Below are 72,089 nucleotides of genomic sequence, written 5' to 3' on the forward strand. Positions count from 1 at the left end.
GCCTAAATCTTGAACCACCTGACGGGGCAGGGTTAGACGGTTCTCCAGTCTCTCTTTGAATACCCCTTCTACGATCCCGTCCTCGTCTTGTGGTACTCCTCATCTAAAAAACTACATAAGGAATTTATTATTCTACTATTCAAATACAAGTAAAGAAAACAACTTACTGCATTCGATTCTCGGGAGCTGATCTGTGAGACATGAGGGGCACCTGTGCAATATTAGAATGCAAAACCATAGAGATATTGTATTGTATTATATTATATTACCACATATTCTATTATATCTTCCTTTAAGTGCCCAAAATCGCGCTCTGATGCCAAAAATGTAACCTCTCCTAACCATTAGGTGTGTTACAGAAAAACGACAAGAGTTCCCCTATTTTAGAAGGCCCGGGGAATATTTTCTCTTTTTAATTATGCCCTATAACACTCCCAATTAACAATTCACACAAACCAGTCCTACCAATTGACTGAATTTTCATCACATAATCATAATAAATAACATAAATACTTATTAGTAACCATCACAAAGATTATCACCCACAAAAACTTTACAACGAAGTTTTATAACTAGCCATATATAGGAATCAAAATATATACATATCCACCAATATCTATATCAAGTGTGTGTGTATATATATTTCCATATACATCAAAACATATATATCAACAAAAATATGGTGTCTTCCTCTCTTAGCCTCATGTCTCATTAGTGCTCCTCGGGAACCTTTGTTGCATCTCTTTACCTGTAAAATATTAAATTAAACGGAGTGAGCGACCATGGCTTAGTAAAAAGATTATACTCAACACTTAAAGCATTTCATACCAGTACAAATCTCTTCCATACTCAGCGTGTCTAGGCTATTCATATATAAAATAATTGACACGGAACACGCATTAAACACATATCATAATTCTCTTCTTTCACCAATTTATTCATTTCCTTACTATACAAATATGATTCACTTGTTATGATTTATGCATGTATGAGTGTAATGACTTTTCTATTTTCTGATCATACATCTTTCTCAACTCTTTATCAGCCACATAGGCTTGCATGTATGATTCTAATGCAAATAACTTTCATAAACTATTTGCTAATTCTTTCTCTTTTTTTTTTTTCAAATATTTTCATTGACCGGTCTAAACTACATATGACAGTACTTGCAGTCACCATACAAGGTATAATTCTCTCTTACACGCATATTTCACTATTTTTTTTTCTTTGCTGTCCACACAGTACAAATAATATTTTTCTTTGCTATCCATATAGTACAGCTGGTTGTCCACAGAGTACAACCGATATTTTTCTTTGCTGTCCACACAATACAGCTCGCGTGTAATCATTTTAAGTATGTTTTCTGCTTTTCTGTATCATATGAGTCATTATAAAACCAAAACCATTTGTTTTCCATTTTCTGAAAACATGCATAGCTTAGAAAATGCTTTTCCTCTTTCTTTATTTTTTCTGAAATCATGCATTTGCTATGATTTATCATGTATGCATGTATAACCATAATATGAAATATGCACATTCGTTGTTCTTCCTTATTGTTTTCACTCCTTAAAAAACATCATATTATTTTCTCAAGCATTTATTTATATCACATGCATCAAATTAATTTTAAAATATATAATATAAACTTAATATAAAGGCTATTTCACATATCATGCACATAATTAAGCAAAAATTAACTTAATGCAAATTCTTTCATCAATTCATCATTTCTCATATATTCAACACACAAAATCCATTAAGGTAACCCTAGGAATATGAAATGTCTAAAATACCTTTATGGCCAAAAATTACATCATGAATCCTAGTGAATTTCTTTATCCATTTAAGCATAAATCACTTTAATTCTAATACCTTACACACTTATATAAGTAAAGGTTATTTAAATAACGTAACTCAAATTACTTCAAGTATGTAAAGTATGAAATTCTTACCTTTTCCTTGTTAATTAGGTGATTTAAGTTTATCCTCTTTCTTTTCTTCTTCCTAGCAACCTTAATCAACCAAAAATATAATCATCCATCAAAACTCTAAATTTGACATATCTTAAAAATTAAATTTTTTACCTTAGAACTGACCAGAATTGATAGATCTATACTTTTTATAACTGGAGACTCTAGAAATTAGGTGGTTTAGCTAGGTTTTTTGGTGAATTTTTGCTTGAAGGAAAGCTTTAGCTCAATTCATGGAGGCTCTCGACTAAATGATGAAGAAAATGAATAGGTTATGGGTTTTATAAGCCTTTTGGACCAATTTTCCCTTAACCTTTTCTATAAATGACTATTTTATCCTTAACCAATTACCAAAAACCCTTAGCACCACCATATAATTTCAAGTGTGCCATTCAATTTTAATTCCCACTTTGTCCCTTAAATCCTTCTAAAATGACCATTTTACTCCCTTTGAAAATTATTGCTCATTTAGTAGTTTTCTATAATTCTTTTGCAATTTCTTTAAAGGCCAAACGACTATTTCCCACCCAAGGTATGTTGTAATGACGAGTTTCCACCCTTTAACTATGGAAACACCAAACACCCACCCATGGCCGGTTAGATTTAACCAAACCCTAACGGTGGTAAATTTAATTGCATTTCCCCCCCTAAAAGTTTAAAAACTAACATTTTTTCCCTAAGCTAAGTTTGAAAATATTGCATTTCCCCCCCTAGGGTTTATTTCCAAACCCTTCCAATTTCCAAACCCTTTTCCGTCACTTTCTCCGGCGCCATCACCGGCCGTCTTCCCCTCCCGACGGTTTCTCTTCCACCGACGGCGCCTCTCAACTCGACCTCAACGTATCCGACGCAGAGATAAGCCGTCTGGGAAGAGAAATCGTCTTCCCAGACGACGAAGACGAGATCGATCGATCTCGTCTTCATCGTCTGGGAAGAAGATTGTCTTCCCAGATGAAGATGACTAGTCTTCCCAGAGGACGACGAGTCGTCTCGTCGTCTCGTCTTCGTCTGGGAAGACGTCGTCTTCCCAGACGACAACGACGACTGGGAAGACGAAGAACTTCGTCTTCCCCGACGAAGTTCTTCGTCTTCCACAGCTTCTCCGACTCCGATTGGAAGTCCAAATGGGAGGAAAGAGTTCTCTGGAAGGTGAGGATGCTTCGGGAGGGAGAGACCGTCGGCAGTGGAGCCGGAGACCGTCGGTAATGCTTCGGGAGGGTGAAACTGCGATTTTTGAAAACTTAGGCTGGGGGGGGAATTTTAGTTTTTAAAGTTTAGGGGGTCAAAATATATTCTATTTTAGTTTATTTTTAATATTCTAGAGAAAATGACAATTTTACCCTTGCCACCGTTAGGGTTTGGTTAAATCTAACCGGCCATGGGTGGGTGTTTGGTGTTTCCATAGTTAAAGGGTGGAAACTCGTCATTACAGCATACCTTGGGTGGGAAATAGTCGTTTGGCCTTCTTTAAACAACAAGTTATAAAATCAACTCTAGGAGTAATATTGGAAGTGGAGTTTACTGACACACCTGAATTCGGATGTTACATGAAAGGTAAATATAATATGTGAGGGTGTTGAAATTTTTGCGGTGGTAATGATGCTACTTTGACATTTTGTTTGGAATGAGAGTTCCTTTGTAGATGTTTATCTAATTCTTTTTCAATTTGATGATCATAAAATTGCAATTGCAGCCATTCACATGGTTAAGTGGTTGTTCTAATAAGAAGACCTATTTGTGTCTAAGGCGATGGAAATGGATAAGTCACAATTTTTATGGTGTGATCAGTACAATTGCAATGCTGAAATGGGTGATTCCTTAATGTTTTAATGCTTTGTAGCTAGATTTGTGGTATTGTGTTTGTATTCTTTTTGTCCTCGCCTATGATTGATGGAGTTTTTGACTTGTTGGATATTTGGAAGGGACAATTTGCATAATTTGTAATTGTATAGTTTAAAGAGATATCCTGTCATGTTTCTTATATAATATGTGGTTGGAGGCATGATTTTTTAGATATTTAATGCTTCAAGCCTTTGTGTGGCAAAATATATGGATGTCAGGTGTGCCAAGGTTCTATATTTGGTTTATGACACTGAAACAATTTTCAAAATCTCTAATACAATCTAAAACTTGATTAGATTTTTCAGTATTCTTGAAATATCTTATAATGCAAACAAAGGTTTCTTTTAAATTAAAAAATAAAAAAATTTTAATTATTTTTATTTAAAGTTAATAAATTTTTTTAATTAAATTATTGAACTGCTGGTTTATGAACCAACCATGAACCAACGATTCGATAATTCAAAAAAAGAAAAATCAAAACTAAACTGTTGGAATCCGATTCTAGTTTTGGTTTAGGCTAGTTCTGGTTCTAATGATTTTGGCTTTGGTTTGATGCATGGGTGAAATCGGCCTATGGCCAAAACTATCTTTGGGTCAGTTAATAAGCTTATATACTTGGTTAAGGCCCTTCATAATAATAGTTAGCTCCCTACATATGTTTCTACAATTGCAATATGGTCATTAGGCCTTTAATTTTTTTTTAAATCTTTTTATTTTTTATATAAAATTTTACTAATAATACTCACTCAATTTTTTAACTCTCTTATTTATTTATTCTTATTTCTCATTTTCTTAATTCTTAATACTCAATCTTTCAACCAAATTCTTTCAAATTTAATTAAATTCTCTCTTTATTTTTATCAATTCCAATTTTAATTTCTATAATTTATTTATTATTATCTTTCTATTATGCAATTTCATAATTAATTATAGAATTTATCACTATAATTAATTATATTTATTATCTAGTATTATTATTTTTCCTATTATCTTTCATAATTAAATATTAATTTATTTTATTTATTATCAGAAAATGGCAAGTAGTGAAAATTTTTTAGACAATAGGAGATTTGGTCAATATTCATCCATATTTGATGTTAATAAAGATTAATTTATAGAAGATTTTTCAACACAAAAAAGTGAAAGTTAATATGTGGAGGTGGGCCTATAACAACAACAATAAATGGAGATGGAACAACAACCATGAAAAATTCATACATTCGATATTTTTAAAATTTCTTTCCAAAAATACAAAAAGAAGATGGTAATTGTAAAATTGCTTACAATTATTGTATGTAAATTTATAAATTCAAGTAAGGAGGTAGATCTGAGACATTTAAAAGACACTTAGAGTTGAAGCATAAAAAAAAAAGGGACAAAATAGAGGTCAAACACAAATAATCAGGTATGATTCTCCATATAAATCTTTATTTATTTATAATAATAATAAAAGTAAAAAAGAATTTACAAAAATGATAACAATAGATTATTTAACATTTAGTTTTAGTGAAAATTTAGATTTTAATAATTATTATAAAATTGCATTAAATCCGACATATAAAATTATTCCTAAGAATACATTAAAATTAGATTTAAATAAAAAAAAATTAATTTGATTATTTACAAATTTAGATAGACTTGTGTTTATATATATTGATTTTGAAGTGACTATTGGCAAGCTTACTCATATATGGGTATAACTTGTCATTGAATAAATAATAAATTTCAATTACGAAAAAGAATTTTAACATTTAGAGTGTTTGATGATCGGCATACGGTCGATAATATTTACAAAATAATTAATGAAATATTAAAAGAATATAGATTAGTTTTTAAAATTTTATTAATTTTATTTGATAATGCAACTACAAATATGGGCTCAATTACTGATTTAACAAAAATTTGCAACCGAATTTAGATGGTAGATTTTTTCATATTAGACGTGCATGTCATATGTTAAATTTATGTATACAAGAAGGTTTAAGATATCTTAATAATTATATTAGTCCAATAAAAATAGTAATTTTATTTTTATGGACACATCCCCAAATAATGAAAGAATGGGGTAAAATTTATAAAATACGTAATAGAAGACTAAAAAGATTTTCTAAAGATGTGTCAACTTGTTAGAATTTAATATATGAATTACTCAATGAGTCTTTTGATCATAGAGAATTATTATGAATATTTATTTCACAAAATATGTCATAAATTATATTATATCCCTAACGTAGTGATATTTGTAAGACAATTTTAGACCTTTTAAAAAATTTTAATAATTCAACTTATACTTTGAGTGGAGTTTATTATCCTGCTTCTCATTTGTTTTTAAATTAAGCCTTTAATATTAATGAGACTTTACAAGAGGCTGAAAAAGATGTTATTTTAAAAGAAACTATTTTTTTAATGAAAACAAAATAGTTAAATTACTATAAAGAAATTTTAAAAATTTTTCTTGTCACTTGTTTCTTTTTATCCTAGGTTTAAATTAGATGGTGTTATAGATTATTTAACATTATATTATGAATGCATGTAATTAGATGATGAAGATGAAGTAAAGATCCCATTAATTATAGCTAGCATTATGAGTTTAATTAACGAAATTTATGTTGAATATTCATTAGTTTATAGCAATCAAGATGGTTCTTCTTCCTCTCTACCATTTATTACCCCATCACTAACCCAAAATATTAGTTATAGTAATTGTATTATGTTGCAAAGGGGCAAAAGACTAAGAAGAATATTAGACTCTATCTTGGAGCTTGAAATTTATCTAATCACTACTTTTAAGTTTGGTGATAGCAATATAGATAAAAACTTTTTAGTTCTAGAATGGTGGAGGCGACATGCATAAACCTTTCAAATATTAGCAGCTATTACTAAACAAGTCTTAGTAGCACTGATATCAACTATTATAGTGGAACAAACTTTTAGTCAAGGGGGCAATCTATTGGACGATAAGTGATCAAGTTTTGCTTCCAAATCTATTGAAGCCTAAGTATGCGTGGACGATTAGACAAGAGCCAAATTACGTCAATAAGATATAAAAGTGGACTTCAATGAAAAACCCCTTAATTTAACTATGGATAGTTCAATGATAGGAACCAATAGTCAATAAAACGAAGGTGAATGATAAGGTAAAGGGTTATCGGCAACTATTAGGTACGTGAAGGTAAGAGAACTACATAAGTTTTGATTCTTCTAAACCCTAAGAGGATACGTAGGAAGCTTAATTAAAAAATTAAGTCTAAGCTTTTTTTTAAATTTTTAGTTATTGTAATTATTAATTAAAAAAATAAATTAGGGCTATGAATTAGAACCGACAGTTCAATATTGGTTCCCAACTAGGGCCATGAACTTGAACCATCGGTTCAATGTCGATTTTGAACTGGTTACGAATCGTCTTGTAATAGTTTTGGTTCAGGGTTTCTATTTTTTTGAACTATGAACTAACAGTTCTGAACCAAAACCGTCGGTTCATGAACCATGACCAGGTCTACCCAAAGATAGTTGTGTTTTATCTTAGTGGCTAAGTTTTTAAGTATATGTTAAGAACCCTAAATTTCTTCACGATGCTGATGGGGAAAAATTATAATTGCAGGAACTTGTCCAAGGCTTTGATCAAGAGACTGTTACTGTGGTAATGGCTAGATTAACTTATTTGAAAATAGAGATAGAGGTACATAACCTTGCCCTGTCTTTTGTCTTTTTATTTATTTTTTCATTCAAACATAAATGCAACCAAAGTTTTGCAACATAGATTAATTTCTAAAAAGTTCATTTATGTAGAATGCTCAATTTTGATGAGGCCTAGATAAGATATGTCATTAGTTTTTAAGCATGCGTAAGTTTAAAAGAGATAAGTTTGCAATTATTTTTGTACAGGTAATATGATTTGCAATTATTTTTGTTCCTTTATCTCCCTTATAGTTGATTAAGCTTAATGGTATATCTCATTTGTGAGATAGGTTTTTAACAACGATCCCAATGAAACTGCCTGTTTTTGCATGCTATTAAACTAGGAAAATATCATGGTTTTCAGAATCAGGCCAAATTGACTAGTCAAACCAGACGAACCATGAACTGGCAAATCAAATGGTTACTGCATAAGAAAAAATAACTTAGAGTTTTGTCTAAAAATTAAAATGGTAAAAAATTATAGGGGTATTTTGTGATTACAATAGTAAATGGTGAAATGATATTTTACAATGAAGGGAGTTAAATATATTAGATAATATTTGGGGGTTGAATAGTATTTTACAATGAATGGTGTTATATATATTAGATAATAGTTAAGGATAAAATGATATTTGATGATATAGAGGTAAGGTAATATATTAAAAAATTAGTACTAAATTATTCAGAGTATATTAATAGTCACAATATATAATAAAATTGTGGAATAGGTGTAATTGTGTAATAAAAATAAAATCATGAAATTTGAACTTATTAGAATAATGTAACACAAATTTTTAATTAGTATTTTTGGTCATGTTATTTATATTGATTATATTTGTACACTTTTATATGTCATTGTAGGATTAATCTAAATGGTGGGATATACTTCAATTAGATACGAGAAGAATAGATAGAAAGAGGTGACAATGTAATAAAATGTGTTAGAGGTAATAGAAAAATGATTAAAATTTCAGAGCATACAACATTTGAGAGATTAATCCAAATAGTGAGCGAAAAATGTAACATAGATCAAAGGGTAAACAATATTTAGATAAGCATGAGCCCAAGACATCTTGACGATGACATCTTTGTTGAAATTTCAAATGATGAAGATGTTGAGATTTTTAATGGTCTATCTGACCTCTTTAAAGAATATGTTCCAATTTTTGTGACAACTACAGTTAATAATGATAGTTATGAGATTCAATAAGCAGATGAAAGTTTACAAGGTGGTGAGTTGAATAGTTATCTATAAAATCAAGAGATCGATTTAAGAGTCCAAAATATTGAGATCAATCCGAAACAAAAATTTTTTGAGGAAGACTTTGTATAGTTAAATGATTTTAGGTTGGTGTATTGTATAGTGCAAAAGAATTTGTTCGTGGAAACGAAGAGAAATTTATAGATTTGAGTGATTTGATGTAAAGGTTATGCATGATATTCCCATCGAGAAACCAAAGTTCTAGAAGAAGACACACGTTAATTATGATATAAAGGTACAAACAGTTTTTTGTAAACAAATGCTAATAGCGGGAATGTTAGTATTGACGCATTTAATTGGTTACCAAAATTTCTTGACTAGCCATCCACATCCACATCCATAAGTCGAGGAGTGCAAAGAGATGGTGATTCTCCAAAAATTGGTACATTATTCCTAAGTAAACAATATGTTATTGATGTAGTAACTCGATATACTCTTAAGAAGGGATATCAATTTAAAGTGTACAAATCAAACATAATCAAATGAGAGGTTAAATGTTATAATCAACAATGCAATTGGCGTGTACGGGCAAACAGGGTAGGAGAAAGTGACAATTTCAAACTATATCATTTAGATAGCCAACACACATGTCCTAGAGATCAGATATTACCTCATTATAGGCAAGCAAAGGCCTAAGCTTTAAGGCAAATTTTGAAGACAAGATTATATTGGTTGATCATGTGTATCAACCTGAGAAGATCATTATAGACATTACTGATAGATATAAATTGATATATCATATGCATAAGCATGGTGGGCAAGAAATTGGGCATTTCAATCATTGAAGGGCACACTGAAAGAGTCATTTATGTTGCTATTAGAGTATTGTTATAATTTAGTACGTTGTAATCTCGGGACTGAGACACATACATTAACAGATGAGTAGAAACAATTTAAATACTTTTACATGACATTGGGTTATAGTATCTATGCATTCCAACAACATATTTACCCAGTAATTTGTATTAACGTTGCCATTTTAAAGGGTAGATATCTGAGCCAATTATTTATTATTGTTAAATTGGATGGTAATAATCTATATACTCATTGGCTTTTGACATTGGTCTTAGCGAAGATTATGACATGTGGTGTTAGTTTTTAACAAAGTTGAGGATTTTTTGGGTGAGGTACTTCATTTAGCAATAATTTTATATCAATATGTTAGTATTTTCTCTACAACAACTGAAGTCTTCCCAGTTGTGCACCAAGGTTATTATTGTCATAACCTTCATTATAACATGTGATCCAAATACAAAAAAAATGTAAAAGTCGTGTGGATATTTTGGAAAAAAGCTAAGAGATATACAAAGTATGAATTTCAAGAGATAATGAAGTAATTGCCTCGTATGCACCCTGATTCAAAAGCGTACTTGTATGATATGGGTTATGATTGATGAGTAAGGGCATATTTCTCAAGCCGCAAGTACAATGTAATGACTACAAATATTGTCAAGTCATTTAATGCACTTGTTAGACATGCTTGGGATTTGCCTATTACTATGTTTGTCGAGCTCATTAGAGATACATTACAACGATAGTTTTATGAAAGGAGAAATCATGCAGTTTATGTAGATGCTATCAATTCATTAAGGGATTAATCAGAGTCTAGCAACAAACATGCTACTTATACTTAGATTAAGAAATAGAGAACCACTAGGACCGAGATCCTTCCCTATCCAACTTGTGCTTTGGCTAGTTATTCTTAAACATTGATTAGTTTTAACTGATAATGAAAATTTTGGTATGTTTAACCAAGAGAACTTAGCCCATCTCATCCATTTTGAGAGTATAAAATTAAAGTAAACCCTAGCCAATTTTCAACTAGTAAAAAATAATTTCTTACCAAAATTGTTTAGCAAAAATGTTTAAACTATAACTACAAAATGCAAGAAAACAAAATGAGCTAAAAATGTGATGTTAATACAAATCAGGGAAACAATAATTCCAAAAAAATAAAAACCTATAAGATTACAAAGATTTCCACATTCCAAATGCAAACAGATAAATCCTTGTCTAAGAGTAGTTGACTATATTATATGAAGAAGGAAGGTCTTGAAGTTACAGAAAGTGATGAAAAAGGATAAGTCAATAGAGAGGATATGCGAAAAGTGAGGCTGTAGAAATGGACTGTGAATTCTTCAGTGAATATTCTGAGGGATACAAGGAAAGGTTGAAAAATTCAACGATAGTGGAAAAGTGACATTGGTTTTAGAAGAAACGAAGACATTCTCTTCTCCTTCTTGGTTATTAGTTCATTTAAAGGGTTACCAACTTATAAAGGATATATTACAATTTCTTCATATTTGTCGAACCTATACTTGGGTGTGTGTGTGTATATATATATATATATATATACACACACATACAAATATATCAAAGTGTCCATCATATCAATGGATAGGGTAAATTCAAACTCAGATCTAAGGGTGAAACTGAGCTTAATCAAATTTGAGTTTAGATTTATTTGGGCTTAATCAAAATCGGATCTAACAATTGACATATAATCATGTAACTAAATAATTTAATTATTTAAATTATCTTTCATTTAAAATCATTTAATTATTTGATTTCACGAAACCTTTTTGTACCAACTAGTATATAAAATATTACTTCAAACTTTTTTTTTGTGATAAGTCATGCCAATGAATTTTGATAGTTATATTGTAATTACAACACAAATTCAAAGAAACATAAGAAAGTTAATATAGATGTTTGCCGATAAAGATTTTATTTATAACTTTATTCATTAAATAACAAAGCAATTACAATTTAAAAACAATAAGCAGTAGTGGCCTTTTATTAGGTAGGCAATTAGTTCTTGACCATCATTTCGCATGAATCCAAGCAAGCTTTGTGTTGGTCCAATGCTGAAAATAAATACAAGAAAATTGTGAATTAAAATATGAATAAATGATATTTCCTTTGTACAATGTAAAATTTTAGAATCTGAGAGCTAATACTTTCAATTGTGAAAGAAATAAAGATATATACATATATTGTTACTAGTGTTATCTTTGGTGCTGATGTCGATGCATTTAGATATTGCACAATTGAGTTTGACAATATCGGTTGGAGTTGAACATTCCGTCAAGTCACTTATATGCGCAAAAGGGTGAAAATTTTTTCGACCTGACACATCTGGCTAGACAATTCAAATAACACATCCTATCAGTCAAAGATTCTTCTATCAACAACCCCAAAACCAAACAAACCATCATAAGAGACAAAGATCTATTTGTGTTTATTTTTTTCTCTATTTTGGTTATACGCTAATAAGCAATTGAAAAGTAGATATTCAAACAATATAAATGGTTGATGTAAGATTTTTCATGTATATATACTATGATTGTATATATGATAAATCTCTATTATTAAAAATACATTTATATAGATATAAGGAACTATATATAGAGTAATACTATATGTATAAATTTTAGAGTATATAATTGAATATACAGATGATGTGTCAACGTATGATTGGATGTTAGTATATTCTTAATATAAAATCATTCAATGACATAATGACACTTCAAAAGTATATGTATATAGTTTTATTGTTTTATACATGTCTTTGTGTGTGTGTGTGTTAAGTACAACTCATATGTGACCTCATTTTTAGAATATTCTATAGATATTTTATATTAAAATGTTTAGAATATTTGGTAAATGTTATTGTTATTTTTTCAACAATTCAAAAATAATTTATATTTAGCTTGTTCCTCAATCTAATAATTTTGTAAATTTTTTTTTTTGGCATACAAGTTAATGTTTTGGCTCTTGGCTATGCATAACTTTAGTAAGTTGTTTATTGTTAAAGTACAGTTTTGCCCTTGTTTTATATGGGTTACATCTGGATACAAAACTTTCAATATAGTTGTTTTATTTTGGACTTGTGGTAAGCTAAGAGGTATGAGAAAGAATTTATTCTAGAACCTTTTAGTTTTCCCTGTATTAAAAGGTAAACATAATATGTATGGGTATGAGTGGGTGTTGAAATTTTTGCTATGGTAATGATGCTACTTTGACATTTTGTTTGGAATGAGACTTCCTGTGTAGATGTTTATCTAATTCTTTTTCAATTTGATTATCATAAAATTGCAATTGCAGTCGTTCACATGGTTAAGTGGTTATTCTAATAAAAAGGCCTTTTTGTGTGTAAGGTGGTGGAAATGGATAAGTCACAATTTTTGTGGTGAGATCAGTACAATTGCAATGCTAAGATAGTTGATTCCTTCATGTTTTAATGCTTTGTAGCTAGATTTGTGATATTGTGTTTGTAGTCTTTTTGTCCTCGTCTATGATTTGTGGAGTTTTTGACACATACACTAACGGATGAGTAAGAACGATTTTAATACTTTTGCATGCCATTAGGTTATTGTATCCGAGCATTCCAATAACATATTCATCCAGTAATTTGTATTAACATTGCTTTTTTAAAGGGTAGATATCTAAACCAATTATTTATCGTTGTTGCATTATATACCGATTGGCTTTTGGCATTGGTTCTGGGGAAGATTATGGCACGTGATATTGGTTTTTAACAAATTTGAAGGATTGTTTAGGTGAGGTACCCCATTTAGCAATAATTTTATATCGGCATGCCAGTATCTTCTTTACAATGACTAAAGTCTTCCCAGGTGTGCACCCAGACTATTGTTGTCATAACCTCTATTGTAACATTCGATCCAAGTACAAAAAGAATGTAAAAGTCATGTGGATGTATCGAAAAATAGCTAAGAAATATACAGAGTATGAATTCAAAAGATAATGAAGTCATTGTCTCATATGCATCCTAATACAAAAGTGTACCTTCTATAAGATGGGTTACAATCAATGGGCAAGGGTATATTTTCTAGGTCATAGGTACAATATAATAACTATCAACATCACCGTGTCATTTAATATTATAAACATGCAGCTCACCCTTAGATATAGAAATAGAGAACTACGAGAGCCGAGATCCTTCCTTGTCCAACCTATGCTTGAGCTAATTATTGTCCAATATTGATTAGTATTAATTGATAATGAAAATTTTGATATGTATAACCAAGACAACTCAGCCCATCTTATCCACTTCAAGAGTATAAAATTAAAGTAAACCCTAGTCAAAGCCAATTTTCAACTAAAAAAAATAATTTCCTACTGAAATTGTTTAGCAAAAATGCCTAAACCGTAAACTATATAATGCAGGAAAAAAAAATAAGCCGAAAATGTGATGTTAATACAAATAAAGAAAACAATAGTTCCAAAAAAAAAATTCTACGATCACAAAGATTTCCACATTCCAAATGCAAACGGATAAATCCTCATTTGAGAGTAGTTGAACATACTTTATAAAGTAGGAAGGTCTCAAAGTTACAGAAAGTGATGAGGAAAGATAAGTAGATAGAGAGGAAGTGCGAGAGGTGAGGCTGCAGAGATGGATTGTGAATTCTTCGATGAATATTCAAAAGGATAAAAGGAAAAGTTTACAAATTCAATGACAGTAGAAAAAATGACACTGGTTTGAGAAGAAACAAAGACGTTCTCCTTCGCTTCTTGGTTATTAGTTCCTTTAAAGGGTTACCAACTTATAGAGGATATATTGCAATTTCTTCATATTTGTTAGACATATACTTGGGTGTATGTATATACACACACACACACACACACACAAATATATAAAAGTGTCTATCATCTTGATGGGTAAGGCAAATTTAAACTCAAATCTAAGGGTGAAACTGAGCTTAATCAAATTCGAGTTTAGATTTATTTGAGCTTAATCAAATTCAGATCTAACAATTGACATATAATCATGTAACTAAATAACTTAATTATTTAAATTATCTTTAATTTAAAATAATTTAATTACATGAAATCTTTTTGTACCGATTAGTATATAAAATGTTACTTTAAACATTTTTTTGTGATAAGTCATGCCAATGAATTTTGATAGTTATATTGTAATTACAACAAAAATTCAAAGAAACATAAGAAAGTTAATATAGATGTTTTCCAATAAAGATTTTATTTATAACTTTATTCATTAAATAACAAAGCAATTACAATTTAAAAATAATAAGCAGTAATGGCTTTTTATTATGTTGGCGATTAGTTCTTGTCCATCATTCTGCATGAATCCAAGCAAGCTTTGTGTTGGTCCAATGCTGAAAAATAAATACAAGAAAATTGTGAGTTAAATACATGAATAAATGATATTTCCATTGTACAATGTAAAATTTCAGAATCTAAGAGCTAATACTTTCAACTGTGAAAGAAATAAAGATATATATATATATATATATATATATATAGTTACCAGCTTTATCTTTGGTGTTGATGTTGATGTTGATACATTTAGATATTGCACAATTGAGTTTGGCAATATCGGTTGGAGTTGAACACTCCTTCAAGCACTTAAATGCGCAAAGTGGAAATTTTACCGACCCAACGCATCCGGCCAAGCAAGTCAAATAACACATGTTGTCAGCTGAAGATTTTCCTACCAACAACCCCAAAACCAAACAAATCATCATAAGGGACAAAGCTCTATTTGTATTCATTTTCTTATCTATTTTGGTTATACGCTAATAAGCAATTGGAAAGTAGATATTCAAACAATATGAATGGTTAATGTAGGATTTTTCATGTATATATACTATGATTGTATATATGATAAATATCTATTATTAGAAATATAATTATATAGATATAAGGAACTATATATAGAGTAATACTATATGTATATATTTTAGAGTATATAATTGGATATACAGATGATGTGTCAACGTATGATTGGATGTTAATATATTCTTAATATAAAATTATTCAATCATATAATGACATTTCAAAAATATCCGTATACATATATATATATATATATATATATATATATATATATATATATATATATATATATATATATATATGTTAAGTACAACTCATATGTGACCTTATTTTTAGAATATTCTATAGATATTCTATATTAAAATTTTTGGAATATTTGGTAAATGTTATTGTTTCTTTTTTTTTATTCACAATTCAAAAATAATTTATAGTTAGCTTGTTTCTCAATCTTACAATTTTGTAAATTATTTTTTTAGCATATAGGTTAATGTTTTGGCTCTTGGCAATGCATATTTTTAGTAAGTTGTTCACTGTTAAAAAAGTTTTGCCCTTATTTGACATGGGTTACATCTAAATACAAAACTTCCAGTATAGATCTTTTATTTTGGACTTATGATAAGTTGAGAGGTATGAGAAGGAATTTATTCTAGAACCTTTTAGTTTTCCTCATAGTGATAGGTAAACATAATATATGAGATTGTGGAGTGGGTCTCGAGATTTTTGCTATGGTAATGATGCTACTTTGACATTTTGTTTGGAATGAGAGTTCCTTCATAGATATTTATCTAATTCTTTTTCATTTTGATGGTCATAAAATTGCAATTGCAACCATTCACATGGTTAAGTTGTTGTTCTAATAAAAAGACCTATTTGTGTGTGAGGTGATAAAAATGGATAAGTCACAATTCTATAGTGTGATCAATAGTACAATTGGAATGTTGAAATGGTTGATTCCTTCTTGTTTTAATGCTTTGTGGCTAGATTTGTGGTATTGTGTTTGGAGCTTTTTTGTCTTCGCCTATGATTGGTGGAGTTTTTGGCTTGTTGGATATTTGGAAGGTATAATTTGCATAATTTGTTGTTGTATAGTTTGAAGAGGTATCATGTCATGTTTCTTGTATAATCTATGGCTAGAGGGATGATTTTTTAGATATTTAATGCACCAAGCCTTTGTGTGGCAAAATATATGGATGTTAGGTGTGCTGAGGTTCTATATTTGGTTTATGACACTGAAACAATTTTCAAAGTCTCTTATACAATACTAGATTAGATTTTTCAATATTCTTGAAATACCTTATAATGCATCTTATGCATGTAATGTTTCATGGGAGCTAAGTATTATTAAGAGAAGCCTTAACCAAGTATATAAACCCATTAACTGTGGACCCAAAGATAGTCTGGGTCACAGGGCGGTTTGGCCTATGAACTAAACCAGAATCAGAATCGTCAGAATTGACACCGACCTAAACCGAAACTAGAACCGGATTCAAATGGTTCAATTTTGATTTTGATTTTTTTGAACTATTGATCCATCGGCTCATGGCCAGTTCATAAACCGAAGGTTCAATAATTTAATTTAAAAAATTTAATAATTTTAAATAAAATCTTTTTAATTTTTTTTATTTTTTAAGTTTAAAAAATTTTATTTGCGATATGGTCGTTGGGCCTTCGTTTTTTTAAATTTTTTATTTTATATAAAATTTTACTTATAAATACTCACTCAATCTTCAAACTCTCTCATTTATTTATTTTCATTTCTCATTCTCTCAATTTTAATACTTTTTCAATCTTTCAATCAAATTTTCTCAAATTCAATTAAATTCTCTCTTTATTTTTATTAATTCTAATTTTAATTTTTATAATTTAATTATTATTATCTTTCTGTTGTACAATTTCATAATTAATTATAGAATTTATCACTATAATTAATTTTATTTATTATCTAGTATTATTATTTTTCCCATTATCTTTCATAATTAATTATATAATTTATTTTGCTTATTATAAAAAAAGGTAAATAATAGAAATTCTTCAGACAATAAGAGATTTGATCAATATTCATCCACATTTAATATTAATGAAAATCAATTTGTGAAAAAATTTTCAACATAAGAAAGTGGAAGTCAATATGTGGAGGTGGAGTTACAACAACAACAAGTGGTGATAGAAAAGCAACTACAAAAAGTTCTTACCTTGATATTTTTAAAATTCATTTTAAAAAAATACAAAAAAAAATGATAATTTTGAAGTTGCTTGTAATTATTATAAGCAAATTAATAATTTCAAGCAAGGAGATGGATACGAGACATTCAAAAGACACTTAAAGTTATTAGACAAAATAGAGGTCAAACACAAATAACCGAATATGGTTCTTCATATAAATCATTATTTATTTATAATGATAATAAAAGTAAAGAAAAATTTACAAAAATGGTAGCAATAGATCACTTAGCATTTAGTTTTTGTGAAAATTTAGGTTTTAATAATTATTGTAAAACTGTATTAAAATCTTACATATAAAACTATTCCTAAGAATACATTAAAAGGATCATTATTAGGTTTATATTAAAAAAAGTTAATTCATTTATTTACAAATCTAGATGGACGTGTGTCTATATTTAGTGATATTTAGAATGACCATTGACAAGTTCGCTCTTATATAAATATAACTTGTTATTGAATAAATAATAAATTTCAATTACAAAAAAAATATTTAGTATTTAGAGTTCTTGATGACTAGCATACGGCTAATAATATTTATAAAATAATTAAAGAAATATTAGAAGAATACATATTAGTTTTCAAAAATTTTTCAACTCTATTTGATAATGTAGCTACAAATATGACATCAATTACTGATTTAACAAAAATTTGCAAGCCTAATTTAGGTGATAAATTTTTTCATATTAGATGTGCATATCATGTGTTAAATTTATGTGTATAAGAAGGTTTAAAATATTTTAATAATTATATTTGTCCAATAAAAACAACAATTTCTTTTTTATGGACGCATCCTCAAACAATGAAAAAATGAGGTAAATAATACATAGTAGAAAATCAAAAAAATTTCTTAAAGATGTGTCGACTCGTTGGAATTCAACATATGAACTATTCAATATGTCTTTTGATTATAGGGAATTATTGTGTACATTTATTTCACAAAATGTGTTACAAGTTATACTATTTCCCCAACATTAAGATATTTATAAGACAATTTTAGATGTTTTTAGAAATTTTAATAATCTAACCTATACTATGAGTGGGGTTTATTATCTCATTTCTCATTTATTTTTAAATGAAACTCTTAATATTAATGGGGTTTTACAAAAGACCGAAAAAAAATATTATTTTAAAAGAAACTATTTTTTTAATGAAAACAAAATGGTTAAATTACTATAAAGAAATTCCAGAAATTTTTCTTGTTGCTTGTCTTTTTTTTATCTTAGATTTAAATTAGATAGTGTTACAGATTATTTAATATTATATTATGAATGCATACAATTAGATAATCAGAATAAAGTTAATATTCCATTAACTATAGCTGGCATTATGAGTTTAATTAAAGAAATTTATGTTGAATATTTATTAGTTTATGGTAATCAAGGTGGTTCTTCTTCTTCTCTACCATCTATTACCCTATCACCAACCCAAAATATTAGTTATAATAATCGTATTATGATGCAAAGGGCAAAAAACTGAGAAGAATGTCAGACTCCACCTTAGAGCTTGAAATTTATCTAACCACTACTTTTGAGTTTGGTGATAGCAATATAAGTAACGATTTTCCAATTCTAGAATAGTGGAGCCGAGATGCATAAACCTTTCCAATATTAGCAGCTATTACTAAACAAGTCCTAGTAACCCCGACATTAACTATCGCAATGGAACAAATTTTAGTCAAGGGGGCAATATGTTAGATAAGAGACGATCAAGTTTGACTCTCGAATCTATTAAAGCCTAATTATGCATGGACGATTGAACAAAAGCCTAATTACGCCAACAAGATATAAAAGTAGACTTTAATGAAGAACCCTTGGTTTAACTACAGATAGTTCGATGACGGGAACTAGTAGCCAAGAAAGCGGAGGTGAATGATAAGGTAAGAGGATACCGTTGGATATTGAGTATACGAATGTGAGAGACCTACATAGGTTTTGATTCTTCTAAACCCCAAGAAGATGCATTGGAAGTTTAATTGAAAAATTAAGTCCAAATATTTTTTTAAATTGTTTTAATTTTTAATTATTATAATTATTAATTAAAAAATAAATCAGGGCTATGGATCAAAACTGGTAGTTCAATGTCGTGACTCGCATAAATATGTTGGGCGCATTAGAGAAACCAAAAGGCATCACCAATAATTCATAAATCTCATCTGGTGTTTCAAAGGTTGTCTTCCACTCATCACTGCTTTTTAATTTGATTTGATGATAGCCACTCTTCAAATCAATTTTAGAAAATACTCTCGAACCAAACAATTGATCTAACATATATTCTAGGCAAGGAATAAAGAAGCAATATTTGACTATAATTTTGTTAATTGTGCTGTTATCCACGCACGTCCTCCAAAAGCTATCTTTTTGGGGTGCAAGTACAGTCGGACAAGTACATGGGCTCTTGCTCTCTCGCACTAGCCTCTTCCTAAGCAACTTTTTCACTTGCCTTTGTATTTTAGCTCACTGCATATGAGGCATTCTATAGGCTAGTTGGTTTGGCAAAGGTGCTCTTGGAACCAAATCAATAATATGTTGTATGCTCTTCATAGGTAGTAAACCATATGGCAATTAATCTCTAACCAATTCTGCATATTCATTCAATATTCGCTTAACTTCAAAAGGATATTGAAATGACTCTTTAACCTTGTCACTGTTCACTATCTTGCTAACCAAAGCATAGATAACCCCAAGTTCTTGGCTTTCAACTTCAAACTCCTCTCCAGACAAGTACTCATTAACCTTATTAGTTTCCTTAATTTCTTCTTTAAAAAGGTGCAAAGTGTACCTTTTGTCACCTTATAGAAAGGGTAGGTATTAGGCTTTGTGCAGTGTTCCATATCATGGTCATATAACCAAGGCTAACCCAAAAAGATATGACCAACATCCATAGGAACAACATCACATAAAGCCTCTTTATCTAAACCAAAACCCATGCTAAATTTGACCAAACACCGCATTATAAATGAAATCTCATTGCCCATCTTCAACCACCTAACTTGGTATGGGTGTAGATGCTTCTCTATAGGTAACTTTAATTTTTGTACTGCCTTGATTGAATAACATTTTTCATACTTCCTTTATCTATAATTAAGTTACACACCTTACCACCACATAGAACATGAGTTTGGAATATGTTACGCCGCCTCCAATCTTCACCCTCTTCCTTAGTTGTTGCAGTTATCACTCTTCTAACCACTAAGGACTCCTCTTGAACTAGATGAACATCAACCTCATTCTCTTCATCAATATATTCATCATAAACAGGTTCAACATCCTCAATAGCATTATCAAACTTTGTGAGGTTTACTGTTCATCATAGATAAGAATAGGAATAATGTTCCTATTCTCCATATGTAAAACATGGAGATTGTGAACTGTTGTGTGCCCTAAAACGACTAGAACCAAAATTATTTTAAACGCCATATCACACAACACTCTTTCCCTTTTTGCTTCTATCAACATTACTTATACCTCTATTTTTTGCTTTAATAGATGTGGCAGTGCTTATGCTACTCCGTTGAGTTGTTTGATCGCCCTAAAAAGTCTGATTAGTGTTAGGATTGCCTGTTGTTTTGCCAAACAAAGGTCTCATTGCATAATAGCACGACACTTTCCTTTCAGCCATTAGAGTTTATTGATGAGCATTTTCAAGATTAAACAATTGAACCACACCCATCTCATCTCTAATAGTTCTATTTAACCCTACAAGATAACGCAAACTCATCTGTTTATTTGTCTTGCTTAAACCAATGCGAATAGACAAATTGTTGAACTCGAAAGTATATTCTTTGACTGACATGCTGTTTTGCTTCAAGGAATGAAATTTCTCATATAATTCCATAGCAAAATCAACTAGCAAAAAATTCTGCCATAACTTTTTTTCATGTGTTCCTAAGTGCTGACTTTTCCCTTGCCTTGCCTTGCACATTGCTCTTCAACTCTTTTCCACCATTGAAGTGCAGTGTTTTTCAATTTAAGCTTAACAAACAACACCTTCCTATTTTCAACCATTGGTTTCCACTCAAAATATGTTTCCAAGCTAGCCTCCCAATCTAAATAGTCTTGGACATGTATCTTCCCATAAAAATTAGTAACTTCTACCTTGACTCCACCACCATTCAAATCAAGAGCATGCAGTAATCAATCTTCCAATCCACCTTCCACTGTATTATTTACCGCTTTAGCATCATGAAAAGGGTTTTCATTCTCTACATCATCAAAATCATCCTCCAGACCATCTTTCGGTATGTCAAAAGGGTCATGGTAATCTTCCAGAGTCTCTATAAGAGCCACCGTAGGTACTTGCCATTGCAACGCTTGTATCATATGACGCATCTCAACAAGCTCTGTTTGTTGTACTTGATTGTCTTTCCCATGACCTCTACCATGTCCAACCATTGTGAAGGAAACGAATAGAAACCTTAAACAGTTGAGGATCTTGTTTGCTTTGATACCAACTGATGTGGTGACGAGTCAGAATCAAGAAAAGGGACAAAAATCTATTCTAAGATGGTTAGATTGATACTAAACCAAAAAGAAAATTTAGGGTTTAGAGAAAAACCACAAATGATAGTTTGTATTGATAAAAAATAAGATAACCCTTATAAAATACCCTTAAGAGGCTATTTATACTAAGATTATATCACCCATTAAAATAAAACCTAACTTAAAAAAAAGTCACATACTAGTCACATAACTGTTTTATTAAAAAAAAAATACTAGAACTTTAATAAGTAGATAAAATAGGAAAGGAATGCTCTTACAACATTTCTACTTCACTTAACCTTTTAAATTGTTCCACTAATTAAAAAACATACAAGAATGAAACAAATTCAGAGGTAAGTTGATATTCATTCTTAGTAAGTAGTTTTACAATGTCAGAGAAACCCACTTCTTTGAACAGTTCTGTACAGAGTTTGTAACTTGTTCTTCTTATGAGCTTCTTGGAAATAAAATTGAAAATGTTTTCTATATTAATACCTTTAATTTCCCGCAATACATCCTAGTTTAGTTGTAACGGAGATTCTTCACCTAAGATTTAAGATCCACACACAGTTTTTCAGAAGGCTTCCAATGCTTTGTCTCTTACAACTTTTGTCTCATCTTGTCAAATCCTTTAGGTTCAGCTTGCAGACAATAACAATAAGAATAGCAATAATATAACACACACACGCACATGAAAATTCATCATAAGACTTTCATAGCTTTTTAGAATTTCCCATAGTGACGCTACTTGATTTTATGCAACCAAACCATGTCTTATACTTCATACAAAAGTGCAAGCATCTTCTTTCTTACGAAATTAACTGAGACAAGCTTCCATAGAGTTTTCATATTGTCATTTATAACGGAACTCAATTCATTCAAGTAACTAGTGTTTTGCAGTTAATACGAAAGTAAGAACATTATCATGTTTATGAAATTCATTGCTTACATGTATCAAAAGTTCTTGTGTAAGGGTTTTGCAGCATTTTATACAAGTAAATTGTGTCTTATACTCCATATGAAATGTGAAAGTCATCGTATTTAGGAAACCAGCCGCATATGTATATTGTGTCTTAACAATTTGTGTTCCATTCACGTGTATGTGGAAGTGGCAGACATTACATTTTGGATCAGATGTTTCATTGAGTATATGCATATGTAGCCCTCATACGTCAATTATATTCTTAATTTGCTGCAAATAGAAAACAGGAAACCTACCAATGAAGTTGGAAACTGACCGCTGCATAGTGTCAAGGCAGTGATGGTGAGACATGGAAATCGGATAAACTACTTGTAATAATCCTTTGGCAATAGTTGACGCCTGGTGAGGATAGCTGGAAATGGAATGACACTGGTTCAGCTCTTCACTACTTCGAAAGCCTCTCCATATCCCCATTCCAAACACCATACAAATGGTGTCCAATTAACCAAACAGCCGCTGAATTCCCAATCCAAATAGTGTGAACCAGGCACCAAATCACCAGCCCAATCATCTGAAAAGAAATTATCATACCTGTGGGTGCCCGGTGGTTCTAACAGGATGGAAAAATCAATATACTTCTTTCTTATGAAACTAATTTCAGATATTATATCATACAACTTAAGTAAATCCAAATCAACACAAATATTTAAATTCTTATTATCTATATCAATACAAAGAGCCCTACTTTTTTTTTGTAATAGCATGAAAAACCGACTAAGCGGTTACGGAAATGCTCCGTGAGGAGATTAGAAGAGCAAGCGCGAGTCACTGGTTGGAGTTCTTGCTCATCCGGTGCCATTTCGGTGAGTACATGGAATAAAACTGATTTTACGGAAAGAGAGAGACGGTCGTGCAGAGCTGCTGAGAGCAATTTCATTAATACTGAAAGCGAAAGGAAATTGAATTATACAAACTCAGTTTGCTTTACAGAAAATTGAGAAACTAAACAAAAAACAGTCAGTCAATCAAATGAACGAAGCAAGCTAGCTATCAATAAACTCCACACAACAGTGCACCACCGACATGGCGATAACTACTTCGGCTAGCGCCACACAACAGACAATAATAGGAGATGTAGAAATTATTTTCGCTACCACATTTGCAAAGCAGTGTTCACAGCGCTGCTGTCCGCTTCCTCGACAGTGGAAGAATAACTTGTGCTGGGTTGGGCTCTTCTTGCGCAGTAGCAGTACTTGTGTTCGTATCCTTAATCTCTGGTGTCTCCACGTCACATTCTTCTATGTCTCCGGCAACCAAATCATCATTCATGACCTCCGACAGCAAACTACAAAGTTTTGTAATATGTTTTACTATCACCCTTCTAAATATCCAGACTATTATAAAGCTAATCACTGATTCGAAACCACCAACGACTGAGCCTCCGTGTTGTTTCCAAAAGCCTTTTGAAGGTGGTGGAGATGAAATAACAACACAAGTCACTCCCAGTCAAAGGATACATTCGGCGGCAGCAGGAGATGGAGGTGATGGAGTAGTAATGCAAGCAGCAAAGACAGTAGCGAGCAAGAAAAAAACCAGAAAAGATATTGCTACCCTTGACAAGTCGAAAACGGTATACAAGAGCTTTTGATACATGTAATGTAAGCAATGAATTGAGCTAATGTGAAATCTGCAGGAAAGCCTGAGCTTAACACCAGAACTTGTTTTGCATTCCCAATGTTCGTCTTTCATTAGCCATAACTATTTGGCCTTGCATATACATATTGATAAGATATTGCTGTAATCTTTTATGGTTGAAGGATATGTTTTGTTTTGTTTTTCATGATCACCATATCAGCAAGCTTTTTAAATAATCCTAAATCCAAAACGTTAATAAAATCTAATGACGACTCCTCATGTTCATTCCTACTTTGACTTACATCTTTCAGATTGTCTTTAGTTGAGTTCACCCATAAGTGAAGGAATATACTGTTCCTCTAACAATATATCTCTATTCTGTTTCTTACAGCGGCTTTGTTATAAAGACAATATGAAATTAGTAAATTTGTTTAGTTCAGAAAAACTGACAATAACAAAATAAATCTTACAAAAAGGACATCTTTCAACGACATACACAAAAATAACCTTCAAAATACATACACTTATTTTATAAGAAGCCATGCATTTTACATGTCAGGGATCCCAATTTCAATTTGCTTTATAATATTCAACCACATCTTGGACCCTTTACTATGACAACTACTGACAGGGAGAGGTATCAGAGAGGACTAGAGATGATGTTTGAAGCTTAACAGGCATCATGCTTGGCTATCAATGGCCATTGACGCTGGCTCTGGCTTTGCAGCAACATCCTGCATTTGCAAAATCATTCAAAATAAGAAAATCCAGGCACTACAAAAGGCAATTCAAACCCAGAATGAACACTGATCAAGGCACTACAAAAGGCAATTCAAACCCAGAATGAACACTGAATCTCTCAGATGTTTATGATACTTACCTCTGATTTTGTTTGATCTAACTTGATCATCTTTGAAAATATGTTGCCATAAAATTGCGCATCCTTCTTATTATACTCTCTCACTTTCTCCTTCAATAACTTGTACTCAAGTTTCACATCCCTGATACGAAGAACATGTAAGAATTCACATACGTAAAGCTGTAACGTCAGTTGATGGCAGTATGTGTTATGAGACAATACCTATTGTCAGGGTCAACCTCAAGTGCCTTTTTAATATCCAGTTCAGCCAAATCCAAATCAACAAGTTGAATATATGCTTGAGCCCTCCTATAAAGGGCTTTAACATTCTTACTATCAAGTTCCAACACCTTAGTGCACAACTTCACTGCCTCCTTGTACACTTTTAGTTTGAGCTTGCAAGCAGCATTGTTTAGGTTGCAGGTAATTTTCAGCACCTTGGCCTTCTGCTTCTCCTCATCAGTGAAAGAAGAGTCATATTCTATGAATTTGACAGCCTGCGATGAGATCATTCCTCCCAATGATCAAACAAACGCTACACAATACTTTATTTATTAAGTATGAAACTGAAAATGTATTAACTAACAAACCTTTTCATATCTCTTGGAAGCTCTTTCATATTTACCAGCCTTGAACAATGCATTTCCTTCCTCCTTTTTCTTCCCAGCGGCTTCAATTTTCTCCTGAGTGTTCATGTCCCAAGATTCTTTCTCCTGCAATAAATATTTCAACATTACATATTGTACCATATGTAGAAACAGGAAAAGAAGCATATTAATAAGATAAAATTATATACCAATACCAACCTTGACAAAAGAAACCATTTCAACTTCATAGAATAGAGTTGACTTGGCAGGAACAATAGCTAGTTCTTGCCGGGAATCAGACGAACCAAACCCATATTCTGGCTGAATTGCAATCAGTGCAACTTCTCCTTTCTTCATTCCCTTAACAGCTCTATCAAGTCCCTCAACAACTTGTTCTGCACATAATATATACCTCAAATTATCTAATACATTCCAATTAATGACACAAACTGCATTCTACCAAAGCATTAAATTTATGAGACACTTGACATTACCCTCGTCTATTTTGAATTCATATGGCTGCTCCTCATCAAGACCCTTCTTCACAAAAATAGTACCATCATACAGCTTCCCGATTAATTTCACTACAACAGAGAAAGAAAAATTACAAAACCTGAAATGGAGGACTACCATAACAAATATGAAACTAAATTGTCAATATGCCCAGTCTTGTATCACACCTTGTACCACTGCTCCATCATTGGGTTTTTCATATCCCTCTCCCTCCTTAAGGATCTTTTTCAGCACCTTTTTGTCTTTGGTAATATCTGAAACACTTTTCCAGGAAACCAACTCCAGATTTATCTGGAGGGTAGCATTAGGAGGCACTGCTCTTTCATCACCAGTTGCGGGTCTTCCCATCTCTCCGAAGCCATCTGCAAGAACCCAAAAGTAAATGATATCAACGTTTCTTTATTGAAAGGAAAAAAAAGATTGCATCACACAAAAACCTCTACTCACATTGTGGTTTTATAGTCAATAGCACTTTCTCCCCTTTTTTCATTGTTTTGACAGATTTTGACAAAGCAGGGCAAAAATATCCTGCAGAGAAGTAAAATGCGCACCATTAGAGTTGCGAAAAAAAAAAAATCCAATGAAGCAACAAAATAATACAACAAACCACCATGGAACATACCCTCTTCAACAGTGAATTCCACCCCATCAGATTTGGAAACCAGCGTGCCATCTTCTAACCAAGCGTCATACTTAACTGCAGCAAAACATTTAAAAAGAACACTTGTAAAAAGGCCAAACCAATAAAGTTAAATCTGTTATAGAACAGAGAATTACCAAGAACTTCATCAAGATCTTTAGGATTCTCCCATTTCTCCCCCTCTACAAGTATTTTCTTAAAGATTCCTCCGTCTTTGCAAATATCCTTAACACTTGTCCAAGACAACAATTCTACATCGAATTGAAGAGTTGCGTTCGGAGGAATGGTTGGAGGGGAACCAGATTCACCATAAGCCAATTGGGGAGGTATGGTGAATATTGCATTTTCACCCTTCTTCATAGTTTTTATACCTTCATCCCATCCCTTGATCACTTGTCCTGCAACTCAATACATGAAATTAATTAAGTACATATATTAACAATCATGTTATGCTCAAAATTACCTAATAAAAGCTCACCTTGACCCAACTTGAACTTAAAAGGTGTGCCACGATCACGGCTGGAATCAAACTGGGTTCCATCAAGCAAAGTCCCAGTATAATGCACTGCAAATAAAATCCCATTATCATCAACACATAGCACCATAATTTGAATGATATAATAAATAAACTATTAGACGAGAATGTAAAATAAAATACCTTCCACTTCATCACCGGAGCCAGGAGTCTCCCAGCCTTCACCTTCCTTAAGGAGTTTCTTCTTGAGTCCAGTCTTGGTAATCTCCTTCTCTTCACCAACCTTCAGATAAGTACTTACTGTATCCTCCGGCATGTCCATATCCATGTCTTCTCCCTCCATGTTGGCATTTGTAGTGGGAAACTCAAAATCATCCTCCATTTCTCACCCGCACAGTTAACAAATAATCAAAATTTTCTACTGCAGCAGCAAACCCAAATGGCTTTCCGATTTTTTGTTTCTGCATTGTGAGTACAATTCCCATTTTATAGAGGGCGGACCCCGCTTCACTCTGAGTTTTGTTGCACGTCTTCGTCTAGAGAGTTCTAAAATGTTATAGACACCAGGCTTTTCCAGAAGTCTCTCTACTTAACTACTTTTTTTAAGGATCATAGTTTTGACTTTTCAGGTGGACGAAGCCCAGCCCATTTCAAGTTCCATTTGAACTCATCCAAAGTGAACAGCCCAACTTAAACTAATATGTCAAGACAAAATGCCTAATGTAATGCTGGTTTCAAAGGCAAACCAAAGCCACACATACATTGACCTACTCAAATTTATAAGGATAAATTTAAGTTTAAATTTTGTTGAGATCAGTGATATAATTAATTATATTTAAAATATAAATAGTATCATTAATATAATAATAATATTATTAATATAATAAATAATAAATAATATCATTAATAGAATAAATAAAATTATAAGAAATGAATTTTAATTGAATTTAAATTAAGTTAAAGCTTCAATTCAAATTTAGTTTAAATCAAGTTATACACTAAAGTGGGATCTAACCCTAACCAAACATTGATAGACTCAAAACTTAAGATTTACATATTTATTTTTAAATAATGTTAAATGGGAAGAATTATGAAACTATCCCTCATTTTTTTGCTATTTATAAAACTTATGACATTTATATGAGAGGAAGTCAAAGTTTACCCTCAAACCATGACACTACCGGTTTTTTTTTCAATTTTATTGTTCCTTGTTAAATAAAATAATTTTTTAATAAAATTATGTATATTTATAATAAATATGAATGATGATATATCAGAATATCATTATTTAATTTTAAATTAAATATAAAATATTATTCAACCAAATGATGACATATAATAAATAAATATAATTTTTTTTTTTAATGTCATTGATCATTAGTTTATTACTTTAAACAAATTAAGTTATACACATAAATTATATTTATATTTAATTTTTATTTTCTTTTATGTTTATATAAAATAATTAATGAACAATGTTATATGTGTATTTTTTTATACATGCTTTAGTATATAGATTATGTGTCATTATATGATTGAGTGTTATTTTATCTTTAATTTAAAATCATTCAATCATATAATAATATACATTTATATACCTAAATTATGTACAAAAAGTATGTACATATAGTTTATTGATAATTAATCTATACTTTGGTTATTGGTTTTGTGTTTTGAATTGAATATGTTTAGAAGTAATAGTTTTGAATATGAAAAATAGGAAAAAGAAAACCAATTTTAAAGTGGTCAAATGATTATTTCTCCCCAATTAATTTTGAACAGTCTTTTCTTATTTAGTAAAAAAATATGTTAATTTTTTTTTCATAATATTGGTGAAAGGACAAAATTATTTTTTATCTTCACTAAAACTAAATAATAATTTATCTCCCAAAATATACATGATCAAGGGTTGGGAATATTGGAGAAAAATAATAATAATAGAGAAAATGACACAAAAAACATTGGAACAATATTGAAAAAGCCATTGGAATGCACCAAAACAAAATGTTTGAAAAGTCACTAAAATTGTGTCAAAAGCTAGAGGACAATGTCAAAAAATCACCAAAAGGTGTTATAAACAAAAGAATAACGTAAAAAATAGGAGAATAATGCCCAAAACAACAGAACAACGTTAAAAAAATGAGAATAATGCCTAAAGAGTTAAGATGTTTGACTCTGACTAAAATCGAGAGGAGATAAAGATTGAAAAGGTTTGGGTTGTCAACCCCACACTGTGTGGACCTTGGACCAACTATTTTTGCAACCTGATGGCGTATCTTGTCATCACTTGTGCGAGCCCCAAACATAAATAATCATCACCTTGCTTGACTTCCAGAGCCATGGCACACATTTCTCATATTTGAAAGTTATTGCTTCCAAATTTGTTAGGTCCTCCCTGAGTGTTTTCCAATAGCCAAGAAATAAGAAATGAGAAGAAAAAAAAAAAAGATAGGGAGATAAAAAAGAAAAATATAAAGTTTTAGATGAAAATGTAATTTGCTTGTATTATTTAGGAGATTAAATGAGAAAAAATATCTGTTAATTATTAAAATTAATGATTGACTTTGATAAATAGGTAAAAAATGCACTTTTCAAAATTAAAAAAATAAAAAATAATTATTTCATTAAAGTTCAAGTGGATAATAGTCATTTATTGGACCTTTTAAGTATAATGAAAGAAAAAATAGTTGTGAAAGCCAGTTTGAGTAAAAATAGTCTAGAATGCCACTAAAAAGAGACCATTAATGTCTAAATGATTAAATAGGTTTTGAGTAAGTAGAAGAGTCATAAGATGAGGCAAGATGATAGGTATTGCGGGCCTAATAGTTTTGAAACAAAATCCACCCTTGATAGATTATGATAAGCTGAAAACTATTATCCACCTAAGATTTGTTGAAATGACAATTTCCACCCTTTAAATTTTAAAAAGCAAAATTTCTATCCATTGTTCATTTCTATTAATGAATTATGATAAGTTAAAAGGACAAAAAAATGTCATTTAGCATACACTTTTCTATTTTATTTTTCTTTTTTAAAATGATAAATATTATGGGTGATGAACTAAATTTTTAAAAATGTTAGAGATATTAATAAAATTTTATGTTAGACATATTGAACGAAACTAATTTTATGCAAAATATTACTTACGTGTTGAATTGTAACAAAATAGCAATAGTCTTGTCCTGCTGGATGCACAATTTTTCCAAATGATATGAATTACACAATTGATGGCATGTGTTGGTATATGTCAACAAATGGAAATGATTGGCTGTAATACCCTTAAATTAATAAACGGGCAATTCGATCATTTCATTAACTATTTGAATAAATAAACATATATATATATATATATATATATATATATATATATATATATATATATATGTTTCTTGTTTAAGTAAAGTGATTTTATATGGGAAACATAGATTTTGTTTCCACTAATTGTGTAAGCGTTTCCTCCAAGAGTGGTGTAACGCTTCCTCCTTCAATTCAATTTATGTTTGGATGAGTAACACTTGCTGAGCATGATTCTTTTGGAAGGCATTTGGAGGGGAAATGGCATAAAGAAAGGAAGCAGTTTCTGAAGCCTTATTACTGGATTGTTTTTTTTTTTTTTTCCGTTGGTTTTCTCTACACAAAGAAAAAAGGATTTTCTTTTCTTCACCACAAAATTTGTCATATTGCCAACATCTACTCTTACGCAGCAAAAGAGAAAGAAGAATCTTCTGTTCATCAGTTGGGGAAGGAAATCACCGAAGAGGTTGTTGCCACGTAAAGACGAATGTGATCGTCGGAGGAGAGGTAGGCTTTTGATCCATTATTTCCCTCTTGTATCAGTGTCTGTAAATCTGATTTGTGTTTGCTGCATATGTTTATGAATATTTTCAAGGGTTCAAATTGTATATGCATGAGGTGTGTGTGTGTGTGTGTGTGTGTATATAAAAGAAAGATTAGAAACATGATTACAAATGTAAGTTGAAGTTGGTTAAGTGGTGAGGTGCAAACAATGCTTAAACATGCAACGAAAGAGAATATGAGAGGTTTCCAGAAAGAAGAAAATGTTGGCCATCTTCTGCCATTTTCTACTCTTAGATTTTTTATTAAAACATCTCACCTGTTGTGTCTGTATATTTTATCTACGCTGGGTGATCAATATAAATGATGGTGATACATGTTGTGTCGGAAATGATTTGTGATGCTTGTTATCTGAGAGTCGGGATATGTTTGGCAGTGCTTTGACTTGGTTACCGTCGGCACTGGTGTTAGGCTTGCCATGTTGCACTGCACTTCCAGCCGTATAGCGCACATGCCTTCCTCCAAATTCAAACCCATGCATCAATATTTAGCTCTCTTTCTCCTCTCTGAAGCCTAAATCCCAGTTTTCCTTCCAAGTTTATATTACAGAAGAAAAAAAAAATTATTAAAAGAATGCTAGGCATAGTTTACTGTTTGTAGCTATAATTTGTCAGATTAACATGGGCAGATTCAAGGCATTGATTTCTTCAAAGTGAGGCTGCATGCCATTTAATTTCTTTTATTATTTAATTGGCTCACATACACCCTGGTTTATTAATTCTAGAAAGGCAAGGCATTTGTTATATATAATGAATAAATTGGCAACAACATATATATTAGTTACGTCTCCCTAATGAATTAAAATCTTGTATAGTTATACATTTTATTATGAGCTGGTTGATGTGATATCTTGGTTTTACTTATAATCGAATCGAATGATGAGATATCTCGATTCTGAATATAGAAAAAGTGAAATTAATTTGATATGTAATGATAATGAGAGCGACACCTGAGACAGGTGTTCGGATTTCATGAAAATGGACATACAATGCATCCGAAATGGATTCCCCTCCAATACAATGACATAAAAAGGGTACCTAAGACGGGTGTCTAATGGAGTGCGTTATAGATGTATGTGACGGTGAGACTTCGTCGAGAATATCCATAAGAAATAATGAATTCATTAAAAAGGTCTACTGAGTTTTACAATTTATATATTTATTTTGGGGTGTTGCAGGTAAGAAAAACAACAAGGCAGGCAGGGAGGTAAGTGGATTAGCACGTTGAACTGCGCTTTAGCTATAATTATTTTATTTCTATTCCGATCATTTTTACAATAATTTACTTTATGGAATCCATGCATTCCGGAACTATCAATTTATTTATATTCACTGAATTTTATTTTGAGATATTTTGACACAATTTCTTTTTGTATTCCAATAAGTATTATGTGATGATTTCTCATAAACATCAAATTGTATTTGATGGTTATCATTATTTTAAAAAAAATTAAATTAATTACTGCTAAGGGGTCTGTTTCCGGAATGGGATGTTACATTGGCCAGACTGCAATTATATAAAAACTAGAAGGACAACATTGCACTTGAATACTACTAAGAGGGTTTTTTGTAATTGTCACACAAACATATAAAAAAACACATAATATTTGTAATAGTTAAGGGTTTTTATTATTTTTCAAATGAAAAACTCTTACCATTATTCTAAAATCTTCCCTTTTCTCTTTGTGACATTTTCATGCTTGATTTGGTGTTTGATACTTTCTTACTAGCTTTATGGTTTTACTCACTTGGTATCAGAGCCAAAGATCATTGTCGTTCACCTAATAACCCAAAGGTAGAGTTTTTTTTTTTGATCGAAAGAAATAAGACTTAGTTATGCTTAGTAAACCCTTCATCCTTCTATTTAGTTATTGTTGTTTATGCTAATATTGTTTGATTCATTATTTTTTATAGTTCATATGTTCTATTCTTTATTTTTTATTTCTATGTGAATGAATATTCTTAGATTTACTTTGGTTTGGTATTATACTACTCGATCTATTATAATCTAACGATGTTTTACAAGTTTTCTTTGGTGTTTTGTTGTCGCATGTTTAGTTCCTTTACTTTGTACTGGGCTCATCCTTTGTCTTTAAACTTTGATCGGATCTAATAGTAAATTGTTAGATCTATTGTGTTTGCTAAAGATCTATTCATTATTCTAGCGATTTGTTAATTTTTTTTATGTGTTGACATTTTAGTTACTTAAATATGGGGTTCTAGGGTTATCAGTTGTAGATCTACTCTGTCATGATGTGATTTTTATCAATCTTTTTTTGCTAGTAAAGTCTTTGTTCATATATGTGTGTGTATGTTTCTTTAATAAATCTGAGTCTCTTGGTAGCTCAATATGTGTATTTGTTCAATGATGTCTCATTAAAGACTTTGTTGCATAATACTCTATTTGGTTATGTGAGTTGGTTTTTCTTATTAGTGTAGGTTGACTCGTAAGTGACTCATTTTCTGTGCGGTTTTTTCTATTTTGCATCATTGGCATGTTAGTTATATGTTTCTTTAAGGTTACTAGTATGTCATTGCATTAGTTGTCTCACATTACATCAGTTAGAAACCTCAAGGTGTAGTGTTATTCGCACAAGAGATGAAGGTTTTTACCTTTACTCTTTAAAGTGTAACAAAACCTTATAACAATGAGGCAATCTATAATAATGATACACTTTCTTGGTTGTTAGATGTCTATATCTTGCATATTGATTCTTTTATAACTGCATTCTTATTGTTATTTTTCCTTGATTGTGTTCCTTTAAAATAAACCTTCCTCTTTCAGGTTTGGTTTTATTTTTTTTTCTGACCATTCTCTCATGAAGAACTCAAATATCACTGTTGACTCAAACCCTAGTGGTAGTTAGATTGTTTTTATCAATCTTGGTTTTTCCACTTTTTTCTCCAGCCTTTAGTCTATTACGCCAAAACTTGATAAAACCAATTATAGCTTCTAAAGATCGTAAGTTTTGTTCTCTGCAGGAGCTCATGATCTAGATATTCATCTCTTAAGTTATGCACCTTGTCCATCATCTTTTATACAAGTCCAAGTTACTCAACCAAATGAAGTTCTTATTGTCATTCAAAGGTTTAACCCTAAACATGCTATTTGGTAGAAGTTGAACAAACAACTAGTTGTATGGTTGTTATCCTCCATCTCAGCTAACATGTTCAGAGTTATATCTAAATGTCATTACACTCATGATCTTTAGGTAACCTTAGAGAATGAATTTCGTTCTAAGTCCAAGTTGCAACTCTTACATATCAAGACTTTTCTTTAGACCACTGGAAAAAATAGTTTGAGCATCAATGAGTATGTCACTCAAATGAAAAAATATGGTGACACACTTCTTTCAAAAGGTCAAACTATTACTAATGAAAAGATTTTAAATCATATATTGGATGGGTTCGACTCTGATTATAATCTAGTTGTTGTCATGCTAAATTTTAGGCCTGAGTCAAAATTTGGCAAACCAAATGTATATAATGTTTAATATCATATTAAAAAACATAAGTTACGACTTAAGAAAACTCAACAGAGTTTGAACAATAATGTGTCTTGTGAAGCAGTCTAACCAAGCCATTGGTTATGTCAACATGGTCCAAACCTTTTATCATCAACAACACCCATCTCCTTTACCCTTTACATAATTTGTCCCATACAACAACATATCATCTTAGTATCACAATTTTCATGGTTTTAATCACTCAAATCCATAGTATCTGACTCATCCTCCATAGGCACCAAATTTTCCTACATCACTGCCCTACAACACTTCTAGATCTCTAGGCTCAAGACCTTTATCACTATCTTATCACTTTTTTGGCTATCTTTTTAATTCTGGCTTTCTTAGAGGTAGAGGTAAGGGGTATGGTAGAGGTAGAGTGATATATCAAATCTATAATAAACCTAGTCATCTGGCTCTTCATTGTTATTATAAGAACTGTAAACACTGAAATTAAGGGTTTATTTTCCTTAATTCATTTACTGTTACAGAGGTACATTTATATACACATTAGGTATTCCGTATTAGGAATATGAATATTTGATTCTTATAATCAAGCTCTATATTCCTATAATTAAGCCTTATTTACTAATTTACAGATTTTACAACACTCCCCCTTAAGCTGGAGCATAGATATTAATCATGCCCAGCTTGTTACAAAGATAATCAATTCGAACCCTATTTATAGTCTTAGTGAAGATATCCCCTAACTGTTCTCCAGTCTTCACATATCCTGTAGAAATAAAATTCTGCTGAATTTTCTCTCGAACGAAATGACAGTCAATCTCAATATGTTTAGTTTGTTCATGAAACATAGGATTAGAGGCAATATGAAGAGCAGCTTGATTATCACACCATAATTATGCCAGTAACGATAACTGGAAACCCACTTTAGTTAAAAGTTGATATACCCATATTATTTCACACACGGACTGAGTCATAGCTCTATATTCTGATTCTGCACTAGATTGGGACACAACATTTTGTTTCTTGCTCTTCCATGATACCAAATTTCCTCCCATGAAAACATAATAACCAGTAGTGAATCTTCTATCTACCTTGGAACCTACCCAATTTGCATCTGAGAAACACTCAATGTTAGTGTGACCATGATTTCCATACAATATGCCACGTCCAAGAGCACCCTTCAAGTAGCATGGAATTTGCTCTAACGCTACCCAATGATCGACCGTCGGAGATGATATGAATTGACTTACAACACTGACAGAGTATGCAATGTTAGGACGAGTCACTATAAGATAATTTAACTTTCCCACCAATCTTTTATACTTCTCAGGTTCTTCAAACGGTTCACCATCTTTTGCAAGTTAGAGATTAGGAATCATCGGAGTGCTACATGGTTTAGCTCCCAATTTACCTGTCTCAATCAATAAATCAAGCATATATTTTCTCTGAGATAGAAAGATACCTTTCTTACTTCTTGTCACTTCAATACTCAAGAAATATTTCAAGCCTCCTAAATCTTTTGTTTGAAACTAAGTATGAAGGAATGATTTGAGAGAGGAAATCCCTACAGTATCGCTTCTAGTAATGATGATATCATCAACATAAACAACTAAAAGAATACTGCCAACTTCAGACTGTCTATAGAAAACTAAATGATCACATTTGTTCTTTATCATGCCAAACTTTTGAATTGCCTCACTAAATTTTTCAAACCAAGCACGAGGACTTTGTTTCAAACCATACAGGGATTTGCGAAGACGACAAACCTTTTCATACTACCCTTAAGCAACAAAACTAGGTGGTTACTTTATATATACTTCTTCTTGAAGGTCACCATGCAAGAATGCATTCTTGATATCCAGCTGGTGTAAAGGTCAATTATAAGTAGCTGTCATAGAAATAAATAAACGAACAGATGTCAACTTAGCAACAGGTGAGAAAGTATCAGAGTAATCTACCCCATAAGTTTGTGCATATCCTTTAGCAACCAGACGAGCTTTAAGATGAGCCACTGATCCATTTGGATTAACCTTAACTGTAAACACCCATTTGCATCCAATGGCTTTCTTCCCTGTAGGGAGATTGACCAAGTCCCAAGTACAATTATCAGCTAAAGCATTCATTTCATCTATTATAGCCCCACGCCAACAAGGATAAGATATAGCTTCATGAGTGGTATTAGGAATAGAAATAGAATCGAGTGATGTAACAAAGGAACATGAAATAGGGGATAAATGACCATAAGAAACAAAAGAAGAAATAAGATAAGTACATTATCTTTTACCTTTGCGAATGGCGATTGGTAGATCAATGTCAGTAGAAACTAGATCTAACGAAGAGACCGGTTCAGGACATGCATCCAAGGTTTGTTGACGTCTGGAATAGACCTATGTAATGAGTGGTCTGACAGGGTTTGGTTCTTCAGGTAGAGAAGGTTCTGAAGAACTAATAGTTGTAGGGCGAGATGAGGTAACAGTATACACCAACAAATCATCATCCTCCCTTTGAATGGTGTAAGCAGGAGAAGTGGAGAAGAAATGAATGTTCTCCAAAAAGGTAACATCAGCAAATGCCAGATATTTATTTAAGGTCGGACAAAAGCACTTATAACCCTTTTAAAGATGAGAGTAGCCAAGAAACACACATTTTAAAGACTTGGGATCTAATTTTGTGACATTAGGACAAATATCACGAACAAAACAAGTATTACCAAATATTTTAGGTTCAATAGGGAACAAAGATTTATTTGAAAAAGGAACACTATAAGGAATCTGACCTTGAAGAACTGATAATGGCATGCGGTTAATCAAAAAACAAGATGTTGAAACAGCATCAACCCAAAATTATTTGGGAACTTGCATTGAAACAAAAGTGCTCGAGCTGTTTCAAGCAGGTGTCTATTTTTTCTTTCAGTTACTCCATTTTGAGATGGTGTGGTAGCACAAGACAATTGATGAAGAATGTCATTTTTGATCAAATACGACTTAAAGGATTCAAAAAGGTATTCCTTGGCATTATCACTACGTAAAGTTTGAATAGAAACATTGAATTGTGTTTTTATTTTAGCATGAAAGACACAAAAATGAGAAAACACTTCAAAACAATTTTTCATTAAGTAAAGCCAAGTTATACGAGAATAATCATCAACAAAAGTAACAAAGTATTTAAATTCATAGGACACAGACCCTAAACATCTGAATGAACTAACTCAAAAGGAGAGTTAGCTCTGATACCATGTAAACACTGAAATTAAGGGTTTATTTTCCTTAATTCATTTATTGTTATAGAGGTACATTTATATACACATTAGGTATTTCGTATTAGGAATATGAATATTTGATTCTTATAATCAAGCTCTATATTCCTATAATTAAGTCTTATTTACTAATTTATAAATTCTGCAACAAGAACAATAATGCTCCCAATAATCAACTTGTCCATCCTCAGTTTTACCCAAATACTATCAATTCTCCTTCTCCTACCTATACATACAACAATGTTTCCTATTATCCTTACTACAACTCAGGTCCTCCTATATCTTATTATATTTCAACCACTTACACATTTCCAATACCTACTCCTCAATTACCTTTTCCAAACTCCAACACCTTCATAGCTAACTAATCCTTCTTTTGCCTCTATTCTACCTCTACTAAATACTTCTGAAGCTTACTAGGCTTATTTAACTCATAATCCCTATCATGTCAGACCTTCCAACTTAATCCCTATTGTTTATGCTCACTTTGCTTCTACCATAACAACCTTATCTACTGTTTAAGATGTTTCATGGTTTATGGATTCAAGAGCAACTGATCACATTACTTCTAATCCTACTCAATTGGTCAATCCTTCTCTTTATCAAGACCCTAATCAACTTCAAGTGGGCAATGGTGACAACTTGACAATATCTCATACTGGTTAGCTCTCATTCCTTAGCCTTTTTCACAATAAAGCCTTATATCTTAGACATGTATTGTGTGTACCAAAAATTACAAGAAATCTCTTTAGTATCTCCAAAATCACTAAAGACAACAATGTTTCTATTGAGTTTTTTAATGATTAGTGTGTCATTCGTGATAAACTGAGTCATGTTTTACTATAAGGAAAACTTAAAGATGGTCTTTACCAATTGTTTGTCCTCAAGCTGTTTGACCATCCTATCATGCTTAAACATACAGATGTCTCAACTGTTTTTGCTTTTGACTTTCATAAGCTATCATATGTTTCCATACCTATTATTGCTATTATACCATTGAACACTACTAGTTTTGGAAATTATAATAAATCTTAGACAAAAAAATTTACAGTTGGTTATTTTAATCACTTCAATGTTCATAAGGATGATTATCATGCTATTGATTACTCTCATGCTATTTCTTGCAATATTGTTGGTTTTACAAAAAAATTGTTTTCTGTTGGCCATTGTTTGATGTCTGATTATCATAATTATCTTACTCATGTTGTCTTTTGTAATGTTAATGGTCTTATTAAAGGTGTTATATCTGATTGCAATAATTTGCCTCCCTATACATTGTGGCACACAAGGCTTGGCTATCCTCATTCTAGGATAGTTTCCACTGTCCTCAAACTTGTTAATCCTTCTCATGAAACCTTTTCTTCTAAATCCTTTTACTTGCCAGTATGGGAAACTCACCCAAAATTCTTTTCCTACTTCTTTTTTAAGAGCTTCACAACCCCTAAAGCTGATTCATAACCTATTCTATCTTTAAAAGGCTATAAATACTGTATTCATTTTATAAATAATCATTCTAGGTTTATCTAGATTTTTCCTTTAAAGCTAAAATCTGAAACTACTTCTGTTTTTCAAGTTTTTCATATTCTAGTTGAGAGATAATTTAGTGACAAAATCAAATGTGTGTAATATGACTGGGGAAAGGAATATAGACCTTTAGCTGCATATGTTAAGCAACATGGAATCATTTTAGACACTCATGTCCCCATACTCATCAATAGAATAGTAGGGCTAAAAGGAAACATAGACATATTATTGAAATAAGGCTCGCTCTCCTTGCTCACAGTGGCATGCTTCTTTAGTTTTAGTGGTATGCCTTTCAAACCTTTGTATACCTGATCAATAAGCTTTCTTCATCTGTTCTAAGTTTTAAATATCCTTTCCAAGTCCTGTTTCACAAATTACCTAACTATTCTACTTTTAAAGCTTTTGGTTGTGTTGTTTTTCCCTTCTTAAGACATTTTCATGCTCATAAATTTAACTTTCACATTGAGAAGTGTGTCTTTTTTGGATATATCCACTATCACAAAAGGTACAAGTGCCTTAACTCCTTTGGGCAACTTTATATAGTTCAAAATGTCAGATTCAATGAATCTGGATTTCCTTTTATTCATGATCCAACCTTTCATACAAGTTATTCCTCCTCTCCCATCACTACTAATGCTTCCTCTTCCTCACTTACCCTTGTTTTTCATTTTCCTCCTCCCTTATTAGCACCTTTCTCTTCTGATTCCGCACATGATAGCTTTTCAAGACCATTTATTCTTATCCTTTCTCCTACCTTTTACTTCTCCTTTATTGAATTCTTCTAGCTCTTTTCCTTGTATAGCTACTCCATTCTTGTCCTTAACTACTATTTCTTCTTCTTCATCTATAGGTTCCAAGTCTTAGAGTTTTGAAGCTATATCTCTACCTCTTTCTACTAATCTTCACCCAATGCTTACCAGAGCCAAAATTAGTCATTTACCTAAACCTCGACAATGCATTACTTATTTGGTTACTAGATCTTCTCCTCTCTTTAGTCTTACTACATCTATGAATCCCTCTTCTCATATTGAACCTCAAACTATTCATGAAGCTCTTATTCATCCTGTCTAAAAAACAGGCTATGTAGCTTGAATATGATGCTTTTGTAAGAAATAATAGTTGGAAACTTATTCCTTGGTCTATTCAAATGAATGTTATTGGGTGTAAATGGGTGTTCAAGGTCAAACACAATCCTAATGCTAGTATTCACATATACAAAGCCAGATTAGTTGCAAAAGGGTTTCAACAAACACTTGGCATTAATTACTTTGAAACCTTCAATCCTGTTGTCAAGTTTGCTACCATTCGAGTTATTCTCACTATTATTGTTAGTTATCATTGGGATATTAGGCAAGTTGACGTTAATAATGTTTTTCTCAATGGTGATCTTTCAGAAACTGTTTTTATGAGTAAACCTGAAGGCTTCACTCACTATGGTTCATTTGCTCAATATGTGTGTAAACTTAATAAAGCTTTATTAAGCTCTTAGAGCCTGGTTTGACAAGTTGAAAGTTGCTCCTTTGTCTTGGGGATTTCTGCCCTTGATTGTTGACACCAATCTTTTTATTTATAAATCTAATCAAGTCATTGTTTATATTTTTATTTATGTTGATGATATATTATTAATTGGTAATAACAACTCTTTCATAGATAATTTCATTTCTAGATCGCATATCCAATTTGCATTGAAAGATCTAGGGTTCTTACATTTCTTCTTGGGTTTTGAAATCACTAAGACTTCTAATGGTTTACATTTGGCTTAACCCAAGCATGCTAAAGATCTTCTTTTCAAAGCCAACATACATGACTCTAAACATTGTTCTACTCCTATCACTACTGACACCAAGTTATTTCCCACTAATACTACTCCTTATGATCATCTTGTCTTCTATAGCAGTTTAGTTGGAGCTCTTCATTATTTTACTCTCACTAGACCTGACCTTTCATTCTCAATCAACAAATTAAGTCAGTTTTTACAAGCTCCCACTCAATGACAATGGAAAGCTTGTAAACGTGTATTGAGATACATTCAAGGCACCTTTAATCTTGGTCTCTTATTTGCTCATTCCTCCAATCTTCAATTGCAATACTACTTTGATTCTGATTGGGCCAGTGATCTTTATGACAGAAGATCTACAACTAGCTATTGTCTTTTTTTCAGGCACCAATCTCATTCAGTGGTGTACTAGAAAATAAGGAGTAGTGACACTATCCTCTATTGAAGCCAAGTATCGTGCTCTTACCCACATTGCCACTGAAATGGCTTAGTTAAAAACTCTTTTTGCTGAGTTAGAACTAAACATTCTAACTCTTTCTATTATCTAATGTGATAATCAAAGTGTTTTGCCCTTGTCTCTAATCTTGTTTTTCATGCTCACATCAAGCATATAGAAATAGATATCCACTATATGAGAGACCAAGCGGCTTCCAACCATATCACTATTCAATATGTCCTCATTGATCATCAGAAGGCTGATATTTTGACAAAAGCCTTACCTGCTCATAACTTTGAATATTTTCGAAATGCTTTACAAGTTTCTTTTATTATCTAAAAATATAGATCTATGTGAACAAGCTTTCCACTATGGTGGCTCTCGCTCTAGACTAAACTATTGTCTCCTATTTATCTCAGGTTCATTGTTTATCTGTCTTAACTTTAAGTGCCTTTTCACTACATCTTACTCGTCTTCTTTTATTTTTTTAACTAGTATTCCCTTTTAGCTCCTTTGACAATTTTGTTTTCTGCATGAACAATAACTTTTTACTGATATAGTGGCTTTGATTCTATCTCTTTATGGATTTTCTATTGTTTGTCTGAAATTAAAAGATCTTTGCATACACTTTATCTTTATTGTCATAAATACTTTATCTTTAAAGTTTCTTTGATTCATCATGTGTATGACCACCTTTCTCTATTTCTTCCTACATTGTTTCTTTTTTTCTAAGTGTACATGTCTGGACAATGACTTCTTCATTGTGTAAACTACAATTTTTGTTGCTATTCCTCTTTCCCAAACACCAACTCATGAGTTGACTGAGTTTTTTTTTCTGTCCTATTTTTCTTCCTTTAAAAAAAATTTCTTCTTCTATCTTCTTGTACTTAGTCTACTTGTTTGTACTATTCTTCTTTGACCACTACCTTTTTTCTTGGAATCAAGATTTACTTCTTTTTCTCTAGTGTCCTCCCTTGCTTCCTCTTTTAGCTTTTTTTTCTTTGTTGTTGCTTTCTTCCTTGGTCATAATTTTTTTTCTTCTCTTCTTGGTTACTCTTAGTCTCAAATAGGAAGGAGAGAAAATGGTGAGTATCAAAAAAAAAAGAAGAGCGTGCTTAAAAAAAGACAATTGCCACAATGGTTTCTGGAAAAAGGTGGGAGAAATGAGTATCATCACAAAAGAAGAGGGTGTTAAAAAAAAAAAAAGGAGAATAACACATAGAGGAAATGTCAATGAGAAGGAAACTGTAGAAGTGGTGGTTAAAATAAAAATGAGACAAAATAAAAACAAAAACAGAGGAAATTGCAAAATGATTACAAGAAAAGGTGAGAGAAATGAAAACCAAGAAATTGCAAAGCAAAATGATGGTTGCAAAAAAAAAAGGGAAAAACTGCAAGTTTGTTGTTAATTTGTTGTTGAGAAGTTTAGTATGCAAATTAATAATAAGAGCTGGTGCCAAATCACAGACAAACAGTTGTACAAGTGCTCATTTAAGAATATTGAGAGAGCAAAATTTCATCACAGTAGGTTGACAAAAGTCATTGGTGTTGCTATTTGTTCAAGCACTATGTTCTTTTTCTGTATTTTTTAGATAGCATCATTTTGTCATTCTTGGTCATTCTTTGTATCTATTTTTTGCCTATAATGACATTATTCTACATGTCTTGATAAATATATATCTAAAAAAACAAAAATTAAAAAAGGAAGAAAAGAAAAATATATATGGTGAAAAATAATTAAAAAAAGAGAAAGAAGAAAATAAAAGAAAAGAAAGGAAGCAAAATATATATGATGAAAATAATAATAAAAAAAAGAGAGAGAAGAAAATAAAAGAAATAAAAAAAGAAGAAGAAGAAGCAGAATAAGTAAATAATTTTTTCTGATTACATGGCATTTTTTACAGTATGGAAATGGAAACAGAGTACAAAGAAGAAGGAATTTTCATTTTTTAGAAAGTTTTGCCTAGGAGGACATTCTTGTATTACAAGATTTGTCTGATATGTTTACATTCTATGTCTATACTTAATGTGTGTGTCTTATATTACTTCTTGTTTGCATTACTTTTTTGCTTTACAAGGTTGACTCATATGTCTGCATTCTAGACCAACACTTAAATGTGTGTCTTACATTCTTATTTTCTCAACTACATGAGAAGAAACGGATACCGACTACTTTTACTTATGTGCTGAATTAAGCATTAGAGCAGTTTTCGGATATGAAAATCCAACCATTATCTTTTCAATTAACTGCCTCCGAGGCAACATTTTATAGGTCTTTTACACATCTCTTGCTTTTAGACTTATACTTCCAACAAATAGAGTTACTATATAATTTATTATAGATGATAACTCATTACTAATTATGAAGATCATGTTATTCTATTATTAGATGGTGAATGAGAACAACTGTGCTATGTTTCACGAATGCCTTTCAAGTCATGCGCCATAAGGAGGATACCAAGGCATCAACATTTGTAGCCACTTTAATAGTTTTGGTTAAAATAGGGACCAACCTCAACCCAATCAACAAGTTCTTAACCACTAAATTCAATCATTTCTGTGTTTTCCACCATTACTTCTCCACACGTAAGTCCATAGCTTGCCTTGCACCACAATCCCCCTTTCAGATAAAGCAAGTGCGTTCAGCAAAGAAAACTAGCTTTACAAACCGACACATGACCTAAATTTCTACTTCACTTAACCTTTTAAATTGTTCCACTAATTAAAATACATGCAAGAATGAGACAAATTCAAAGATAAGTTGATATTCATTCTTAGTAAGTAGTTGTACAATGTCAAAGGAACCCACTTCTTTGAACAGATCTATACATAGTTTATAACTCTTTCTTCTTCTGAGCTTCTTGGAAAGAAAATTGAAAATGTTTTCTATACTAATACCTTTAATTTACCACAATACATCCTAGTTGAATTGTAATGGAGATTCCTCACCTAAGATTTATGATCCACAGAAAGTTTTCAAAAGGCTTCCATTCCAAGGCTTTGTCTCTTACAACTTCTGTCTCCTCTTGTCAAATCCTTTTGTTTCAGGTTGGAGACAATAACATGCAAGGAAACTGTCTTATACTCCATATGAGAAGCACAAGCACAAAATTCACCGAGTAAATCATGTCTTACACTCCATATGGAATGTAAAAGTCATCATATTGACAATGGTCTTCGCATACATATCAAAAGTTAACGGTGTCTCATACTCCATATGAAAGTGTTACCGTCTTCATACTATATCTTAACAATTTGTGTTCCATTCATGTGTATGTGGAAGTGGCAGACATAAAATTTACGATCAGGTGTTGCATTGAGTACATACATATGTATCCCTATGCCAATTATCCCTACCAATGAAGTTGGAAACTGGCCGCCCGCATAAGTGGATGTGCAAAGTAGGCACCCAGTGTCAAGGCAGTGATGGTCAAATATGGAAGTCGGATAAATTCCTTGTAATAATCTTTTGGCAATAGTTGACGCCCGGTAAGGATAGCTGCAAATGGAATGACACTGGTTCGGCTCTTCACAACTTCAAAAGCCTCTCCATATCTTTTAGCTAACCTCCTATCCCCATTCCAAACACCAAATAAATGGTGTCCAATTAACCCAACAGAAGCAGCCACAGCTACTGAATTCCCAATCCAAATAGTGTGAGCCAGGCACCAAATCACCTGCCCAACCATCTGAAAAGAAAAGATACATCCTTACAATGTACATGAAACAACATTATTTACAAAGTAATGGAAAAGGGCCAATTTTCTAAACCAGCATATATTAAATACTGCAGTATTTGCAGAGCAAAAAATGGATGTGAGAGTGTAGAGGTTTAATTCATATCATATTTCTGTAATTCCACTAGCCTGCCTTCAACCACTACAAAACATGATAAAATATTTTTCATCTGATGCACCACCCAGCACCGAAATTTTCTTTCTCAAATAATATATACGACCAAAACTACCAATGCAGAACAAATCCAACTCAGCTTATCCTTCAATAGCATAGATTTTTTATTGTATAATTAATCATCAATAGGCCATATCTCATATATTCTTGACAAAACACATAACAAGTTTCCTTAAATCAACCCAGAATAACAGAAATTTAAATCTAAATGTTGAATATCATACCTGTGGGTGCCTGGTGATTCTAATGATCCCAGTTTCCCAAAGATGCATCTTAGGCTTGTCAACAGAGGCCACCTCCAAAAGATTAAAGGTAGAAGGATAAAGGAAAAAGAAGGATAGAAAATTAGAAATCCACACAAGTTGATGGATGCCAGGTACACCTTGAACCTGCCATAGCTGCAACCCATCGTATCTGTGATTGATGAAGTAAACCTGAATCACCAATCACAGAAAAACTTAATAGCCAAAATTCATAACTATAATTGCTACAATAAATAATCAAGAATTAAAACTCACCACAGTGCTAACAACTAAAGGAAGAGACAACCCAGCAAATATAACCCGAAATGCACGCTCACCGATAAGTTTCTCACCATCATCTCGGAGACTAGCTAGGCCACTGTGGACAGTGGCAAAAATGATAGTGAGTAGTAACATCACAACCTGAAGTACAAGGACAAGTTTAATTTAATCAAAGTATAACAAAACTAATAGAATTTCAGAAAATGAAAATACAGTGTGACATATTTGTGGTTTTTCTTCTAAAATTGAGAAATTGCTACCAAATAAAACAATTAATGAATAAACCCTCAATTTGAATATTCTGATTAAAGGAAATACCTCATGGCTTTCTGAAAGTGTAGAAACATAATCAATAAAGACTTTCCCGAAACCTGTAGAGTTATCAATCCAAGCAACCTGAAGAACAAACAGAACAACTCCTAGAATTACACTGAAATAAATCCAAGAAGAAATCTTCTGCTCCCCCAAATCGAAGGCAGCAGAGTCCTCGCCCACCAGACCCTTATCGTCTTCTTGTTCAGAGACATAAGTATTGGCGTCCTTAGTGGAAGTGCGAATAAGAAATTTGGAGGGATTGGAAGAGTACAAAGGTTTGGCAGAGATTGAGAAGGAGAGTAGTGAGCTGGGTTTGGTAGGAAATAGATGAGTTAGGCGGCTCTTGGGAGGACGGAGAAAGGAAGATAAGGGAGTGGAGAGAAGGAGAGAACTAGTCATATTATGTGATTGATTGAGTTGTACTTGATCAAGAAGAGAGGTTTATGTTTTCGTTGAGAAAATGAAATTGAGTATCTGAGTGGAGCTATGGTGAGTGCTGAAATGGCTTCGGCATCTTTAACAATTTTTAGGCCAGAAGAATATGCCCCACCCCAAGATTGCTGAAACTACAAGGTCATCCACTAACTTTCAAAATACTATATTCCTGTCCAACAACCATTGGAATTAGTGAATTTTGTTAAATGAAAATGTAAAAAAGTTATTTTGTACATATTTTTCTATTCTATTCCTCTTTTTTTAAATGAAATATGTTTAGGGTGAATATTATTTTTAAAATTATTATGAGTATTAATGAAATTTTAAAGGTTTTTAAAATTCAAAAAAATTTAAGAGTTTTTTTTTATATTTTTAACTATCTCAACAAATAACAGTTATTAATACAAAGAATTAAACAAAACGTAAAATTTTTAATTTAAAGTTGTGATATTTTTAGGAGTGTAAATAAAAATTTAAACCAAAGAAAGATATAATGATAATTTGATATTTATTTACATAATTAATGGTAGTTTTTTAATTTTAATAAATGGAAAAATTAGTTATTAAAAAAAAAACTAGGTAAAATTTAGTAACAGAAGTAAACAATGGGTGAGAATTGACTTCTTAAAAGTTGAAGGGTGGAACTGTTATTTCATAACCTTAGGTGGCAAATTATCATTTGGCTAATTAAAACCCCTAAGATCACCCACTGTTTGAGCCTAATGACCAAGTTACCCTCCCATATTAAAATTAGAAATCAACAGATCTCACCAAAATAAATTTCACTGCTGCATCAGTTTCTTCATATTGGGCCCTTTTCCTTTATTCACTCTTAAGTAAAAATTTTACTAACCTGAGTTGATTTAGCTATTTTATATTTGTTTGTTTATTAGTTATATTTGTTTATAGCATAAAATTAAATTAAATTAAATTTATATAATTCCTAATTTAATAAAATTATATATTTTTATTGTTTTTAGTTGTTTTTTAAATATTTTTTCTTTAATATTATATGAAAACAATGTTTTAGTACTCAAGTGAGGCGCAACTAAGGAATGTACAAAAGAATTAGTAGAATTAAAATCAATTACAAGCCTAAATGGGGTCAAGGAAGTCAATTGACCTCTCTTAAAAAATTTTTAATTTTATAAGTAAAATATTAATATAATATGTAAAATTTTATATGAATTTTTTAAATTTTATTATTATTTTATTAATTCTCTTATGATTTATTTTTATCTTATTTTCCTTTTAAAATGTCGCCATTTAGAGTGTCTAATAACACTATTCGGATTATTCCTTGTCAAAAAAAAAATGTACTTAGAAAAAAATTACAATTACAATAAAATATGTTATAAAATAATGTATGATACTTCTATTATGACCATTATAACATTTTAATGAAAAATGTTATAATAAATCAATAAAATTATATATATCTATTTTGAATACTAAATAAGTACTTATTTCATATGTATTATCATATAATTAAGTGATTTTAAAATAATAATAAAACAATACTTAATCACAGATGACATATATAAGTATGTATTCATTTATATATTTAAAGTAGATATATATATATATAATATCATTATGTCATAAATGCATTGTCATTTAGTGTTACTATATATGAAATTTCTTGTTGTGTGGCTTTTGAAATTTCTCCAATTTTCACACTATTAAGACTTTTAGTGAAAATGTATATCACTTGATCTTATGTATTCATTTGTATCACTTTAGCCTGTCCTTTTAGTGTCTTTTCCTGGTTAAAGTGATATTGTATCTCTATATGTTTTGTTCTCGTATGATATATTGGATTTTGAACCACATTAATTGATTGGTTGATGTAAACTTTTCATCAATTCTACTAATCACGTACTTTCTTAAGATGCCATTTTAGCTTCATGATAGTCTGCTTCTATTAAAAATGACATTGTTGCTTGCTTTTTATCATGCCACATAATAACTCCAAATCCTATACTGAACACATAACTAGTAGCTGATCTTTGTGTATCATAATTACAAGCATAATAAGTGTCACAATACCCCATTAATTTACAAATTGTATCACTTTGTAGAATATGACATCATCAAATGGTCCTTTGACATATATAAAAAATCTTCGAATTGCTTCTTAGGGAGATTTTTCTAGAGTTTACATAAATAAACTTACTACTCCAACTATGGATGTTATGTTTGGTCTTGTTAAAGTTGGATAGAATAAAATACCATCTATTTATCGTTACATCTTTGAATCCTTAAGATTTTTACCCTCTGTCATGTTTAACTTAATATTAATCTCCATTGGAAGAGAGATAGGCTTACATTCAAGCATTCCATAATTTTGGAGAAGTTACTTTGCATATTTTGCTAACATAAGAATAATCCTTCACTGAAATGATCCACTTCGAATCCAAGAAAATGATTTTGCTATCCAACTATCTTCATTTGGAAATGTATCAACAAGTTTTCTTTGATTTGACAAATTTCTTGTTTGTTGTCTTCTACAATAATAAGATAATCTATACATACCAAGATTATCGCTAATCTTCCTTCCCTAATCTTGACAAATAAACTTGAATCAATGTACTACCCACATGTATGTAGCAAAGTTATTTATGTCCTTTCATATTAAAATTGAGTTTATGTTGATATTGGATAAGTGGAGAAATAACCAAGTGTTTTAGGATGAGATTCTAAGTTGTCGAATGGTTGTGCATGAAAGGTATTGCTTGTTCATGTAGTATCATATGGATAACATGTTATGTAGGATTATTTAAAAGGATGAATGATCATTCATGTAGGGCGAACTACCATTCCAATGGCTATAGTTTTGATTTTTATACAAAAAGAGACATATTTGCATGACTCCTATTTTATATCCACTATCTATATTTTCCTAGAAATTGATCCTTTGATTTTCAACCAACTAAGTTGTTCGGTAGGGAAAGGAAATTCTAACATTAAACTTGTCTTGCAAGAGGCCAAGTAAGTAGGATAAACTTGTTTTTTAGTTTTTTTTTTTTTTGCTAAGTTTGTTTTTTTAGTTTATAGAATAAGTTGAATTGATTTATACTAGATTCAATTTCTGTTGTATGTATTAATAAACTATGATATATATATATATATATATAGATCTACGATCACTAGTAGCGACTAGAGGCCTTAATTTGTTAATAGTGATATGTTTTGGGTTTTTTTATGATATAAATATGCTAAATATAGCTAGTAACATATTAGGTTTGATTTGGTGTGAAAATTTGGCAAGGACAATGATCATATTTTGTTCTGAACACATAAGAATGATTGTTTCAAGAATAGGAATAATTATGCAATACCATAATTTAGGGTTTCATATGCTTGTGAATGGTCATGTAAAAGATATGCTTGATCTTTCATTGATTAGGATAGAGCCACCGATTTGTGATAGACAATCGTACAAAGAACATGTGTAATCACTTATGACATATAGGATAAGTGATTATAAACACTTGTGAGTAAGAGTGTACGATCATGCAACACCCACAAGTATGTCTAAGGATATTTTAATCTTTTTGGGCTTATGTGTATCCATGTGTGATTAAATAAGTATGTGTTTAGATATGTGATGCATGATCGTGTGGTGGTTGCCACACACCCATGTATGTTGTGGCAAGGGGCAAAATGGTCTTTTTCCCTAACAATTTGCATATTTTGGATGTCTAGAAGGCATGCATGACCGAGTCTGAACAATACACACTCGTGTACATGTTTAAATTTTTGGATAAGGAGCAATTTTGCAGGGATTTTAAAAACTACTACTTTCATGTAATAACATATATGATTGTATATAAACAGTATACGTCTATGTATCACTAATTACATTGAAAATAAAAATGAATCCAAACGCGTTTTGACTCACATTCACACATAGTTTTCAAAAAATTGAGCATTGTGAGGGTGAGCCAAACGGTAGTCATAGCCAAGGGGAAGCCATCAAGGGTTTGTTTGGGGATGTCCTTGCCATAGGAAGAATAACTTGCAATCTACGGAAGAGAGTTAAATAAGACTTTGTCTTAATTTTAGTTTCATAATCTGTTCTTATTTTGATCATTGTTAAAATTGTTCAAGTCAATGGAATTATATATATGTAATCATGTTTATTGTTATATGTGTGTGTGTGTGTGTGTGTGTGTGTGTGTGTGTGTGTGTATGTACAGGTGTTGAATTCTGGATAATTATTTTATATAGTGTTTGGACTTGGGAATATGTTAATGTGGAGAAAATAGATGAGCAACATAGATGTGTGCATTTTTGTGTATAAATCATTGATAAGATATCATAAACTTATTGATGAAAATGATGGTATGAATTAAGGAAGAATTTAGAGCAAAATTTAAGAATTTCTATTATATATGCTTTTGAGATGTTGATTATGTTTTTGCTATGAGTTTGGTTGTAAATATATGGAGATAGTTTGGAAATGGCATAATTGTTAGTGGTGTGTGTGTTGGTTGTCGGAAAATGGTCAAGTAGCTAAAAAACATTCATATATTTTGTGACAATATAAGTGTCGTTCAACTTTCTAAAAATTTTATAGTGCACTCTATAACAAAACATACAGACATTTGACATCATTTCTCGTATGATCATGTTAGCATGGGTGATATTTGAATCGAATTTATTGATACTAACTATCAACTTGCTAACATTTTAACTAAATCTCTTAATAAGGAAAGATTTTGCTATATTTGAAGAGAGTTTGACATGATCAACGCAAGTCAAGTAAGTACATAAATTTTGATTTGTCTTGAAACATGATTGAAATGACATTTATGACAATTTATTTGCTTTATTTTATCATGATTATTGGATGTGATGATGTTTTTGTAGAAGTTGTGGAACTTGCTTGTTTTACATGAGTTAACTAATGAGGTTGTGGAACTTGATATGCTTAAAAATGAGTATTTGTGATTTTGTGCTTATTTGATACATGTATATGTTTAACATGATGCTTATGATGTGTTTGGATGGTTTGGGCAGTTACTAACATGCCTTTGCACTTGTATATGTATATATACACACATACACACACTCATGAAAAGATTAAATACATATTTGTGCATATTTATGACATTTAATTGCATGTGACATATCACTTTGATGATTCTAAATGTGTTGGCATGCTTGTATGTGGCTATAAGTGATTGGGTTGCAATATGTGCTTATGATACATAAGTTACATTATGTATTTTTATTAATGTCTAAGTTCTGGTGATTCGTACACATGTTCAAAGTCATTAGAACAGTGGATCACATTGAAAAATATCCTCAAAATAATCAAAATATGTCAGAATAATTTCTTGAGATGTTTTGATTCAAATTGCATATGTGTTGCATAAGACGTTTTTGCAAAAAATTGGATTTCAATATTAGGATACCGGTCCCACTTTGTGTAATAACAATCTCATATGCCATTTAAAAAAAAAAAACCAAAAAGGAGGAAGGACACCCATCTTATATTAAGGAACAACCATCCTTTGGGTTTTATAAAAGAAAACTTTAACTTTTTTCCTACATTTTTCCAACCGCCCTCAACTAAGGACCCTTATCCCCTTATACTTTTTGTCACTTGAACAATTTTTTTGGCCACTGTCGTTACCCTGAATCGATTCCCCTTACATCATCGTCGACCTTAGTTTTTTTTTTTTTTTTACCATTCTTTTTGTTAACCACCCTCTTTCTCCAGTGTTTGGGGTGTCGAAAAGTTGCCAAACACTATTTTTCTAGTGATGTCTTGCATGCACCATCATCTCATATAGTATCACTATTATCCTCTCTCCATTTTGCACGACATTTTGCCCTTCATTAACTTGGTCAAGCTTTGACTCTTGTTCATTGTTGTCTGATGCCATAAGTTTATTGGGTTATCAAAGTTTTGTGTTGTTTTCAAGCCGTTCTCATCTATCATGACATTAAAAATTCAATCCTATGGAAACTATTGGATCTGAATTTGTGGAATTGTCATATGAATGCGATGTATCAGGGTGTTATTCTTAAGTTTAAAGGTCTTGGCATTTTTTTAGTTAGGGTTCTCAAAGAACCTGTTTTGCAAGTTCTCGATATTTGGGATGAAATATTTAGATTTATTTATGATCTTTGGTGGACTAAATTGTTTAGAATTGACATTTATTACATTGAATCATGGGTATATGAATTTTATAATAGCTTAGAATTGGCTAAAGGATCTTGAGGTGAACTCGTTGACTACATTTTGAAATTTCGGTTAAGGGAAGGTATTTTGAAGTGAAACTGGAAGACTTAACAATATGGCTTGATTGCGATTGTGAGGATTTCTGCTAATTTTGATGCTCAAGTTGCTGGAGAAACATTGGGTGGTATTGAGAGATATAAGAAGAGTGTTAAGTCGAGTGCATTACATACTCCTGTCATACAAATTATTCATTGCATGATAACATATACCCTAAATGCACAAGATCAATCCAATGGTCAAATGACATTAAAGAATCTTATATTGTTGGATGTCGCTTTCCATGGCCCTCAAGTGGATACAACTTATTGGATTATTACTAAGATCAATTCGATTAAGGATGTGGAAGGAGTTGTTGAACTTGACATTATTGTTATTGTTATTATTGAGGGTTTCGAGATTTGTCTGGAAGAAAATGATCAACCATATGTAATGAGAATTTTTGAGAAAGATTATATTGGTTTTAACACTCTTTCTCAGATAAACATAATCCATCACCTTCCTTAAGGTATGTGGTATCTTAGTCAACCTCAACCTAATCCGCCTACATATCTTGCTTAACTAGATCCTTCACCTACTGTTTCTTAAGAAGAGAAAGCACACTGCTGCCAATCAAATCCTTCTTGACCTATATCTAACCATAGGCAGATACATCCTTGTTGGTTTTGGATACCGATCCTCTACCTTTTAGAATCGTATACTTAGGCTCGTAAGCTCTATAAATGAATCATTACTTAGGTTGCATCATGACGTGCATGGGTTACAAAGTTGCATCATGAAACTGGAAGACTTAACAATATGGCTTGATTGCGATTGTGAGGATTTCTGCAAATTTTGATGCTCAAGTTGCTGGAGAAACATTGGGTGGTGTTGAGAGATATAGGAAGAGTGTTAAGTCGAGTGCATTACATACTCCTGTCATGCAAATTATTCATTGCATGATAACATATACCCTAAATGCACAAGATCAATCCAATGGTCAAATGACATTAAAGAATCTTGTATTGTTGGATGTCGCTTTCCATGGCCCTCAAGTGGATACAACTTATTGGATTATTACTAAGATCAATTCGATTAAGGATGTTATGGAAGGAGTTGTTGAACTTGATATTACTGTTATTGTTATTATTGAGGGTTTCGAGATTTGTCTGGAAGAAAATGATCAACCATATGTAATGAGATTTTTTGAGAAAGATTATATTGGTTTTAACACTCTTTCTCAGATAAACATAATCCATCACCTTCCTTAAGGTATGTGGTATCTTGGTCAACCTCAACCTAATCTGCCTACATATCTTGCTTAACTAGCTCCTTCACCCACTGTTTCTCAAGAAGAGAAAGCACATTGCTGCCAATCAAATCCTTCTCGACCTATATCTAACCATAGGCAGATGCATCCTTGTTGACAGTTAGTTTTGGATACCGATCCTCTACCTTTTAGAATCTATACTTGGGCTCGTAAGCTCTATAAATGAATCATTACTTAGGTTGCATCATGACGTGCATGGGTTACAAAGTTGCATCATGAAACTGGAAGACTTAACAATATGGCTTGATTGCGATTGTGAGGATTTCTGCTAATTTTGATGCTCAAGTTGCTGGAGAAACATTAGGTGGTGTTGAGAGATATAGGAAGAGTGTTAAGTCGAGTGCATTACATACTCCTGCCATGCAAATTATTCATTGCATGATAACATATACCCTAAATGCACAAGATCAATCCAATGGTCAAATGACATTAAAGAATCTTGTATTGTTGGATGTCGCTTTCCATGGCCCTCAAGTGGATACAACTTATTGGATTATTACTAAGATCAATTCGATTAAGGATGTTGTGGAAGGAGTTGTTGAACTTGACATTACTGTTATTGTTATTATTGAGGGTTTCGAGATTTGTCTAGAAGAAAATGATCAACCATATGTAATGAGATTTTTTTAGAAAGATTATATTGGTTTTAACACTCTTTCTCAGATAAACATAATCCATCACCTTCCTTAAGGTATGTGGTATCTTGGTCAACCTCAACCTAATCTGCCTACATATCTTGCTTAACTAGCTCCTTCACCCACTGTTTCTCAAGAAGAGAAAGCACATTGCTGCCAATCAAATCCTTCTCGACCTTTATCTAACCATAAGCAGATGCATCCTTGTTGACAGTTAGTTTTGGATACCGATCCTCTACCTTTTAGAATCTATACTTGGGCTCGTAAGCTCTATAAATGAATCATTACTTAGGTTGCATCATGACGTGCATGGGTTACAAAGTTGCATCATGAAACTGGAAGACTTAACAATATGGCTTGATTGCGATTGTGAGGATTTCTGCTAATTTTGATGCTCAAGTTGCTGGAGAAACATTGGGTGGTGTTGAGAGATATAGGAAGAGTGTTAAGTCGAGTGCATTACATACTCCTGCCATGCAAATTATTCATTGCATGATAACATATACCCTAAATGCACAAGATCAATCCAATGGTCAAATGACATTAAAGAATCTTGTATTGTTGGATGTCGCTTTCCATGGCCCTCAAGTGGATACAACTTATTGGATTATTACTAAGATCAATTCGATTAAGGATGTTGTGGAAGGAGTTGTTGAACTTGACATTACTGTTATTGTTATTATTGAGGGTTTCGAGATTTGTCTGGAAGAAAATGATCAACCATATGTAATGAGATTTTTTGAGAAACATTGTATTGGTTTTAACACTCTTTCTCAGATAAACATAATCCATCACCTTTCTTAAGGTATGTGGTATCTTGGTCAACCTCAACCTAATCTGCCTACATATCTTGCTTAACTAGATCCTTCACCCACTGTTTCTCAAGAAGAGAAAGCACACTGCTGCCAATCAAATCCTTCTCGACCTATATCTAACCATAGGCAGATGCATCTTTATTGGTTTTGGATACCAATCCTTTACCTTTTAGAATCGTATACTTGGGCTCGTAAGCTCTATAAATGAATAATTACTTAGGTTGCATCATGAAACTGGAAGACTTAACAATATGGCTTGATTGCGATTGTGAGGATTTCTGCTGATTTTGATGCTCAAGTTGCTGGAGAAACATTGGGTGGTGTTGAGAGATATAGAAAGAGTGTTAAGTCGAGTGCATTACATACTCCTGTCATGCAAATTATTCATTGCATGATAACATATACCCTAAATGCACAAGATCAATCCAATGGTCAAATGACATTAAAGAATCTTGTATTGTTGGATGTCGCTTTCCATGGCCCTCAAGTGGATACAACTTATTGGATTATTACTAAGATCAATTCGATTAAGGATGTTGTGGAAGGAGTTGTTGAACTTGATATTACTGTTATTGTTATTATTGAGGGTTTCGAGATTTGTCTGGAAGAAAATGATCAACCATATGTAATGAGATTTTTTGAGAAAAATTGTATTGGTTTTAACACTCTTTCTCAGATAAACATAATCCATCACCTTTCTTAAGGTATGTGGTATCTTGGTCAACCTCAACCTAATCTGCCTACATATCTTGCTTAACTAGATCCTTCACCCACTGTTTCTCAAGAAGAGAAAGCACACTGGTGCCAATCAAATCCTTCTTGACCTATATCTAACCATAGGCAGATGCATCCTTGTTGGTTTTGGATACCGATCCTCTACCTTTTAGAATCGTATACTTGGGCTCGTAAGCTCTATAAATGAATCATTACTTAGGTTGCATCATGACGTGCATGGGTTACAAAGTTGCATCATGAAACTGGAAGACTTAACAATATGGCTTGATTGCGATTGTGAGGATTTCTACTGATTTTGATGCTCAAGTTGCTGGAGAAACATTGGGTGGTGTTGAGAGATATAGGAAGAGTGTTAAGTCGAGTGCATTACATACTCCTGCCATGCAAATTATTCATTGCATGATAACATATACCCTAAATGCACAAGATCAATCCAATGGTCAAATGACATTAAAGAATCTTGTATTGTTGGATGTCGCTTTCCATGGCCCTCAAGTGGATACAACTTATTGGATTATTACTAAGATCAATTCGATTAAGGATGTTGTGGAAGGAGTTGTTAAACTTGACATTACTGTTATTGTTATTATTGAGGGTTTCGAGATTTGTCTGGAAGAAAATGATCAACCATATGTAATGAGATTTTTTGAGAAAAATTATATTGGTTTTAACACTCTTTCTCAAATAAACATAATCCATCACCTTTCTTAAGGTATGTGGTATCTTGGTCAACCTCAACCTAATCTGCCTACATATCTTGCTTAACTAGATCCTTCACCCACTGTTTCTCAAGAAGAGAAAACACACTGCTGCCAATCAAATCCTTCTCGACCTATATCTAACCATAGGCAGATGCATCCTTATTGGTTTTGGATACTGATCCTTTACCTTTTAGAATCGTATACTTGGGCTCGTAAGCTCTATAAATGAATCATTACTTAGGTTGCATCATGAAACTGGAAGACTTAACAATATGGCTTGATTGCGATTGTGAGGATTTCTGCTGATTTTGATGCTCAAGTTGCTGGAGAAACATTGGGTGGTGTTGAGAGATATAGGAAGAGTGTTAAGTCGAGTGCATTACATACTCCTGTCATGCAAATTATTCATTGCATGATAACATATACCCTAAATGCACAAGATCAATCCAATGGTCAAATGACATTAAAGAATCTTGTATTGTTGGATGTCGCTTTCCATGGCCCTCAAGTGGATACAACTTATTGGATTATTACTAAGATCAATTCGATTAAGGATGTTGTGGAAGGAGTTGTTGAACTTGACATTACTGTTATTGTTATTATTGAGGGTTTCGAGATTTGTCTAGAAGAAAATGATCAACCATATGTAATGAGATTTTTTGAGAAAGATTATATTGGTTTTAACACTCTTTCTCAGATAAACATAATCCATCACCTTCCTTAAGGTATGTGGTATCTTGGTCAACCTCAACCTAATCTGCCTACATATCTTGCTTAACTAGCTCCTTCACCCACTGTTTCTCAAGAAGAGAAAGCACATTGCTGCCAATCAAATCCTTCTCGACCTATATCTAACCATAGGCAGATGCATCCTTGTTGACAGTTAGTTTTGGATACCGATCCTCTACCTTTTAGAATCGTATACTTGGGCTTGTAAGCTCTATAAATGAATCATTACTTAGGTTGCATCATGACGTGCATGGGTTACAAAGTGATTTGCACGAGTTATGCACTAATATGCAAGGTTATTATCATTTCCTCAGTTCCATGGATCTTTCCTTCAGTAGCATCTTCGTGACTGTTACCCTGGTTCCAACAATGTGCCTCCTCTTCTAGAGGACGAGCCATGATTTGTCTTTCATGCTTTATACATCTAATTGTATCTCATCATATTGCATAGTTTTGAGGAACATTTATCTTTTGATATTTAATACTTTTTATCTTTTATTGCATAAATGGATACTATCGTTTCTTTTACTTTGTTGTTATGCTTACTTATATTGATATTGAAAATGTTTTTGTTGATGTTATGCTATACTTCACATTATCAACCTTCTAGATATTGTGGATTAGATTTGTTGTTGATGATGATATTGAGAGTGTTTTTTCTCTTGTTTGTAATTTTGGTATATTTAAAAAATAAAGAAAACTCTATTGAAATTTTTTTTTTATATTAATGACAAAAAAGGGAAAAGATTGATAGAGTTTAAGTTTTATAAAGAATTTTCTTAAATGGTTAAATGAAATGAATTGAAAATGATTTTTAAAATGGTTAATGAAATGAGTTTTAAAGGTTGAGATTGATTTTCTTAAATGGCTAAATGGTTATGAAAGATTGATTTTGGTTATCACAAATTGGGAACTAAGTTGCATTGTATTGTTTAAGTAAAGTTTAAATTCTTTCTAAAGTTTTTCAAATTCGTTAAATTGTTTTTTCAATACTTAAACTTAAGTTTTGTCATCAATCAAAAAAGGGGAGATTATTGAACCTCTATGTGTTTTGATTATGTCAAAATTAAGTTCAAAGTTGTTAATAAATGTTTATTGAGCTAATTAATCCAAACATAAAATTCCTAGGACCAAAATATTGGTGAAATGCAATTGTTTAATTTTTCAAGTATGAGAAACCGTCTCTAATGGGATGCCAGTTCTTTTGCTCGTCTCATATCTGTCCTTAGAAGTTTGGAGTTCTCAGGAATTTTTGTCGAATGAATAGGGATGCTTGTCCTTAATCAATAGACTCATGTTCTATATTGGAATATGACCATGTGATATGTATCCCCCCTTTAATTCATTCAAAAGCAAATTTGGGATAATCAACAAAGTTAACATGGTAGGACACCTATCCTTCTACCTGTCTTTACCTATCCTCTCATGTCTGAAGTCTTTTGGAATTTTAAGGTGTAAAGATGGACACTTATCCCAAAAAAAAGGACACTTATTCATTGAGTGGCATGTTTCTAGAATTTGATTGTTGGACGACTATTTCAAGGCCGCCAAAGTCTGAATGTGTAAGTAGATGCCCGTTCTTCAATATAGGACTCTCATCCAGTTGCATTTTGAAGGCCATAACATCATTTTCACAAATCAATAGCTACTAAAATGAATCTAACGGATCTTTCAAGCCTTAAAGCTATATAAACAAGTTGGATTGAAGTCAAAAGAGTCAAAGAACATATCAAAGTATTCAAGAATTGTCATTTCAAGCCTTAAAGCTATATAAACAAGTTTAATCTCTTTCTAAAAACCAAGAACTCATATCTTCAAGAGAAACACTTGTACACATTAGTAAAATCAGCCTATTAGAGACACATTCTACTTATAAATCTTCTTTCTAATTACACTTGGATGAAATCCCTATCATTGTTGTAAAAGGGCATAATCCTGATTCAGTTAGTGTAATCCTAAAATGATTTGAATGGAAACTTCAAAGCAGTTGCAAGAAGAAGTGGACATAGGAGGCTTGAGATGAAAAACTTTGAACCATTCTTATGAGGATTAATTTGTCATTAGGGTTTTTCAATTGGTATCAGAGCTTGGACTTTAGATTTATAAATTCCAATGAATTTTAAAGTTTAAAATCATTTGAGAATGACAAACACCTTTACACCAGTTTTTAGTGAAGGATAATGCATTATTAAGCCACCCTTTATTTTTTAGAGTAAACTACACCTAATGGAAAATTAGAATTAGATTACACATTAGATTAATAGACTATAAGTTGTGGAAAATTATTGAACATGGTGACTTTGTACCTCGGAATCCCATAACTAATAAGCATAAAGATGAAATGGAATATAATGATAAAGATGAAAAATTGTTGAATTTGAATGCTAAAGCCATAAACATAGTATTTTGTGCATTAGACTCAACCAAATTTAATAGAGTTTCTGCTTGTGAAATAACAAAAGAAGTTTGCACTATCCTTTAAACAACACATGAAGGCACAAGCCAAGTCAAATAGTCGAAAATCAAGCTTCTCTTCTATATGAGTTGTTTGAAATGAAGAAGGGGAAAAACATAACAGACATGTGTAAAAGATTTTCGAACTTAGTAAATGACTTGAAGGGTTTTGGAAAGAGATTTGGAACTATAAAATTAGTTAAAAATGTGTTAAGGTCATTACCAGAGTCATGGACCATAAAGGTAACGACAATTGAGGAATCTAAAAACCTAACTAAGATACAAATGGATGAGCTCATAAGAAGTCTTTTGACCTATAAAATAAAAAGAAAACCAAAGGAAGATGAAGTAAAACCAAAAAAGGACTTTGCCTTGAAGGCAATTGAGAAAAATAAGGAAGATGGAAAATCTTCAATGGGATGAGAAAGATGTAAGCCTTCTACCCTGCAAATTTATTATAATTCTCTCAAAGTCCAAAAGAAATAAAGGAAAAAACTTCAATTAATCAAAAGGAAAAGAAATAGAGGAAAGAAGATTATATGCTATAAATGCAAGAAATCGGACCACATTAGACAAGAATGTCCTCTTCTCAAAAAGAAGAAAAAAGAGACCCTTTCCTCAAAAAGAAGAAAAAAGAGAAGAAATTCAAAAGAAACGTACACACTGCTACTTGGAAGGGAAGTGATGACTTAAGTGACAAAAATGAGCAAGAGGAAGAAAGGGCCAATTGAATCATGCAAACATGAAATTAAATATCTAATACCTATCACCATATTGACAATAAGAGAATATTAACCGTCCATGTAATGTTCATACTTACAGAGAGACAAATGGTTTTTGCAGCATTGCTCACACTTTAGAAATTGGCGTGCAATTGTGATATGGTCGAAACTTATTTTCAGTTAAATTTACACTTATAAGATTTATCAAGGTAATCAACAACTAGTATAAAGATGCCATTACTTTGTTGCTTCGAAAAAGAATCAAACATGATCTTATTTAAAAGCCATAAATAAGAAACATGGGTTCATGTTTGCCATGACTCTTGCAATCTGTGTTGCATTAAATAATAGTTTTCCATTGTCTTGTAAATACTTCTCACATTTTCGACAATCACAACAGAAATATAATTACTATTCTATCACATCAAGATATTCATAAAATCACATACTTTCACATTTTATAAAAAAAAAACAAATTATATCTATGTAATTCTAATCTCTAACAGTATAAATTCTTAGTAGTGGAAAAACTAAGGGAAAGACACTCCTAACACTTAATTATCACTATATAACACCGTGATACAACTTTTTGCTTAAATTGCCAAGACAATATGACTATTGTGGATAACGTCTCTTAGTATTTTCAATAAAAAGACATTAAAACCCTCGAATATTTGGTGTACGTTTTGTTTTTACCCTTGTCTCTTTGTATTCTTGCATGGAAACCCATGCAGATTTGGTATAATTTCTCAATAGTGCAAATTTGTGCACCATCAATTATGTTATGATGTTTGATTTTCTTGACATAGTTTTAGAATTACAAAATTATAGATAAGAAGGGAAGGGAAGAATCAATAGGTTAAGGTTTGATTTTTTCTATTAAAATTATTTTATATTTTAATTAAAGTTAAATATTCATCCTTGATCTATTAAGTAAATCCTCTCTGTGTTAAAAATGATTATTTCTAAAGTTGGCCAGTATCTAATATAATTTTAAAAAGTGAAGGGTTGTTTTAACAAAAAGTTAAAATATGATCGTCTGGATGTTATTTTAAGAAGGGAAATTATTAAAAATAGACAAAATTAAAGGGGTCAAAGCGAAATTGCCCAAAAAATTTAGGTTTAAGCAAAAATACCCATGTTTTGTGAAATGACGAAAATACCCCCATATATAAAGTTAACTAATTTTCACTGTACAACGGCAAGAATATTCCAAAGTTTCCCACCTCCCACGGCAATCCCATGGCGAGCGTCATTTCCGCCGATTTTCTTTCGTTCCGGCAACCGAAAATGGCAAATAAGGTTAGTATATCTCCCATAATCTTCTTTGGATCAAGTTATTGCTGATATTATTGAGATTTAACTGAGAATTTTAGGTTTGAAATTTTAGGGTTTACGGGTTGAATAATGCTTAAAATGTTTCGATTTTTGGTTGTTTTCGTTGAATTGATTGAGGGGTTTTATGTTATAAAATGTGTAGATTTGATTTATGTGAAAATCGGAGGTCGAAACGACCAAAAATTGGCCGAAAATGCTGCCAAATGGATCGGCTGTCTTGCCGTGGGAACGAAGTTTCCCACGGCAAGAGATTTCTCCCACGGCAGCTAAATGGACAATGGGTTTTTGGGGGTGTGAAATGGCTTTTTTAAAACATTGGGTTTTCGGGGAAATATTTATCCCACGTCGGGTTTTTATGATATTTCGCAAGTTGGTGTGGGAAAAGCGCAATTACGAAAATGCCCCCCCTTATAAGCACAGCAAAATTTCATTTCCTCCCACGGCAAGTTGCGTTCATTTCCACGAAAATTCCAAAAGCATTCCACCTCCCATGGCAATTCCACGACGATCTCATTTCCGTCGATTTTGAAGCTTCCCGGCAACCGCAAATGGCAAAGAAGGTTAGTATATCTCCCGTAATATTGTTTGGATCAAGTTATTGCTGAAATAATTGAGATTTGATTGAGAATTTTGGTTTTGAAATGTTAGGGTTTACGTTTGAATATTGCTTAAAATCTTTCGATTTTTGGTTGTTTTGGTTGAATTGATTGAGGGCTTTGATGTTATACAATGTTTACCTTTGATGTATGTGAAAATTGGAGGTCAAAACGACCAAAATTGGGTCGAAAATCGCTGCCAAATGAATCGGCAGTCTGCCGTGGGAACGACGTTTCCCACGGCAGCACGAGTTTTCCCACGGCAGCGAATTTTCCTTGTTTAGTTGGGGCTGAAGTTGGTTTTTTAAAACCTTGGGGAGCCGTATGAGTTTTGTTACAGCACAGGGGGTTTTAGGAAATTTGGCATATAACAGTGGACTTTTTTTATTAAAGAATTTTCATGAGGGGTTAAATTGAAGATTTTCTTATCTACGGTTTCTGACTGTGTAGTTTTCGAATTTTATATCCATTTTTTTTGTTTTAGGTTTTTGTATATCTATTTTTCAAATTTCAAATTGGAGTTTTCGAATTTTGATGCTTTTTGACACAACTTACGATGTAACGACGTTATTTAAACTTAATATTTTGATTTTTTCGTTTATAGGATATATCGATTCGTTTTTTTCAATTTTTCAAATGATTTTTCCGTTAGCGAAATTCATAGGTATTTCAACGTATAGAATTCGAATTTTAGTCCCGTTTTTTAGAATTTCACCATTTTAGGATAAATCGAATCGTATTTTCACGATCTCCAAACGATTTCTTGAGTATCGTCACTTTAAGGTATTTCAACGTACATAATTCGAATTTCAGTTCCGTTTTTTCGAATTTCACCATTTTAGGATATATCGATTCGTATTTTCAAGATTTTCGAACCATTTTCTGAGTATCGTCACTTTAAGGTATTTCAACGTATAGAATTCGAAATTCAGTTCCATTTTTTTGAATTTCACCATTTTAGGTTATATCGATTCGTATTTTCAAGATCTCCGAACGATTTTCTGAATATCATCACTTTTAGGTATTTCAACGTATAGAATTCGAATTTCAGTTCCGTTTTTTCGAATTTCACTATTTTAGGATATATCGATTCGTATTTTCAAGATTTCCGAACGATTTTTTGAGTATCGTCACTTTAAGGTATTTCAACGTATATAATTCGAATTTCAGTTCCGTTTTTTCAAATTTAACCATTTTAGGATATATTGATTCGTGTTTTCAAGATCTGTGATCGATTTTCTTAGTATTGTCACTCTAAAGTATTTCAACGTATAGAATTTGAATTTTAGTTCCGTTTTTCTGAATTTCACCATTTTAGGATATATCGATTCATATTTTCAAGATCTCCAAACGATTTTCTGAGTATCTTCACTCTAAGGTATTTCAACGTATAGAATTTGAATTTTAGTTTCGTTTTTCCCAATTTCACCATTTTAGGATATATCGATTCGTATTTTCAAGATTTCCGAATCATTTTCTTATTATCGTCACTTTAAGGTATTTCAATATATAGAATTCGAATTTCAGTTCCATTTTTTCGAATTTCATCATTTTAGGGTATATCGATTCATCTTTTCAAGATTTTCGAACTATTTTCTGATTATCGTCACTTTAAGGTATTTCATTGTATAGAATTCGAATTTCTATTCTTATTTCTTACGTTTTGTTATTTTCATTTTAATTATTTGATATTTCTCATCTTTTTATATTTTTTTCATTACTACATTTGTTTACATATTTATTTATATGAAAGTCTAACAATTTTTACGTGATTGTTACAGGATATTTCTCGCAAAAGAAGACGAGTTGACTGCGAGCTACGCATTCCCGACGAGTCCAGACACTTCCGGACAGATGCGATATCTCGTGCACAGCGTACTGCATTATCTCAGATTTCTTCTACATTGACCCCGCGTCAGCAGCGACTATTTGAGAGGACATGTTTCGGGTCATTCCTTCGTTTACCCGAAACAAAATTCTGCGGGATATTAGTTCATGCATTTCTACTACGACAGTTACATCCACCCTTTGCCAAAGACGAGTTTTGGTTTAGGATTAGCGGGGTCGATGTGAGGTTTAGCCCGTTTGAGTTTGCGTTGGTGACAGGGCTTTCGTTTAGCCGTCGGACTGATGTTTCTTCATATATTCCTCGCTCCTCCAGACATAGGATCAGATCTACGTACTTTCGCGGTTGTCCGAAGGTGCAGTATCACGACATTGAGCGTGTTTTCTTGTCGAGGGCATGGGGGGATGACGATATTGACGCTGTCAAGCTCGCCTTGTTGTATATTCTACACATGGTTTTGTTGGGGAATGATCGACGAAAGAAGGTGTCCACGGAGTACTTACAGTTAGTTGATTATTTGGACGGGTTTAATTTCTACCCTTAGGGCGTCGTTGTTTGGCAGATGACATACGATTCTATGTCACAGACAAGTGAGAGAGTCTGTTCTGGACGTATGCAAGAAATCCGTAAATACGACCTTTACGGATTTCCTTTCGTATTTCAGGTAAGTTTTATATTATTATTTATATATATTAATTGGCAAAAATATAAATTGATTTATTTACATTGTAAATGATTATATTGCAGTATTAGATATATGAGACTCTAGAGACGTTACACGAGTGGATTGACCTTGTCGATCTTTATGTGTCTCCACGGATGTTGAGGTGGCGTACGCGAGACGTCCTTGTTTGGACTCATATCGGTCGTATTTTCACTGGTGATCCGGTATGTATTAGTAAATTAATAAGTCGATTAATTCATTATATATTATAATTATTTTGACTTATATATCTTTATCATTAGGAGGATGTCACATTCCCTCTTCGTCCATCAGTCATCGAGGAGGGTTTACCGTGGTACGCAGAGATTCGTGAGTACACCGGTTTACCAGATGCTGATTCCTCCTCATCTTCTTCGACCCCGACCGCGACTGCAGACGGGGCTCCTCCATCCTCGAGACATTCTGATGTACCCGTAGAGACTTCTGAGACACGTGAAGAGCCTATTCAGCCTCCTGTTATCGAGCAGCATGTATGTTCCCCTGTTGTTCAGAGCCCACGGACGACAGACCATCCTAGAGTAGAGGAGCACCCTACCGTGGACGAGCATCCTAGTGTGGAGGACCGCACTACCTTAGCGCACTGGGGTGCTACAATTTTACGTGAGATATCGAGTTTTCGCGATGATATCTCTTCGCAGATGACTCGATTACGTGACGATATCTATTCCCAGATAACTCGATTAGAGGATCGTATGACTCGTTTAGAGGACATCGTCACGCGTACATATCCAGCCCCCGTCGTTGAGGTTGTAAAACTACTTCTAATTTATTACTTATATAAAATGCGTTTAGTGTTATTATTCTGACAACTATTCGAACCATTCGTATAGGAGAGGGACGACGTTATTGGGATGACCTCCCCCATTGATACCGCAATACCATCCCATCAGTCACATGAGGTACGAATATAATTCAAATTTATATTTAATATCCAATGTCCAATGTTGTTATTATATTATAATATCGTTATATATAAAATGTCACTAAATAGATTTAATATTACTATTATCTTAGGGTCATCGACAGGATGGGGCACCGGTTGACCTTTCGGTGACTTCACCGATCCGATCTGAGGTATGTCACTTATCATTATAACTTAATTTTTAATACTATTTTGTTATCGATTAATTCATGATATATATTTGTATAGGGTCTTCGTCATGAGGAGGGTTTACCGATCGGATCTCCTATCATTTTAGATCATCCACTGGAGGTATGAAAATTATTGTTCATATGATATTTTATATTAAATATCATTAACCGTTTTTTCCTTTTCATATATATAGGGACTCCATATTGACATATCATCGATCGAGGGTTATTTCCGGACACCTTCCCCGAAAGTTCAGGTTATGGGGATTTAAGAAATATCATTGATCATTTTGTCTTTAATATTATATATTTTTTTAAATGATGTTTTGTCTCTTTTTCAGGATGAGCGACTCTGGTTACTTGCTGATATCCCGAGCTCGACCAAAAAGTTTGTGGATATCAGTTCACAGGAGGAGGACGTCTAGGAGGATGTTTATGAGACCGTTGACATTGAGGTTTGTCAATTATAATTACTAAATAAATATAATTGTTAAATATATGTCACTAAGATGTTTGAATATATAATTATGTAGCCTGTCGACGGAGCACGCGATATTGACTTTACCGTGAGTCAGCATTCTCCGGTTAAACCTCCTCCCGCATACGTACAGAAGGTAACATAAATCGAATAATGTGTATGTTTTTTGTTGAATGAAATAATGAATTAATAGTTTTTTGTAACATACAGTTGGTTCGTACCGCACGTGGTCGAATCGTCCAGAAGGGTCCACTGGTTCGCACCCCGTATACAAATCCACTCAGAGGGAGGGCGAAACGGCAACTCCCCACGATTCCATCCTCTACGGCAGACCGTGAGGAATCTTTCCTCACATGGTATACCAGAGCTGCGCCTTCTGACACACATGATGTGTACTTCATAGGATCAAAGATGAAAGACAGCTTCTGGAGGCTTGTTGTAGAGTTACGCGAGTGGTTGACCGACGATGTGAGTTGTTCATACTATTTAATTTGGTAAAAAGCTATATATATTTATTAATAACTAACACGTGAACTTATTTATACCATTTTAGCATGTGGATTCCTTTTTGGCTTTATTACGTCGGCAGTAGGACGATCACCAGTCGACTATCTCACAGCGTTGGACGACTGCCCACACATTCTTCGGAGGCCATATTGAGATGGCCTGGCAGAGTTGGCAGACCACCCCGATTGGCGAGTTTGAGTTTTCGGGGCTCTTCACGAGGATGGTTGATGCAGCGTATACCCCGGGATTGTTATACAAACCATGGGGGCTAGTCGATCAGGTATAGTTTATATATATTTCTATTACATTCAAGAACATAACGACAACGATAAGTAACTAAAATGTCTCATTGTTTATAGGTTTTCATCCCTATAAACTTCGGGAACGCACATTGGGTCGCCGGAGTTATAGATTTCCGTGAGTAGTCGATTACGGTGTACGATTCAGAGGTTTCATTTTCAGGGAATATAGGGACTCTAGAGCAGCGCATGCGACCATACATGACCTTTATTCCCGTATTATTAGAGGCGACGAGTTTTTGGACTGCTTCGAGGATGACTCCACGACGTGATCCTTTCACTTTGCATCGAGCGTCGGATGTCCCTCAGCAGGGGGTAGGCTCCGGTGACTGTGGCGTGTTTATGTTACGATTTTTTGAGTGTTTGGCGTTGTCACGGAGCTACGTTTTTCCCTGAGAGTCGTCTACCTCTATGCGTCGACGATTAGTGACGCAGTTGTACTTTCACTGTATCGAGTAGCACATGGATGTATATTTATCGTTCTTCCTATGTTTATATGTATATATTCATTGTCTAGTCGTCTACCTCTATGTGTATGATATTTTATCTGTGGTTATATATGGATATGTTTTGTATTTGATTTCAATTTTTTAAATCATCTTGACATGAAAAAATAATAAAAACGTATGATTACTCAAACATGTAAAAACATAAAAAAAACAAATAGAGGAAATCCAGTAATACTGAAATAACTCATAAGAAACACTAAATTTATTACATCAAATGACAATACAATTACACGTTTGAAACAATAATAAAAGTACATCTGTTACATATCAGTTCCACAATGAAGAATCATATAACAAACATAATTGAGTATAAACATGTCAAGATCTCGTTCCTTTGCCTTTTGTAGAGGAATGTTGTGGGGCGGAGCTTGGGACCGGTGCTGGGGATTTACAGTGGATTCGTGTGTGCCCCGGTTCATGGCAATGACTACAAATCCTCGGTGTAACTATTTCTCCTTGAGAGGGACGTTGATTTCTGTTTGATGGACGACCTGCACGACGACTATCAAGGACGGGGGGCAATATAACTCTTTCCTCCGGTGAGTGTAACCAATCAGATTGATTTCCAAGAGGATTGATCGGTTCCTGATATATTACACGGTAAATATCGATGCGGAAGAATGGATGAACCCAGACGTGCACATTCGTGAGTCTCATATGTCGTGCAACGGCAATGGCATGCTTGCACGGAATACGTGAAAGCTGAAACTTTCTACACGTGCAAGACATGTCACCAAAGTCCACAATACCCATGAATCCACCAAATCCAACAATCTGATACCGAGTAGGTGTAATCGGTCGAACTTCCAGACTTACAGACTTTGAAAGGCGATTGCTGATCTTCTCTTCTGCCCAAGGGGTGAGGAAGTTATGACATTCACCTGTAGTTCAAAAAAATATTAAGAATACATTTGGTAATATGATTAACAAAGTGGAAAAAAGTATATGAGACAACTTTTAATTAAGATCGATTTGATACTTACTTGCATGGGTTCTCCTCTCGTAAAACCATCGTTGTATGGTACCACGAATAAACTCCAAAAGCATGGTTATAGGTAGGCCCCGAGCGTGTCTGACAAGGGCATTAAATGACTCGACAATATTTGTGGTCATGATATTGTATCGATGTCCTGGAAAGTACGCTCTACTCCAACGGTGAAAGCCGACATCCCGTAGATAAGCTCCAGCTTGGGGGTTCATTGAGTCAATAGATTGCATCATCGAACCAAATTCAGACTCTGTGTATGATTTAACGGCTTTCCAATATGCCCCCGCGACTTGTAAGATGGTAAAAAATATGAAAACTCATTGTAAGCAAAATGTTTGAAAATGATAAACTGTTATAAATTTAATTACTTGTTTACAATATACCTTTGAGTCTCGTTTATACTTTGCCCGCATGTTACACAAAAGGTGATGACAATAGCATCCATGGTGGACATCTGGAAATACTTCAGCCATTGCCGAGTAGATAGCATGATGTCGATCGGAGATTATTGCAAGCTCAGAGAGGTCAGGGATGCATTCTTTAATTCTCATAAGAAACCAACACCACGTGTCGTGATCTTCTTTTTTGCCAACACCAAAACCAATAGGGTATATTTGATTATTACCATCAAGAGCCACCGCAATAAATAAATGCCCCAGATATCGACCTTTAAAGAAAGCAGCGTCAATGCAAATAACGGGGCGAAGATATTGACTAAACGCACGAACGGAACATCCTAACGCCATGAAAAAATTTGTAAATCGATGCTCATCATCTGTTTCAATAGCAGTAACGGTGCCCGGATTAGTACGTTGTAAATTGTAACAATAATCTGGTAACAACATAAAAGATTCCTCCGGTGAACCCCTCAATGAATTGATAGCCCAATTTCTTGCCCGCCAAGCCTGTGAGTAGGAAATATCAATTTTATATCGGTCGGCGATGTCAACAATTATTTCTTTAGGCCGATAAATTCGATCAATCATCACAAACTTTGATCTCATTAATTGACCTAAAGCTCGGGCGCCAGCTTGTCTGTGATGTGGCAAGATTTGATCAACTAAACATGTGTGGGTAGGATTCATAGAGTTGATACCCCACACATCACCAACAATGGACTTGGTTGCATGTATATACCACTTACAATTTTCGACCGTGCACTTAATTTCCCACCGTTTCTTGTCAGACTTTTTGACATCAAATTGAAATCCTTTCAGTAAGGCAAATTGCTTCATAGCGTCTTTCAATTGAACTTTATTATGAAAAATATCCCCTATCTTGACACCATGCTCCTCTCGGATCGATCTGGAACTACCTGATGATACTGATGGCTGTGGAGGAAAATCAGGAAGCCACCTAAATGGATCAGTGGGGACATTGTCAAAAAATGGCCCAGAATAATTTCCACCACCTGAAATAGGATCTTCAAGCTGTAAACTATCCATACCCTCGGTAACTGATGCTATATACTCAGGCTCTACATCTTCTGAAGGAATGTCGGGCATATCATTTCCATCAAAGTCACCCCAATAGGGAACTATATCTTTTTCTCCATGAGCCCATGAGTTTGCAATATACAACGGGTCATTACTGAAATCAATCAACTTTTCCAAATCATATTCTTTTTTGACCAAACTACTTTCGTTTTCATCTTCATCTTCATCTTCATCTTCATCCTCTTGCCCTTCAATTGGGGTACATGTAACAAATACAGGAATACATTCCTGAAAGTATTGGGACATATCAAGAAGGCCTTGAACATCTTCATCATTTTGGATCTGGATAGGGCCGTCGAGCTCAATTTTTCTTGGCTTCATTGATACTTGAATGTAGTTTTTCATTGGATCAATACTGCAAGACTCCGTCAAAAGCTCAATAAATCCCTCGAATGTTGTTCCATAAGGGATTTTAATCAATTGTTTGGCTCCTCCAACATATTTCATTGTGTTGTTGCGACCTTGAATCCATTCTCCCTGATAACGAACTGATGCATAACCATCCATTTTAATTATGAATCCTGCAATGATCAGTTTTTGAAGATAATTATTCATTTATAATAAAAAAATCAATAATAACTATGAAAAACAATCGTACAATTATTAATAATTAAAAAAAAATCCTAATATTTTTCTAATAATTTATTTATCCCCCCATAATTATTTGA

General features: G+C 32.5%; 2 protein-coding genes and 1 long non-coding RNA gene across 3 annotated transcripts; 1 reads left to right on the plus strand and 2 right to left on the minus strand.

The window, feature by feature from the left end:
• Positions 1-25,033: 25,033 nt before the first annotated feature.
• Positions 25,034-28,156, minus strand: LOC123221638 (peptidyl-prolyl cis-trans isomerase FKBP62-like). The gene is made up of 12 exons (XM_044644508.1): positions 27,873-28,156; positions 27,693-27,779; positions 27,352-27,612; positions 27,197-27,271; positions 27,022-27,102; positions 26,742-26,936; positions 26,556-26,645; positions 26,281-26,456; positions 26,065-26,187; positions 25,697-25,971; positions 25,496-25,616; positions 25,034-25,349 (listed from the first exon to the last, which is right to left on the minus strand). Exons 1-12 carry the CDS (start codon positions 28,069-28,071, stop codon positions 25,296-25,298), a joined length of 1,737 nt encoding a protein of 578 aa, XP_044500443.1. The 5' UTR covers positions 28,072-28,156; the 3' UTR covers positions 25,034-25,295.
• A 17,069-nt stretch (positions 28,157-45,225) lies between these two features.
• LOC123219946 (15-cis-zeta-carotene isomerase, chloroplastic) lies at positions 45,226-47,253 on the minus strand. The gene is made up of 4 exons (XM_044641920.1): positions 46,764-47,253; positions 46,440-46,586; positions 46,146-46,355; positions 45,226-45,698 (listed from the first exon to the last, which is right to left on the minus strand). The coding sequence occupies exons 1-4, from the start codon at positions 47,157-47,159 to the stop codon at positions 45,363-45,365; spliced, it is 1,089 nt and encodes a 362-aa protein (XP_044497855.1). The 5' UTR covers positions 47,160-47,253; the 3' UTR covers positions 45,226-45,362.
• Positions 47,254-66,753: 19,500 nt separating this feature from the next.
• Positions 66,754-67,086, plus strand: LOC123220328. Its single transcript, XR_006503032.1, has 3 exons — positions 66,754-66,798; positions 66,883-66,951; positions 67,067-67,086. It is a non-coding gene; the product is annotated as an uncharacterized LOC123220328 (long non-coding RNA).
• The last annotated feature ends 5,003 nt before the right edge of the window (positions 67,087-72,089 follow it).

The sequence above is a fragment of the Mangifera indica genome, chromosome 7, assembly GCF_011075055.1.
Source record: "Mangifera indica cultivar Alphonso chromosome 7, CATAS_Mindica_2.1, whole genome shotgun sequence".
Taxonomy (NCBI): Eukaryota; Viridiplantae; Streptophyta; class Magnoliopsida; order Sapindales; family Anacardiaceae; genus Mangifera; species Mangifera indica.

Coding starts and splice junctions, on each gene's coding strand:
- LOC123219946 (XM_044641920.1), bottom strand. CDS start 47,159: ATGACTAGTTCTCTCCTTCTCTCCACTCCCTTATCTTCCTTTCTCCGT. Junction 46,587..46,763: donor CACTTTCAGAAAGCCATGAG/GTATTTCCTTTA, acceptor CTTGTACTTCAG/GTTGTGATGTTACTACTCAC. Junction 45,699..46,145: donor GAATCACCAGGCACCCACAG/GTATGATATTCA, acceptor TTTTCTTTTCAG/ATGGTTGGGCAGGTGATTTG.
- LOC123221638 (XM_044644508.1), bottom strand. CDS start 28,071: ATGGAGGATGATTTTGAGTTTCCCACTACAAATGCCAACATGGAGGGA. Junction 27,272..27,351: donor AGATCTTGATGAAGTTCTTG/GTAATTCTCTGT, acceptor GTTTTGCTGCAG/TTAAGTATGACGCTTGGTTA. Junction 26,188..26,280: donor AAATGGTTTCTTTTGTCAAG/GTTGGTATTGGT, acceptor TATTTATTGCAG/GAGAAAGAATCTTGGGACAT.